Raw genomic sequence first — 72,089 nt, 5'->3', positions numbered from 1 at the left:
GTCACCTTTATTTATATAGCGCTCTAAACAAAATACATTGCGTCAATGAATGGGAGCAAATCACTCATGCATGTTCCAGCATCCAGTGTCAAACCTCCCCAGAAGCTGTTAAAGCAGCAAAGGGAGGTACAATTATCTATTAACACCAATGGTTTTTAAATAGCATTTTTAACAAGCAAATATGGGTGTGGAGTTTGGGTGTTCACATACTTTTGGACGTGTTTATATCCACTGTAAATACACATAACTATATACTAAAAATTAAACATGCATATCTCTTGGGCTAAATGTCACAATCAATCTACACAGAGACTGCGTTGATGAAGATGAACTCATTGATAATGTATGAAAGCACCAGCTCAGGACTGCTAGCTTGCAAAATTCTCACACATCGTCATTATTTTCAAGGTGCACTATGTATATGCATGTTTTATTACTAAATTTAATTGATGAAAAAGAAAGAAAACCAATAACACTCACTGATAACTTAATATGTACCCCTGTTCAGCTGCTTGTTAATGCAAATATCTAATCGGTCATTCACATGGCAGCAACTCCAGACAACACCAGAGTGTCAGCTGAGAACAGGAAACTGAGGCTATAATTCTCACGGGCTCACCAAAACTGGACAATAGAATACTGACAAAAAGGTTGATTAGTCTGATGAGTCTCGATTTCACTTGCATGATTTGGATGGTAGAGTCAGAATTTGGAACAACATGAAAAATGGATCCATTCTGCCTTTTATTGACAAGGCTGCTGCTGGAGCTTTAATGCTGTTGGGGATTATTTTCTTTGCACACTTTGGGCCCTTTAGTATCAATTGAACAACGTTTAAAAACCACAGTCTACCTAAGAATTGTTACTGACCATGTTCATCCCTTATGACCACAGTGCAACCAGCTTGTGATGGCTACTTCCAGATGGACAACCTGTGTATATATACCACATAACAATGTTTACAGAATCACTTCATGGATTTTTTTGAAAGCTGCTGTATTTACAAACTCCATAGTTTGATTTATGCTCCTTTGGTGTATTTGTGTGCTCTTAGTAGTACTTAATATTGTGTGCATAAGTGACAGTACTGAGTTCAAACATCTCAGGTATACTAAGAATAATATATCAAGATGAGATACTGTCAACTGTACACCATTCTGGCAGTGGAGATGCAGTTATTTTTAGGTTTATATAATTACATAATGTGAGCATGACAAAAATAGATCACTGTTGCACTTTCAAGGTTGAATGGAGGCTTGAGATCAGGATCTAAGGACTGAATGAATTTATAAAGCACAAAAGACAGGAACAGAATTCACATCTTGTAAATGCAATGTTCATGATGCAAGACGTTTCTGTGCTAAATACAGGGATGGTACACTCCAATTAGCTAACAGCATCACAGTTTTATTTCTATGTGATCATGCAATCAGCTATCCACATTCAAGCCGTCAGAATCAATCAAACTACCTGATTGTGCGCAGACTGCACTACGAGGCACTTAAGAGCTTCTGGCTGCTTGTAAGAAAGAGATGAAGAAAGGGAGAGAGAGAAAGAGAAGGACAGGAGTGGTAGAATGAAATGTAGTTTATTGTTAGTTCTCCTGACATATAAATTCATGTGCTCTGCAACACATAATGCTTTTAGGCTGTTGACTGTTGAATTTACATTTAGCAATACATACTTTGCAATAATAAGATGGTGTAATTTATACACAAGACACCTCACATATCATATAGCAGAAAACATTCATATTTATATTCATATTCGTGGCAAAATAAGAACCTGTATAAATGTGTGTAAAAATAGAGCAGGGAGGTATTATGACAGTAAACAATGTCACCAAACAGCAAAATGTATCATTTGTCAGCTAATGACTGAAATAATTGAAACAATGAAATCTGCACATTCATCTGCATCCATCATAGCTGTCAAACTTATTTTTAGTTACTCTAGCTTCTTATGCAACTGCTGTTCAAGTCAATAAAATATTGAAAGTTTACACAAGAGGGCATCCCTCAGAATATTCAAGTGCAAAGCCCATTTTTAGGACATTATGACACAGTGTAGTGCAGAGAAAAGTCAGAGCCTCGGATTTCTTTTCAAATTAAACTAAAAATATTACCCAAACCAAATTTGTATATATTATATGTATATATATATATATATTGTGTAATGACCTCAAAGATGTGATTTTCAATTCCACACAGCAAAAAAAAAAAAAAGAAAAAAAAAAGTTTTTGAAAGAAGCATCTTTTGTTCAACAAGGCTGCATTTATTTGATAAAAATACAGTATACTGAAATATTGTAAAATATTAATACAATTTTTTTTATTTAAATAAATTATAAAATGTTATGTATTATTTTAATGGCAAAGCTGAATTTTCAGCATTAATACTCCTGTATTCAGTATCAGATGATCCTTCAGAAATCATTCGAATATGCTGATTTGGTACTCAAGACTTTTCTTTATTATCAATGTTGAAAACAGTTGTGCTGTTTAATATTTTTGTGGAAAACTCTGATACAATATTCTTCCACTATTCTTTGTTGAATAGAGAGTATTATTAAAACTAAATGTTTTAGTAACAATGCAAGAATTTTTGTAACATTTGATCAGTTTAATGCATCCTTGCTTAATGAAATTATCAGTTTCTTTCCCAAAAAAATAAAATCTTACTGACCTCAAACTTTTGAACGGTAGAGTGGTTTAGAATCTGACTTCAGGAAGATAACAGTGAGAAGAGGGTGATGACTTGAGATGCAGATGGTTTCCACATTTAGAAGAGGAGGTGAGAAGCCGTGAGTGTGTTCACAGAAAGAGATTTCCATGTGTTTCTTCGCCACAGACAGTAGGTGTGAGTGCGTATGTGTCTGGGTTTCATTCAAATGATCATTTTAATTAAACCACTCTGCCAGACTTAGGTGCAGCATTTAATGACGTTAAACTTGATTTATCTTAAGACACTGCTCTAGGCAAAACTTAGCAACATTACCGTATACATTCTGCATTGAACCACTTTATTCCATTATGATACAGATTCATATAATGAACCCTTATAAGTTTCAACAGCAAGATATTTATTTCACATTATTAGCACATTTACACCAGATCAAAGCATCATCAACAGACTTACATCTACTCCATCTGGAATATGAAATGTTTAAACACTATGCTGTTAAATAGTTTTAACAAATATAAGGGTTAATAAGAAACTCAGTCCTAACACTTGACTGCCCCATTCCCACGACTTGAGGATACTGGAAAGAATAGTTAACTAAAATCAGACAGGTATTCCAAAAAAAAATTGTTTGCCATTTCTTCCTCAAATCTTGAAAGTTATTTTTCAAAACATGAAAACACAGTTCAAGCAAAAATGAAAAACCATGTCTTCATTTACTCATGTCTTTCCTAATCTGTGTGACTTGAGTAGTTAGTAAATGGTTTTTCTGCAAACTAACCCTTAAATCCAGTTTTCTAGAAGCACAAAACACAAAGCACAACACATTGGAGTGTGAATGTTCACAGCAGTGCATTGGCTCTGCTATGTATCCAGTGTAATCACCTCAGTCATTCCTAAATGGTAAGGCAAGCTCATTGACTCACACTTGCTAGATTGAGTCCACCACATTGACAGATTCAGGTTCCCAGTGTCCTCCCCACAAGAGTTGGTTGAGTTTTCAGTGCTCCCATGAGATTTCTCTTGATTCTGCAGGCTGAATATTTTTGGGAGTGAAGCCAGAGCCAGCGCCGAGGCCGGGGATGGGCCACAGAGGCGCAAACGCAAAGCCTTGGCTGAGCGGTGGAGGTCACCAATGAAGCAGTAGCAAAAAGGGTTGAGAGAAGAGTTAGTGAGGCCCAACCACTGTGCAAAGGGTCTGGTTTGTAGAAGCCAGTCTGGTGGATGGTGTAACTCACGGTCCAGCCAAATATCAGTCACATACATTGGCAACCATGACAGAGCAAAGAGCAGCACCAAAGCTGTGACCATACGTGCGATTTGCCTGCGCCCCTGCAGCCTTGTTTCATGAAGTGCCTGGGAACGGGGGTCCAACTCTGTGAACCGGCCCTCAGAACCAGTGCTACGCAACCGGCGACATGTGAGGAAAGCTAGAGTGAGATTAAACCCAACAGGTAGGCAGTAGAGGGCACTGAACAGCAGGACGTTGTATGCCTGTCGCAAGCGTTGCTGAGGCCACACCTCTCCACAGACAGGCAGTACGATGGCCAGCCCTTCGATCAAACCTACATCATCACGCCTGGTAACTATGGCGACTGGCATGCAGATCACAGAGGAGACAAGCCACACGATTGTAACAGAGGCAAGGATGCGTCGACGGGTAAAGTAGGCACGGGACTGTAGCGGCGAGTGAACCGCGTAGTAGCGGCTGATGCTGATGACCGTGATGCTCAGGACGCTGGCGGAAACGGACACAGCTTGCGTGAAAGGCACAGCGCGGCACAAGAAGTCGCCATACACCCATGGCGTATAGATGCGGTGGCCCAGGGTGACAGGCATGCAAACACAAACCACTGCCAGGTCACACACCGCTAAGTTTATCAGCAGGCAACGGGTGGCGCTCGCACCTGACAGTCGCATGCTTCCATGCTGGCCCAATAGGACTTTGAGGGACATGACATTCCCAAAAAAACCCACAAGGAAGGAAATAGAGTACAGGACAGTCAAGATAATGGTGCCAGGCTCTTGGATGGTGAGGAACAGCTGCCATTCTAAAGCTGCATTATCCTGGAAGAAGAAGGAGCTGTTGAAGAAGCTGGCTGGAGCCGACCTGCTCTTGTTTTGAGGTTCACGCTGAAGGTCCAGTGCCCTTGGAAGGTCGTAGAGCTGGGTTGGTGGCTGTTCTGGGGTCAGATTCATAGTGGTTTTCACGTGACTGAACTACATCATAACTGAACTGCACGTTTTAATTTACTTTTCAGGTACCAAAGTTTCCATTCATGCACAAAAACGCTTGAAGACCATGAAGGAAAACAGAAGATCTCAAATCCATTGTTCTTCCCTTTGTCGTTTCACTTATTCAAAACCAATCCACCTCTTCTTCCACACAGTATTAAATACAGAATACACTTTTATCTTCCCGGACAATAAGAATTACATTAAAAGCATAGAAGACCCTCTTCTTTATCTGTGTACCTCCTCTTCGTTCTTTTGTTTTCTTCATTCACACCTTATGGCAATCTATATAAGATATGACCTGAAAAAATACACACACATAAATATACACACACATAGGCTACACATCTAGGCACATACTCCTAAAAAGAAAGGAGAAACTGCCCTTAAGTAAAAGCTTTAAAAATCCTTTCATTTAATTGTACTTTCAGTGCGTATAAGGGCAGCTGAGATTCCCACATTAAACTGTGCTCATCATGAGCCCCTTAAATTAAGATTGAAAGGTTTTTACGTTGTAAATGTCTAAATCACTAAATAATACCTTAATGTTTACCAGTTCACCTGTCAAACTGTGATATGCAGAAAAGTACTGGTTCATTAAAACTCTTGCATTTTTTATTTTGTATGCATATACAAATATAATATTGTATAATGCTAACGAAGGTAAATCCCAGTGAGAATTTAAGATTTACATAAAAGCAGAAGTATAGTGATTCATAAACAGCTTATTAAAACACTAAACTCTTTATTAAAAAGTTAATGCTATCAGTAATACATTTATCTAAAATATACATTTGACACATTCATCAGTCGAATTTTACGCACAGATAAATCTGGGTAGTGGGTACTTACTTAGATCAAACATTGTATCTTCCAGTGGGTCAAAAGTTAACATATATCCTGCAGGTAAAGATCAACGTACATTTTCAGCAGATTGCCATTAGATCCAGCGCAGTGATGCGTCAGTTACCTGTTCACAACCCCTGGTAAAGGAGATGAGTTATCGGTTGAGGTTCACTTTGTCCTTTACTGTGTACGATCGCTGCGCATGGGCGCCCCCTCGCGGCAGCATGAAGTCACCGAGACATCCGCCGGTCACCAGCTGTGCATTCCTCCTGCGACCAGCTGACTCTCATTAATGAAATACATCCGCCTGGACACAGTGGACATAGCATATTTTAAATTCAGTAGTGCTTTAAATTCCATTTAAATAATGTTTTTTCCTCCACTATAATAAACTATTTTCATAAAAATAATGTAATGTTGCAAAATACTATAGATCGTTAAAAAATAAGGCTTAGTTTTCTCTACGCAATAATCACTGTCACTGAGAGAGAGAGAAAAGCTCACATTTACTGTAGATCTGCACCCGTGCATCGCTGTCTCTTAGTTGAACTGTTAAGTTCACTCTAATTCTGCACGACAGTGTTTCTTTCGCCTGTCAGCACATTTCATGTTTCTTCTTCTTCTGAATTCATTATACTGAAGTGTTTCCATTTTCTGGCGCACCATCTGTGCAGAATTTAGCGCTTACTGTAATTTCTCTAGGGCATTATTCGTCTAACCTCTGAGATACACATGCAATTGCAATACACAGCGCGGGAACATATTTTAATTTAAACAAACAAGACTCAAGTGAAGTCCTCGGAGACTAAGAAAAGTTTAAACTAATTTGGTCTCCCACAATATATAAAAATGATAAACATCAAGACACCGTCAAGTGTTAGCATCTGCACAACTGTCGTGATAACCGTGATATAGACCGTCTGTATAAAAAGTGCAAAGTTACAAGTGGTCATAGAATACCATCAAAAAGTTGATTTATTTCACTAATTCCATTCAAAAAGTGAAACTTGTATATTCTATTCATTCATTACACACAGACTGATATATTTCAAATGTTTATTTCTTTTAATTTTGATGATTATAACGGACAACTAAGGAAAATCTCAAATTCAGTATCTCAGAAAATTAGAATATAACTTAAGACCAATAAAAAGAAAATAATTTTTAGAAATCTTGGACAACTGAAAAGTATAAAAATTAAAAGTGCTTGAGCACCTGCCCCATTGCCCATTGGTACCCAAAGTGCCCTTTTGTCAAAGCAAATTTTCCTCAAATTTTTTGTAATAACATGCCATTTTGTGAATGCCTGCCCATACCCAATCTAAATATTAGTAAAATTTATTAATAATAATTTAGCGTAAATAAAATGACCCACATGATGACCTTTCACCTGATGACGACGACCTCCTCCGAGCAGGACGATTCCTCTCAAGCTGCACGGGCATTTTTTAATTGCTAGAGGCAGTGGCGGCTGGTGAAAAATATTTTAGGTGGGGCTGTTTGAGCGGGGGTCTGGGGGCTCCTCCCCCATAAAATTTTTTATTTCATAGTTGTGATTTCCTGAATTCTGGTGCATTTTAGGCCACCCATGTCCCTTGCTTATAACTCAAACCAGTCAATACCAATGGTCTAAAAAGACAATATTAATTGAACTGCCATGTAGAAATCAACAGTTTCACAGGTAATGATAATGAATGAAGTTGCAAGTTTATTATGCTCCGTGTCCAGATAGAAAAAATGCAAAGCATAACAATAAATTATAATAGGGAATACAACAATCTAGTTCTTTAATCAATCCCCAGCTGTAGACTACATATCTTTAAAAGTTCACTGTAAACAAATTGGATAATGGATAACAGTCTGTGTTGATACTAGAGAAAGAGAAAAGGCTCTCAAAGAAAGGGTGGGACAACATCCTTGAAGAACACCAAGTATGAGAAGAAAGATGATTTTAACATTTTAACTAGTATGGAAACACAGTAATCCAGCCTAGAACTTCAAAACAAAAAAAGCAAAGCAAACATACTGTTACTGAGATCACTATTTTAATGGCAAATGTGTGTGAAATATGATGTGTGTGACTGTGAGTGAGAGAGACTGAATGAGTAAGAGAATGACAGCATAAAAATGAATACGCTATATTTACAATGTAATCCAAATAATTTCTAAAAAGTTTCTCTTATACAAAAAAGAGAGACACAGACATCAAGAATCAGCCTGTGAATCTCAACAATGGTGACAATTATAAAGCATGTTGCAGTGCATTCTGTGCCCAGAATGCACTGCAACATGCTTTATAACATCGTAAAATGGATTACATTGTGAAAGTTACAAATATTATGCCGTACAAGGCCAGTACTGCTATAATTACTAAAGTTAAACTAACTCAGAAATTGGACGCTCTTATTTGTACAGGAACTTTGCTCGTCTATCTTTCTGAGTGGCAAATCTCTCAATGACCCTTGTGTTGAAATCTGGAATGTCCCGTGTGAGTTTTTTCTCTATAGAGAGCATAGCCAGAGCGTTGAGGCGATCTTGTGCCATCGTGTTCCTAAGGAAAGTTTTTATCCTCTTTAAAGTAGAGAAGCACCTCTCCGATTCTGCTGTTGTCATTGGTGTGGTGATGAGGATCTTGAGAAGACTTACAGTTTCAGTGAATGTGTCTTGAAGGTTATTTTCCATTACAAGCTGAAAGAGAGCCAGTGCACCACTGCAACCCTGGAAGTCCTCATTTTCATAAATCAGGGACAGTTCTGTTTTAAGTCTGGCTTTGTCCAACATGGGATAGGCATCCACCGTGGTTCCTAGTGCTGAATCCGGGAACTTTCTGCTGTGTTGTGGAAACAAGTCTCCTTGCAACAGAGTGGCGCTGATGAGATGATTGGTGAAAGAAAACCTCTCCTTGGCATGGCTCATAATGGTATCACATACCTATGCAACGATACATAATTGTAGAAAAGTAAGAACAAAACATTAAGTTTTCACATTTCTCAGTTCAACAATACAATAAAATCAGCATATTCACAGCAGTTACAATTTTGTTATGAACAAGTAAGTTTTATTAATTATAATTATAATACACACACTTGCTGTCATTCTCTTATCCACTCAGTCTCTCTCTCTCTCTCTCTCTCTCTCTCTCTCTCTCTCTTCCTCTCTCTCTCTCTCTCTCTCTCTCTCTCACACACTCTCTCTCTCTCTCTCTCTAAGCTTTATTGGCTGTCTGTGTCACTCTCACACATACACACCATATACACAATAATTAATAAAAGCACAAATGTGAAAAAAAAATCATAATTTCTGCATTCTCCAGTAGATAGAGATGTCTAATAATGACAATTCAAAATACAAAAATGTGCAAACGAACATGAATACATATAGGCTAATAGAATACAGAAATAGAATTTCTGTTACTGCTTACCTCTATTGCCAGATGCTGTTGTGTTTCTTCTCCCATTGCCCTCCGTTTCTTCAGGGGTGGTTCCTGTACAGGTCTTCTATACTCCTCATCCTCAACTAGAGAAGGAACGGAGTCCCTGATCCAAAATAAGTTTCACAAGTCACTGTCCACCCTGAAATTACTGTATTAGAAACCAACTTGCTGGAGATATAAAAATAATTTTAATAAAACTGTATTAAAATGTGCTATTGTTGTGTTGGGCCTAGTCAATGTTATCTAGATTCATCACAAATAAATTCACTAGTCTAACATGTTGGCGAAATTGTGATATTTATGATAGGTTCTATTGTACTCTATTGTACAGCCATGTGGATTTATGTTTTTATTGTTTAGGCTACATAAGCATGTTTTCAGCCAATATGCAAAATCATAGCCTACCTGATGGCCTGTATGCTGTGAGTGAACCTCTGGGTGATCCCTGCGATGAAGACAGAGTCTATGTTCCTCTTCTGCAGATGGTTAAACAGCATGTCTACATGTGGCATGATTTTGTGGAATAACACCAGGATGAAACCGAAAACCTCATCTTCCAACATTCTCATACAACCCCCGGCCTCTCTCTTCGATATGGCATCAAAGTCTCCTCTGTCTCGAATGGTTTGGAAGCACTTAACCAGTTCGTCTTTGTGCTCGTAAACTGTGTTAACAGCTCGACTGTGGAAGTTCCATCGCGTTGTTGAAGCACCTGGAAGTCTGTGTGCCACCACTTCATCCAGCACTGCCGTTCGTTTGAATGACTTGGAAAAAAGTGTCGAAAACCCCCTACGTCTGAAAAAAACTGGCCGATCTTTGCGATGTGGGATGTTGCCTGCTGCATAATGAGGTTCAACTGATGCACATAACAGTGAACGTAGTATGCACTCCCGTAGACGTCTTGCACTTTACGCTGCACTCCACCAGTAGCACCCCTCATCACTGCGGCACCATCATAGGCCTGGGCAATTAATTTTCCCTCTTGTCCCACTGGAAGGATGGTGCTCAGCCTTTCCAATAATGCAGTGGCAATCGTATCAGCGTTCGCATTTGGAAGCGCGATAAACTCAAAAAAGCGTTCTTGAATGTTGTTGTGGCCATCTATGTACCGTAGCACAAGCACAAGCTGACAATGAGTGCAGATGTCGGTTGTCTCGTCTGCCTGAATGGCAATGTAGTCCGACTGTTTCACCTCTTCCAGAATGCGGTCTCTGAGAACTGACAACGCAGTCTAACAGTTCATTTTGCACGGTCTTCGAAGTGCCTTTAAAAACAGTGGCGTTCTCCAGGTGCACCTCCAACTCACGGTCGATTGAGGCCATGAGATCAATTAGACCCAGGAAAATGCCAGGGTTTTCTGATGCGTCACTCTCATCGTGACCACGCAAAGCAAGTTCAAAGGCACCACAAAATTTCACGGCATCAATGATCTTTGACAAAATATGCCGATTCCTGTCCACCTCCTCGTTGTGCCTTATGGCAATGCGGTGTCCCTCATCTAGCTGTGTGGCTATGCTAATTCGGCCTAGCATGGCTAGCTTCACAGAGTTGTCCATATGCACTCTTGCCCGTTCATGTTTCTTAATGCGTTCTGACATATGTTTCAGGTCTGTTACCCCTGTCTGTGTCCACGAGCTATCACAAGCACTTGTTTAAACAGTAAGCAAGGGAAGCAAAAGATTGCATTGGCGTAACCACAGCTAGTAAGCCAAAGCTTTCGATTGAACCAACCTCGGGAAAAGGATCTCTTGTAGATTTTCTCCTTTTCTCGCGCCTGTTGGGTTATTTTCACTTCTGGCTTGTCTGGTCCGAGTTCTTTTACAATTAGTTTTTCCGCTAATGTTCTTCTTTCAAAGGGATACAGGTGTAGAGATTTAACTGAATTTGGGGCTAGCTCAACTCCCACGACTAAATTAATGCTACTCGACGTCATCGGCGCCTCCATACTGCACTCGCACTCCTCTGAGGTAAATATCCCGTGCTGCAGCAGGTGCACTGCTCTAATCTGTACCACGGGCGATATTTTCAGAGCCCCCAAACCATAAAATTCGACGACGATGATTGGCAAAATATAAACTTTTTTGCATAGCAACAGGGGAACCATTGGCTTAAATTCCAGCACTGTAGGGCTGAGCGAACTGGAGCCCAGGGAAGACAGCCTATTGGCTACTACTACACCAACATGAAGCGAATACAAATATCATTCTGGAGAGTTCTAAACACATTCTAAAGTAAAACCATTAATAGCATGTCATTAACACATATTATTTTTCAAAACGAGAGATTATTAAAAGCTTATTATTATTAAATAAAAAATTAAATAAAAATAAAAACTGACAGGGAGGTCGGCGCCCCAGCGCCCTCTATGGGCGAGCCGCTGCTGGCTAGAGGATATTATTAACACCGCGGCAGCTGGTAAGTGGTGTTTCATTCTCAGCGAATTGATTTTGATGTTTATTTACTTATTATTATTTTACAAGAACGATGTGATGTGAGAACATGCAGATATGTTGTTTATATTGCTGTGTGTAGTCTGTAGTGTAGAAGTAACACTAGCGTGCTGTTTGAGGGAGAAAAGTTTCACAGGCATCGAGGGGTATGGTCTTTTTTATGTTATTTGACTAAACTATTATTATATTACAGTATTTATTTATTTTTTAAAACATAGAGTGCCTTAAAATAATTATCACAACACTGGTAAGGCTTATTCAGATTTTCTCGTTCTCTGAATTATCATTATAAAACAAAAACAATTAAGAAATGAATTAAAATATAATTATATTTAAATGTGACACAAATATACAGTATATATATATATATATATATATATATTTGACATCTGACACCTGACATCAAAGTGCAGTGTGAAGGAGATGAATAACACTTGTAGCCTGTCATTTGTTTACATTGCAAAGGTGTTCAATTTTAGACAACAACAACTGCAACAGTAATAATAATATTAATCACTATATTCCAGTGTATCAGTTGTTTAATGTTTTGTATCAATATTTAAGGTGGACTTATTGATTAGGTGCAAGAGTAGACAGTAGTGATGGTTAAAATAATAGATTAATGCCAAAATAGTAAATTATGCCTTGTTTCTAAATGGACAGAGAGTTGAAAATAATAGAGCTGGGGCCCGTTTCACTAAGGAGGTTCAACCAACTCTGAGTTTAAACTTGAACTCTGAGTTGACTTACCCTGAGATGGGAAACTCTGAGTTTTCGGTTACAGAACAGCTGAAATGAGTTGGTTTAATCAACTCTAAATTGACTGACTCTGAGTTAAGCGCATGCACCACTACTATAAAAAGCCAGTATCAATGGAGCACCAATATTACGATTCACCATGGCAACAGCTCCCGCCAAAAATCCATCTGCATACTTCAGACTCGATACAAATGTAATTCTTATCAGTGTTATAATATCACAGGTGAAAACTGGCAGAACATTAGATTAATGAATTAATAGCTAATCATTTTATGGTATATCATGGGCAAAAAGTATATATAAGATAATCATTAAATAATAATATTTTAAGTGTATTTTTCTTATTTTACAAATGATCTGCCAATAGAGTAAGAAAAATACGGCAGTGGCTATTTACACTAAGTGGAATTAACATACTTTCTTAGCGATAGATCCTATTTACAGTAGGCTAAGTGCAAGTAGCTCTAGATGCTATTTACAGAAAAAAATGTACAGTGAAAATCGTGATATATTCTATTTACCATGTCAAAGTAGTTCTTTGCAACAGTCTAAGTGTAAATAATAATTAGATGCTAGTTATACTTTACACTGGCAGATACATTTGCACCTCAGTATTGTTATACATTAACAGGATGCAATAATAACATTGTAAATGATTATATTTATTACAATTATAAATAGTTTTATCATTATTAAACACTCGTTAGGCACTTTACTTCCACTTTTATAACATTTTGTTCATTTTTATTGAAAATAAATTCTAATGTGACATGTGATGGGAAAAGTGAGAAGAATGAGCTCGGCAAAAGCCGGACTCTAACCTAATCAATCGCATTACAAGCTAGTTTCCGTGCCAAAAACATTACTGCCTACACCATTGAAGCCGTTATTCACGTGTGTCGTATTTAACCTTATGTGTTGATGGAGGGCGGAGCTACAGTACATTTGCACGTAATAGACACTCAGAATAAGGTTTACCATTTGCATTAAGATTATTTTTATTACCACACTGGCATATAATTTTGCTTAAGTAAAATGCACTTAATTTAGATTAAACAAGACAAAATTTCTTATATCATTTTCCTATATAGAAAATCAATCTTTATTTTATATAATTTTTTTTAGATTTGTACTTGGGCAAAAAAAGAAAAAAACACTTAGTAAGAAGAGCATTTTTCCAGCGTGCATTAATGAAGTGTTTAAAAAGGGGGAGGAGACCGAAATAAACTCTGGGTTTACTGAAGAAAACCTGCTCCTGACCAGGTTAGGTTCATAGTGTAAGTTACCATGGAAACTGACTCGGAGTATAAGTTAGCTCTCTTTCAGAAACGGACTTGACTTACCCTGCTTTACTCAGGTTTGACAAACCTCCCATTCTGAAACAGAAAACCTAGAGTTTCCCTCATTTCAGGGTAAACATACTCAGAGTTTTCACTTAACCTCCTTTGTGAAATGGGCCCCAGATGAGGAGATGGAGACAGAGGAAGAAAAAGACATTTCAGTTTCTGATCCCAGAGCTATTATTAGGTGAATGAAAATATTTTTTTAACTTTTAAACTTAAAATTGTCTTTTCTATTTTTTCTTTTTCAAAACTGCATCATAGCATTTCCTGCTGTATCAATACATAACCATCCATATCGATACGCGAATCATCAAGGAATGCATCACAATATATTGCTGTATTGATATTTTGAACGGTGCCATGTAAAGCCTTGTTCCATGTGCCCCTTTTATACTTTGAGCACCTGCCCCTCCAAAGGTCTCTGCACAGCCCTGCTCCAGGGTACGGTTATCCATATTGCTTTGTGCACTTTTTTCTACCACATCTTTTCCTTCCCTTCGCCTCTCTATTAATGTGCTTGGACACAGAGCTCTGTGAACAGCCAGCCTCTTTTGCAATGACCTTTTGTGCCTTGCCCTCCTTGTGTAAGGTGTCAATGGACGTCTTTTGGACAACTGTCAAGACAGCAGTCTTCCCCATGATTGTGTAGACTACAGAACTAAACTGAGAGACCATTTAAAGGCCTTTGCAGGTGTTTTGAGTTAATTAGCTGATTAGAGAATGACACCAGGTGTCTTCAATATTGAACCTTTTCACAATATTCAAATTTTCTGAGATACTGAATTTGGGATTTTCCTTAGTTGTCAGTTATAAACATAAAAATTTAAATAAATAAACATTTGAAATATATCAGTCTGTGTGTAATGAATGAACATAATATACAAGTTTAACTTTTTGAATGGAATTAGTGAAATCAACTTTTTGATGATATTCTAATTATATGACCAGCACCTGTAACTATCAAATGACTTGTTATAAAAAAAAAATGTTTTAAGTCATATAATTGTCGCTTTCATCTCTTGTGCTTCACAGCACAAAAATAAAAAAAATAAAGAAAATTAAATATAATAATAGTAATTCCACGGGCACCAGTACGATTTTAAAAAGGATTTACAAAGCATCTAATTTGTTTGAAAATTAATTCGTTTCTGAAAGTTCCAGATGATGATTACATTAGACGTAATGTTAACTTCATACAGTATTGAATGGACAGTATCACATTCATGTTTTCATTAACAAATAAAACGTGTCATCACATCTTTATAGTAGCTTTAAACCCCAACTCATTTGGTACATGGAAAAGAACAGCCTGGAAATTTTGCTTTATAGATTCTTCGAACGACTTGAGGATAAGCATGATAAAATAATTGTATATTTTGTGTTAACTTTCCACTGATCTAGTGAAACTATCCCGTTTAATATCAAATCAATACTATAGCAATATCAATATTCTTTAGTGTTTAGCTTGTTTATAATAGGCTACTATCATTCTTAACTATTTTGTATATGTACAGTCGTGGCCAAAAGTTTTGAGAATTACATAAATATTGGAAATTGGAAAAATTGCTGCTTAAGTTTTAATAATAGCAATTTGCATATACTCCAGAATGTTATGAATGAAGAGTGATCAGATTAATTGCATAGTCCTTCTTTGCCATGAAAATTAACTTAATCCCAAAAAAACCTTTCCACTGCATTTCATTGCTGTCATTAAAGGACCTTCTGAGATCATTTCAGTAATCATCTTGTTAACTCAGGTGAGAATGTTGACGAGCACAAGGCTGGAGATCATTATGTCAGGCTGATTGGGTTAGAATGGCAGACTTGACATGTTAAAAGGAGGGTGATGCTTGAAATCATTGTTCTTCCATTGTTAACCATGGTGACCTGCAAAGAAACGCGTGCAGCCATCATTGCGTTGCATAAAAATGGCTTCACAGGCAAGGATATTGTGGCTACTAAGATTGCACCTAAATCAACAATTTATAGGATCATCAAGAACTTCAAGGAAAGAGGTTCAATTCTTGTAAAGAAAGCTTCAGGGCGTCCAAGAAAGTCCAGCAAGCGCCAGGATCGTCTCCTAAAGAGGATTCAGCTGCGGGATCGGAGTGCCACCAGTGCAGAGCTTGCTCAGGAATGGCAGCAGGCAGGTGTGAGCGCATCTGCAAGCACAGTGAGGCCAAGACTTTTGGAAGATGGCCTAGTGTCAAGAAGGGCAGCAAAGAAGCCACTTCTGTCCAAAAACATCAGGGACAGATTGATGTTCTGCAGAAAGTATAGTGAATGGACTGCTGAGGACTGGGGCAAAGTCATATTCTCCGATGAAGCCCCTTCCGATTGTTTGGGGCATCTGGAAAAAGGCTTGTCCGGAGAAGAAAAGGTGAGCGCTACCATCAGTCCTGTGTAATGCCAACAGTAAAGCATCCTGACACCATTCATTTGTGGGGTTGCTTCTCATCCAAGGGAGTGGGCTCACTCACAATTCTGCCCAAAAACACAGCCATGAATAAAGAATGGTACCAAAACACCCTCCAACAGCAACTTCTTCCAACAATCCAACAACAGTTTGGTGAAGAACAATGCATTTTCCAGCACGATGGAGCACCGTGCCATAAGGCAAAAGTGATAACTAAGTGGCTCGGGGACCAGAATGTTAAAATTTTGGGTCCATGGCCTGGAAACTCCCCAGATCTTAATCCCATTGAGAACTTGTGGTCAATCCTCAAAAACCCACTAATTCTGACAAACTCCAAGAAGTGATTATGAAAGAATGAGTTGCTATCAGTCAGGATTTGGCCCAGAAGTTGATTGAGACCATGCCCAGTCGAATTGCAGAGGTCCTGAAAAAGAAGGGCTAACACTGCAAATACGGACTCTTTGCATAAATGTCATGTAATTGTCGATAAAAGCCTTTGAAACGTATGAAGTGCTTGTAATTATATTTCAGTACATCACAGAAACAACTGAAATAGAAATAATTCTCAAAACTTTTGGCCACGACTGTACAGCATCCAGGAACAACACACACTTTTAGACTAGTTTTCTATATAGCATTTATATCGGTTTATTAACAGCCCAACTGCATTTTTTGTAACATGGTCTATTTTTCAAATGTACGTTTGCTCACAGATTTCATGCAGTTTTCAAACAAACAAGTGTACAAATTCTGTTCACGAACTTTGGCATACGTTCATAGCTTATTTCTTTCCCTTTTAAGCATCAAGATTCCAAGGATCCAAGGTTTTTTTTCTTTTCTTGTTTTTCTATTGTAGGGCATACCTTAATATGCATTGATACCTTGATCGAGTGATTTTCTTTTTTGTCTTCAGGCACTGATGCTCAACACCCTGCACCAGATAAGTTCATTTTAATATATTATTAAAACATTGAATCCAGGCTCAGAAAATCGTTTTTTCTGACATGTACAACATCTTAATCACAAATGAAAAAACATAAAAAACATGAAAAAATCCATAAGAATTATCAAAACATCAATTTATGATGAATCATTCTTATTCACATTTAGAAAGGAGTGAGTAGGCTCATTTGTTATAGTCTATACAATAGAAAGCTAACAAGAATACGCTAGAAAAAAAGTGTACATTTACAGAAAGAAAGGTTACTGTATGAAAACATTAAGAAAGGCAGAATATTTCTTCCTCATATTTCCTTCAGTCATGCAACTGCATTATATGGTACAGAATCATAGATCCAAACATTTGGATTGTTAGTGGTTGAATACATGTAAATACTCTAAAAAGGCTTACATATTTTAGAGCATTTTTACATTGTGTTTATTGAGTGGTAAGGTGCATTTTATCCATTTGTGTTACTATTACTTTTTCTGTAATAGTCAGTGTTTGTGTGAAACATATTGTGTTGCATTGATACTTTTTGTGCACATGTGTTATTCTAGGATTGTAACTTAGTGGTTGCCTGATATTATATTGGTCAAATCATGTCTGTGCATGATCTTAGAGGTTTAGGGATACAAGCCCTTTCCTGCTGGCATCCAAACACAGCATCCACTTTTGTTACACAAAAAGACAATTCAAACAACAACCAACCTCAATTGACTGAGGGTGTCACAAAGTCATAAAAGATACAGTATCATAGCATTTTCCAGTTTAAAATGACATTTCTACCTGCTAATGTAATCTATGATATTTATTAAAATCAAAATCAAATGAACACCTACGTTCAAGAAACAACAAGGTGTGATGTTTTGAGAGTGGCATTAGATACCACATCTTACGCATGAGAACATTAGCGGTTGACAGGCGACGTGACAATGTCTAAACACTGTTATGTCAGCCTTATGACACTGGATGCAAGTAAATGAAACCAACAATACTGCACTGGGTAAAGACAGCTAGGTTATCTTACACTACATCCACACAAGTCTTAGTGACTGCATGACAAGGAGGAACTTTCCTTAGCTTCATTGTCCCAGTCACATTTTTTTTTTTTTTCACAATATTTAGTTTGATCTTTCTCCTGTGGAAAGGTGGCGAAACCACAAAAATCCTGTTAGTGGCACAAGTCCAGTGTCCATATTGAAGATCCATCAACACCACAGAGAAGTGTTTCCCCATAATTGCTAAAAGAAATACAAATTAAAAGGCGGACCATGGTGAAAATAAAATCCAATTCATTAGGAGAAGAAAAAAAATATATATATATACACACCAATCCCCTGGTAAAAAATGGGAAGCCTGGACAACAAGACTGAACAGAAAAATATGTACATGTGGGGCAGTGGGGAGGCATTTCTCTTTTTGTCCAGGTATGCCTTCTTCACTCTGAGCCAATTTTCCTCCGTTTGAAATATTCACATTTAAAGTGTGCACATACACACGAGCACCCACAAGTGTATTCACAAATTCAAGTGACATGTCTACAAAACATACTATTATTTCATTGACGATTTTTTTTCTTACAGATATTCTCCACTGCAGCTCTAAGCCACAACAAATGTTGCACTGTACTGTTACACAGAAGATTAGTGCACTGAGTTTGTAGTGTTAATCATTTAGACATTTTTCAGAGTACAAAAACACTTACTATTTACAAAGAGCAAAGCTCGTGAGTTGGACCGTTTTAAAACACACTAACTAATGCACAAGGCAAATACGCCACGCACACAAACACCCATAGTGTGCTGTGCAGTTGTTTCCCTTCTAGAATAAGATACTGAATGTGCATAATGGCTCAAAGGCTTGATGGCTGTCAGTTCACATTGTGGTTCACCATAGATTACACTGAACTGTAAATACAAAGATCGGCCTTCCGATGAGAGGAACCACAAGTATATGATTCAGTTAACTAATGAACATTTGTAAACGAGTAAACATCTCTGTTAACACCAAATAGCAATGATAAATACCTACGATTGTGGCTGTAATAGTAGAATGCTGCCATATTGTCAGGAACTGCAGAGAAAGCACAAAAGCTGTATCTTTAAAACCTTGTTAAACTATATGTAATTTTGCAAAACACTTAAAAATAGAACTCCATCATAAAATCAAATGTCAAAGAATGACATTTCTTGCACAGCACGCCAAGAGATTTAAAAATGACAGTGGTACTGTATAAACCATTATCCTGCTGTGATAATGTGTACTGCAGTCCTTGCCAATATGGCTGCCCTGAGAGAATCTCTGTAAGTGTAGTAAGGGAGCGACTGTGCTGACGACTGAGAGGAGTCCTCCAGATGAGGGCAGTGTAGTTGCTGTGATGATTAGGGGAGTTTAAAATATGGCAGTCTGAATAAAGGTTTAGCAGAATGGAGTCTTTAAGAAGACTGAGTAAGGTAAGCATGGATGACTGATTCCAATCACCAAAAGAATTTCTTTACTGGCAAAGGGCTGAAAATTGAGGTGGAGACAAATGTCTTACTGGTAGACCTGACAGCTAGATGGCTATTGATTACGCATTTGATGATAGTTAATGGATGGCAGAGTGGGGTCGGTGGATAGCTGAATTTGGTCGGCTGTTTGGAGCTGAACGGCTTGTTAGGTCGTGTCGCATGTTGGGCTCCAGTCCGTTCTGGGATTCTGATGGCCTGGACTGGTCTGGGCGGCTGGTTGCCAGATATTTGGCCCTCATGCTTGAGGTGTACTGCAAAACAGGGTGAGAAAACAAGGAAAAGGGGAGGGAAGACACAATCACATCATTTTGAAGAGCTGTATTTACAATACAATCTAAACCTTTTTCCAAGTATGGTCGACACAATTTAATCAAAGTGAAGAACGGTTACATCATCTGAATAGGCATTAGGAGAGAGCCCCAGCTCTTACAAACATGAAGCACATATAAATATGGACCTCATTCTGTCGCTCTCACTAACTCACTCACATGCGGAACACACAAACTGACAGTCATTTGGACAGCCTGATGGTTCTGTAAAAACCAAGAGTTACTGTGATGATGCACACTATCATTATGCAATAAGAGTCCTTTTCTCATCACGATCAGCTTTTGAGTGCAAGTTCCATTCGAAAGAGTTCAATAAATGTGAATATTAAAGAAAAGGAGAACATTTAACACTATGATGAATAGGAAATGAAAAGAACAGTGAATGAGAACACATATAGATAATGGCGCTACATGTGGGTGAATACTGTTGAGACACTTTACAAAACAGACATGCATGAGGGAAGTTTTTCAGTAGGGTGAGGAAGAGACAAAATTCATGCATATTTTCAATCATATAATCCAGAGAAGGATATACTATTCCATTATATATCAGCTAGGACAGGCACCAAAAAGCAGCATCCTGGACAATGACATTACTGAGAATAAGATTACATCCTTTCAAAGAATCGTGGATTCTTGAGCGGTCTCTCCAGTCTGGAGTTTGAATATGCATGCGTCATGTCCAGGGACCAAAAACACAAAGTCAAAAGGAAAAAAGCACCTAGAAAGTGAGACGGAGTGAGAGCGGCGCTTGGACGAGTTCAAAGTGTTTTTGTTTTCTGAACTCAAACTAATGGGAGAATGAAGGATGTCCACGCATGCCAAGTCAGATTAAAAGAGCTGCCCTGCCACTTCAAAAAGAGTACCATGCTCCCTTATTCACTGCGCATGAACCAGGAGAAGCATTCTCCGGTCTTGTCACTGACTATACATGCAATCATGCCAACTTCCAGGATTCTGAAGAGCACTGCAAAACCCACTTCTACAATTATTGGGGAATTATTGAGAAATAACAGCCATCTCAGAATATTCTTCAAAGGAACAGTTTACCCAAAATGCATAATCTATCACTACTTACTCCAAACCCCTACAAATGATCTCCTATAGAACATAGAAAAAGAGATTTTTAACAAAATGTTCATGCAACTCTTTTTCATAAAATGCATATGAAAGGAAATGGACACTGTTAAGCACCAAAAATGATAAACAAAGGCCATCAAAATACCCTGGAACTAATCCATACAATCCATGCATTATATTACAAGTCTTCTGAAGCCGCACAATAGCTTTGTGAGAGAAACAGACTGAAATTTATGTTGTTATTTGCAGAAACTCTTCCTTTTACATTTAACTACTGTTAGATGTATCAATGTTTTTAAACATATTGATTCTGAATATTTTAAAGAATTTCAATGCTCATTTTCCACAGCACCGATACACTTGTATCAACTGCGCTTTCTCGCTCTCTCCTCTCTCTGACATCAAGTTGACATGCAGTGTTATAATTAAGTACAGTCAGATGTGTTGTGTTTCAGAGCGAAGTGCATCAGTATGTTTTTACATTCTAGCAGCTCATGATCCAGCATTTTACAGTAAATGGAGCTAACTCCATCTTTGCATGTTCTGTGAGTTTAACATTCAACGTGCAGCGCTTTTTCATAGTCACATAATTTACAACATTTTTGTGGACAGACAATTACAGCATCTCTTGCTCGTGTTTGTAATAACAATAATACCCCATGATATTAAAAACACATTTCATAACTGCATCTTCCTCACATAAAGCTATCATAAGGCTTCACTTCACATAAACGGTGCTTTTTTTGTCAGGTTTGGACGTCCTTCCCATTTACATTTATTATATGGAAAAGAAAACTTTTATTTCACATTGAAAGGAAGAAAATAATCAAATGATGGCAAATTTGGCTGGATCTATTTCACCTTGTTGTTTGTGAGGACTTTTTTTTGTGGCAGTTACACAAAGACGACTTGTAATAAGTGTCGCATACAGGCTGCCAAAATGACTTTCAAGACTCTTTACGTGTGTTTGAGTTGACAATGTTTACAGTGTTCTAAAACTATTCTAAAAATGAAGTTTTAAGGTTTTCAAAGCTAGTAATTACATACTTATCAGTAAGAGGCTTATCACAGTTACATACTTATCACCATAAAGAACTATAAAACAATTATGTCAAGCATGGGGCAGGGTTTCAAGGAGATCCATTTACTAAAAGAGGAACTGAATGTGTGACACTGTGCTAGATGCCGTCTGCACATCTACAGACATGTGTGTTTGTGTAAATGTGCTTGTGCACTTACTGACGGCGGGGGGGATTCTCTGCCAATGAGTGGCGTGTTCTCGCACCGAGGGGTCTGAAAGTTAGCATTCTGGCTCCTGCGTCACAAACAAGATACCAGTTACTCTGACTCCCTCTTCATGTGAGGGATTTCCACACGGCGTTGCACTAAACTTTACAAATCTGACAGAAACTTTGAACTGCAGGGTAGGAGTAATACCTAAAGCCACTGAGAGCATTATATTGAGTCATATCCACTATATATGTAGATCATGATAGATATCGCTTGGGTTGTGTCATACAGTATCTATCATATAGTAAAACTCATTGCACAATTATCTACTTCCCATGCCATAAAATGTTTGTTTCTAGACGCCGATCAGGGGCTTTATATATAATAACTTTAATTAAGAAGTACAACCCATGCAGTATAACAACTGATCTAAAACCTACAGTAAAGAGAGCAAAGCCCATGCAGTAATCTGTGCTAGCGAGCCTATACTACAGGACCTGTAGTACCGGTACGGTCCTTCAAATCCAGCCCATGCATTAGGATTAGGAAGTTAGCATGGCTACACTCACATGTACTCAGTGACTGGTGCGTTGCTGACAGTGTGTGCCGCAGCAGGGAGACTAGCCTCGCTGCCGTAGGTGCTGCTGCCACAGCTGTACAGGCTAGGCATGTGTACGCGGTACAGGTTATCATGCGGCGCTCGTGGCCCGAGTGTGGCTGAAGTCTCATCACCATCTTCCTCCTCAGACCTTCAGACAAATTAGCACAGGTCAAACACGTGCCCCTGGGTCAGAGAGGAGGGGAAAAGGTCTCTCCGCTCACTAGACTTGGTGAAGATCTCTTTTTTTCCAACCATTCCTCATATGACTCTATCTGGTGTTTGCTGCTTGCAAAATGACATGCTTCTCACATTCGTTTTCCCATTCTTTATCCCTGTCGTTTTACAAAGGGGAGTGAAAAAATATATTTTAGAAAAAAATAAAAATATTACTCCAGCTTGAGTCACTGCATGCTTTATATGAAATACATGCATTCAGATTAAATGTTATCTTAAATCCTCAAACTCCACATTTACATCGAAAGTCTACATTAAAAGTCTCTCAATACCTTTTAGCCAACGATGTGTGAAAAAATAAAAATCTTAAATCTATCTTACATTATTTTATATTATATTAAAATTATAAAATGTTTGTTAAATATCAAATTTAACATAGATTTATTTCAAAGACATTTAAACTCAATTTTTAGCGGTAATGTACATTATTATATTTTATATAATATTCATATAAAAAAAAGTTCACTAGGAGTTTCTAATGTACATGAAACTCTCAACTTTTGATTTTAAAAGCCACTTTTAATATAAATGACTTCTAATGGCTTACTGAAGGATCTAGTTAAACTAATTAGAAAATAGTTTATCTTCCTACTGATGGAAAAACTAAGCTCAGTCAGTATGGGCAATTATAGAATAAGAGTAAACTTGGCAGTCAGGACACTAAAATGACAACCACAAAAAAAAAAAGTTCATTTCAGAATGGGGCAGCATCTCATTTTCATGTGCTATGTATTTGCTTTAATACATGCGCACTGTCAATGTAAAGATAAATAAATCAAACCAATCAAATACATAAATAAAGTCAAAACAATCCTAAAGCCATGATGTTAGTCAGAAGCAATTCAACTGAACTCAAAAATAAAAAAAAGTCTTACAAAAACTACTATGGATTTCCATCGCATGTCCAATGATTGTCCTCAGTAACCACTGAACATTCTCTCAGTGATTCAAGTCATGCATTAAATTAACGAACAACCAATATGAATTGGATCTGAAACGTAAGAAAAGGGGAAAAAAACAACGCATTTTAAAGGAATAAAATAAGAAAAAGTGGATCTGTGAAAGTGTAGATTTGGATACCACTTTGATCAAGATATCTTTTCTACATGTAACTCTTAACAGACCTTTTCCAATCCAGCTTGCTCAGTGTGTAATCTACGCAAATGAAGTTTTCACAAAACCAATTGTTTCACTGATGATGATACTCTACACAAATGCACATCAGCCTCTCTTGCAGTTTCAAGAGAGCTCAAAGGAAGGCAGCATCTTCCACAGAACTGTCAGCCTGCCTTCGCACAGAATTTGGAATAGGGTCTCTTTGTTCTTCCCTTTTCATAGATACACAAGTGCTGTTACACACAAATGCAACACCGCGAGTCAAATAACAAATTCATCCATCACTGTAATTCAAAATACTCCTTTTGAAAAGTACTGCTATTTTTCTTTTATACATGGGCTATATTTACACTACAAAACAAGTGTGTCTCTCATACATTCTACAGGGCAGTGGGTTTTCCAAATCTATGACACAAAGAGGAATGAACGACAAGACAACAGAAGCTACACAGTCATGATAAGATGATTAATATGTGAAAACAGAAGGAACAGATGTCAAAATAAAAGCATTTAACAAACACATGACTGGCAGTCAGTTCTCTGTCTATCTACTGGAGCTGCGTTTACATACCTTGCCCTCCCAACCCAGCCCACATCTATTTTTTTTTTTTAAATGTATTTTGACCCTTGCCCTCTCACCTCTTGCTCTGCCAGGTGTGAGGCACACTGCAAACGATGGAGCTAAACATTAGCGCAGTGACAAATGAGAAGAGGACCAGATAAATGAGCCCCTCCACTCCATCGTAACACAGTCCGGTCAGAGCCTGCACATAGTCCTGTGAGACAGAAGAAGAAAAACAATGATGCTTTAGAAGTCTGGAAGAGGCATAAATGCATTTGCACAGGAAGCACAATCATGGAAAGTAAGTGTTCCTTCAACTTTGAACAATTTATGTCCCATTTTCTAATACTCTACCGTTCAAAAATTCTTTTTTTGTTTTTGAAAGAAATCTCACAAAGCTCACCGAGGCTGTATTTATTTGATTAAAATTTAGCAGACGTTTTTATCCAAAGCGACTTGCAATCGAGGAATACAACAAGCAATGATCATAAAGAGGCAAACAAACACATGAAGTGCTCATAATATAAAGTTTTAGACACTGTTCATTATAGTTAGCTAGAAGCTTGGGGGTGGGGGTTAAAAAAAATGAAAATGAAAGTGAAGGTTTTTTCGGCATCTCAGATAGGGGTGGGAAAATTACAGTAATAGCGTGAAATATTATTACAATTTTAAACAACTGTTTTCTATTTTATTATATTTTAAAATTGAATTTAATCCTGTTACCGCACAGCTGAATTCTCAGCAGAGAGTACTCCAGTGATCAAGAAATGTCCTCTTCCTATTATTATTGTTAATTCATTTGAATCTGTGGAAATTAAAAGGGCAGCATTTATTTGAAATATAAATCTTTTGTAACATTACAAATGACTTTACTGTCACTGCTGAACAATTTAAAGTGTCTTTGTTGAGTAAAAGTAAAAAAATGTACAAATAAAAAAACTTACTGACCCCAAACGTCTGAATGGTAGTGTATGTCTTGGATACATTTTACCGTAAATTTTACCATATTACTACTCTTCAAAAGCATTTTGGATATGGATTTTATTGTTTAACCCTTGTCCCAGATCCAGACTTTCAATTTTAAACTTACAAATGAATCTAATACTTATTGTGTGAATCTGATTGTCCCACAATTGTGTTGCGATTTCCACCACAATGAACACTTGTAAGAAGGTTTTTGTAAGACAGATATCAGGGAAAAGGTGGGTCAGAGGCAACATTTTTTAACATTTTAAATAAACAGAATAAACTTATATTATATATTTGTATATTTTTGATCTTAACAAACATACCATGTGCAGGCTCCGACAATCGACCAAGGCAGTGAGGTGATGGAGACTGACTTCAGTGGAGTTCAACACCGCTTGCATCTCCTCCAGGTTACTCTGATAACCAACCCATCGACAGACAAAGAGCATAAACTGATAAACATCCACATACTGAGTACAGCAACGCTCAGTCTCACTCTCAAAGACATCTGCAATCTCACACCTTTGTCTTAGGGAATTCTCGAATAGCGGAGCGCATCAGCTCGGAAACATCATCCTGCATCTCCACAAGAGCTTTATGGCTTCCGGAGAGTTTCTGCAAATCAGAAGACCGATTTATAATACATGAAAGAAAACAAGTGAGACAATGAGAAAGAGAACAAAGAAAGAGTAATTATATACCTGCTGAAATGGGTTGGTCTGTCCCATGCTGCACTTCAGATAATATTGCAGGATATCTAACACACATAGATAACAAACATAGATAATAACAAATACATATGAATTCCAATAACTATGTTCATTATTTTACTTCTCAAATGTGTGACATCCCATTCACTGCCCTAGTCTTCTGTTGGTCAACAAACAGATAATTCTTGATCAGATGTTGAAATATTGTTGAAATCACTCTGCAAAGAAAGCAGCTGATGCAGACTAACAAAACGTAGCAGTAAATCTGTTGAAAGTGCTGCATGCATCTGCCTCTCATGAGTCACTGAGACCCACTAGTTCATTATTTACTAAGCCAGCTGGCTGAGATAACTGGCAACTAGTTTCATTTGTTAAGATATCAACTTTTCTGTGTGTATGTGTGAGTATGAGTGTATGTGAGAGAGAGATTTAATGATTCATTAACCTCAGCCTAAATCATCACACTCATAGTGGGTGCAGATGGATGCTGATGATGTACTGGCCGATATAGCACAATTTCTCCTTTAAAATAAGTTTGAGTGAATTTGAATAAAAGTGTAAACTGTTTTCAGTCGTTTTGTTTATTTATCATTTGCTACTATTACAATGCATATCCATTCAGAAGACTGGGGTCTGTTTTGTTTATATTTTGATGTGTTTGAAAGGGTCATGAATCGTATCCCCTGTGGGAACTAATTAGCAATGACATTCATGTCTGTGCAGGAAAGCCAAGGTCTGAGGGCAGGATACAAATCTTGCTTTGTTCATAAAGGCTCTTTAAGAAAGCCTCCCCTGCATAGCAATGCTCCAGGACATTTCAAGTGAATGAATGAGAGCGTTTGTATCCATGCACATTTTCTGTGGGGAGTACTGAGTTCAAGACTCGATACACCTCAGTATGCACTGAATTATCAGTATATAATTTAAATAATAAAATGCAAATATGAAAATAAATAGACTGAATTGAATGGCAAGCATGAGTGAATTTGAGTTCAGCATTCACTACTTTCTTTGATCTGTACACTCAATATATACTATATATTTACATTACTTTTGTTAACATGATATATATATCTGTCTATACCATCTTGTATTTTTTTTGTGTGATCTGAGCCTCGTCACAAGCATTTCAATGTCCAGCGAACCCTGTGTAAACTGTGAAAGACAAATAAACTGAACTTGACTTAGGAGCACATACCTTGATTGATAACAACGTTCTCACGTGTCACTTTGGTGATGTAAGAGTCAGGGGCAACACAAAAATCACTGGTAGTCTGAAAAAGAGAACATCATATATCTGCACTTTTCCTTTGCAAAACTTCTAATTTCAAACATACAACATTCCAAAGTTTGGGGTCACTGTTTTTTTTTTTTTTAAAGGAATGTAAACTTTTATCCAGATAGAACATATTAAATTAATCGAAAGTAACAGGAAAGACAAAAAAATATATATTTCTCATAAATGCTTTTGTACTTTTACACAGAATCCTATATCACGGTTTCCACAGAAATAAAGCACCACAACCGTTTTCAGCACTGATAACAATAATAATAATAATAATAATTGTTTCTCGAGTGCCAAATCAGCATATTAATATGATTTCTGAAGGATCATGTGACAATATAGACTGGCGTAATGATGCTGAAAATTCAGCTTTATCATCATCGACTAAATTACATTTTCAAACATAGAAAACAGTTATTTTACTCTGTGATAATATTTTGTAATATTACTGCTTTACTGAATTTTGATCAAATAAATGCAGCCTTAGTGAACATAAATGACTTTTCAGAAACATAGAAAAAAATATATCGACCCAACATTTTTGAAAAGTAGTGTATATACAGTACTTAATTACAAATTAAATTAAATTAAATTAAATTAAAATGTATGCATTTAGCAGAAGCTTTTATCCAAAGCGACTTAGTACAGTGCATTCTGGCTAACAGTTTTTACCTAACATGTGTTCTCTGGGAATTGAACCCACAACCTTGTGCTGCTAACGCAATTCTCTACCACTTGAGCCACAGGAACATATAATACCAATATTTTTCTGAAGACAATAATCTTAAAATGAATCTTAATTTGGCTTCACTTAATGAGTTTATTATTATTTAAACTCTCTTTAGATGGCCATAGAACCACACTGATAAATAAATAAATATACTGATATAAAATTAAAGAGAATTAAAAATGTTACTCACTACAGCAACAGAAAACTCCAGCCCAAGTGAAGCCCAGCTGATCACCAGCGTCAGCACACCTAGCAAACAAACGCTGAAGGACAGAAAGAGATTATTAATAACCACTGGAAATAATTTGCACTCAGAAAAACTCTGGACACCTTGAAGATGTTTTAAAGCGCTTATTTTAATTCTTCTGAACTTGAAATGGCTTGAGTTGTCATTTAATTGTGGGACAAGTGAGATGAGTTTCTAGTTATTGCTGTAAGCAAAGCCGAAATGTTTCGGTGTTGTTGATGGATATTTTCTGGTTGGCTTCTCTAAAACATGTTTAGACTCATGGTGAGTAACCCAGTTAGTAAACATCTCTGGGGATTCAAACAACCTCCCACTGACCAAATGTGCTTCTAGATACACATGCACCCTCAAGAACTAATGTACACAAACAAACATGCATGTACTGTACACCACACGTGGCAGAAGAGGTGTCTAACTGCAGCAGAAGGAGTGTAAAGTGAGTCAGAGTGAATCAAGGGAAGATCTTCACCAGGGTTCAAAATGAGGGGGGTCTGGGGGGTCCCGGACCCTCCATAAGTCAATAGGGACCCCCCATAAGAATTCATTTTTGGATTCCCGACAAATATATTTTAACATTGGATCGATTGTGAAAATTATAGGTTTTAGTGACGTTTTGTATTTCTAACGGTAATTAATTGATTTCCTAGCGCGAGTCAGCAATCAGTGCAGCTATTAGCTGAGTGGTAGATGTGAAAGATGAACGCTGCAAAAAGAGACATCATAATGAGTGAAATCCTGAATGAAAATCCTGTAAGTGCTTCGATTGTGTTTATATCTCCATAATTGCTTATAGTAAAATATTAGGAGTTCGAGTTCCTATATCAAAAGTTGCATTAACTAGAGATACCCAGTGTAATGTAGAAGAGTACGTTTGTCAATGGAAAGAAAAAGAGGAAAAGGAAAGATCACCGATCAAGGGTAAATTGTGCTTGTATGGTATTGCTGTTGTTGGGGGAAATTGCAGATATCAGGGATGCAAAAACAGTGCGCTTTTCGGCGCCTCCCGCCTAGTGTTTCTTTTACTTTCTATGGTAACTGCAACTGCATCAAATTCTCATCAAATTCTGCTTTAAAAAACTTCCTGTCAATACAGAACGAAATATGGTGTAGCCTATTTTGGCGTCAATACTGCTGACATTGTCTTTGCTGTATCTGTAGGCTATATATTTATGTTAAACATCCAAATGTAGACTGGTCTGTCGGCGCACAGAGCCACACAGTCGCAGACAGAAGTTCGTGAACACCGAATTCCCTTGTGGTATCGGTGTTTGAACGGGGAAAAAAAAAATGAACGATTTGTTAGAAAAAAGAAGTCAAAGTGCCCGTCTCAACGAGTTTCCCTGTAAACGCAGTCAGAGAAAGAAAACAAATGCATGTCATTGCTGGTATTGGATACATGCATTCGTCTTAAAGGGACAGCAACCCAATATACCTGCAGCTGTTTGTGTCACCAAAGTTAATCAAACAACAAAAGAGAGAGAGACAATACACTTTTCTAGCTAAAGATGAACTGTATTAATTATATGAATCATATTTAATGTATACATTGAATGCAGTGTTATTTTACATTTGATTATTCGATTTCTGTAACTTAATACAGTTAATTTACCTGAAAAACCAAAAGCACTGCTTTATTTGACATGTATTTTTGTTCTATTGCATTTATATATGCTTGTACTTTGTTTATTATTTTCTATGCAGAGGCACTAGGCCTGCCCTACAAAATTACCCCAATCATCCTAGAACTTTACAAAAAGAGCTACAAAAAGAGTAGAATTTCGTTTTACTCTGTGTCTATATGGGTGGGCCGGGGATGTAAGTATCTAGATATTTGCAGCAGGGCGAGGGCTTCGATTACCTCTCTCTTTTTTGATCATACATTTTTTTTTGATAATTAATAAAATTTTAGGGGACCCCCCAAGAGTCCCAACTCATTTCGAACCCTGTTCTTCACCCTCCCTTGTAGACTAAATAGATTTTGTTTTGCCTGAATCCATCTCTCCTCTGCCAACTCCTCTCTGATTCGTGCTCTCTCTCTCTCTCTCTTTCTCCATTTCTAAAGACTTTCAGAGAATGGATCTCAATTTTGCATAGTTACAGGCTAAAAATAGGAGTTTTCACACAACGATTTCCAACTTGGAGATTTCCAAACTGAAACTGTAAACTCAGGTAGTGCATTTTATCCTGAGACACCTCCAGCAACGCACCAGGAAAACAAGAAAGCCACTTTTGATGTACCGTGAAATTTCATGTGATCTTGCATATCAACATTCTCACATTCATTATTTATATTTTCTTACACTTCAATATCTTACACTTCAAAGTTCATTACAATTGTATTTCAAGTTTTTTCACAGAAAGCAACTCAGCACATAAATACACACACACATGATACTAAATGAAATGTAAACAAAAATATATAAAAAACAATGCTGTCTTATATTTTGGTCAAAAGTCTAAGTAATGTTGTGTTCCCTAAAGTAGAGTAAAACATGTGTTTGTCATTTTTGCACTTACCTGATCAAGATGCTTCTAGAGTTGCGTATGAGACCGACCAAAACGAGCAGGCAGATTATAACATCAAAGAGCAGCAGACCCAGATAACCCAACCACCTACAAAACACACATACACATCATCTCTTCCAGGTGGCTGGAAATGTCTTTACAACTCCAAGTAACAAGTCTGGACTTTACTTTTGAGAAATTCTAGTGTGTATGTCCATAAACTCTCATTTGAGAGTCATTCTTATTAGTTCATACTTATTTCTGAATGTCACTGCATTAGATAACAAAACATCAAAGTCACGCCAAACTACATTTTTGTAAAAAAAAAACATCAGGATTTTAGAAACCACCACTATCTGGGCAATACCTCAGAGACAAATGTAGCCATCAGAGATCATGGACTAGACTGGACTTCATAATTACCTGTACCAGTCATACTGCTCAGTGACGGATGCCAGGTGATCCAGAGAGAGATCCGTACTGCTCCAGAAAGGCACCTCCACCATCAGATTGATCAGCTCGTCCAGCTGACCCTGCAGTTTCTGGACGATGGACAGGTAGTCTGTATGCTTGGAGTACACGGTCTCCAGCTGCACCAAACCCTCCTGCAGTGTTTCATTCAGAGAGCTGGTGCTTTCTGATACCTAAAACACAACCATTTTAGGCTCAATAAATCAGATGAATTTTTTCTGCCCTCTGAATGAAACTGGCAGATTATTATGCATGTCATCATTACTGACTGACCAAGTCACATAATTCTGGAGAATGATCATAATTTTTTTTATTTGTGATAGTAAAATATTAGGTGAAAAATACCTGCTAATGGATATTTTGATACACATAATTGCTTCCTACAAGAAGTCCCTGGAAGCCAGCCAAAAGAATTAAACCCTCAAACTTCTGAATACATTAACTTTTAATAACCCTGCATGCTGGGGGTTTTAGCTATGGAGTATTTGGCAACAGAAGTAGAGTGTTTAGCAAAGGGCAATAAACTCTAGCTACAGCAGTGGGTAATTTTTCTGTACCACAGTACTTTAGCTCTGGTATGCCATGAAACCCTATTAGTTAGGGCTGTAAAATAGAGTATAGAGATGGTAGAGTGCATGCAAAGTGTGGTAATGTGTTTAGGACTGACCACAGAAGGGCAGTTACAGTAAGTGTGTTTTGAACACCTAGATAAGGCAAAATGTCCCCAGCTCAGAACAAACAAACATGGCATTGACTCACCAGTTTGTCAATGCCTGCCACCGTTTGGTTAGCATGGCGCAAGGAATATGTCAGTCGTGTCATGCCGTCACACGTTTCGCCGTTTCCATAGAAACCCACTGCAATGCCAGCACTGCAGGAAAGTGATCAAAATAGGAATTAGCTCATGTGAATGTGGCAGACTCTTTAATATAGGCTGTAATTCAACATGCACACAAACAATGTCTTTATTCTGAGATGCAGAGAACAAAAACCACTTGATGACCCTGAAACTTGGCTGAATCAACATTGTTGTTTTTGCTTCCACAAAAGACATTAAAACACAGAACGGTGTCTTTCCCCTAAAATTACCAGCTTTCAGTTAAGGCTTTGTGTAATAAATCAAAATCATATGCGTGAATTAGCTGCTATACATTTTATTCTTAGGGAGTATTTGCTTGTGTGTATGTACACTTTCTTTGCAAGAACTTCTTGATTCTTTTTTTTTTGAATAAAGAAATTAATACTTTTATCCAGCAAGCACACATTTAGTTGCTCAAAGGTGACAGTAAAGACTTTTACATTGCTACAATAAAATGTTAATACTTTTAACAAATGCTGTTCTTTTGATCTATTTACAAAAGGATCTTAAAAAATGTATCACTTTTTAAATGTTAAATAATTTGAAATAGGTTTCAAATAATATTAAGCACCACAATCACCATTAATAATAATAATAAGAAATGTTTCTTGAGCAGCAAATCAGCATATTAGAATGATTTCTGAAGGGTCATGTGAGTAATGATGCTGAAAATTCAGCTTTGCATCACAGGAGTAAATTATAAATTATGCCCATGAGCATTTTATCCGATGCCATGTGCACATTTTCCTGTATGTGTTACTCTTTGTATCTGTCACTCAAATACAAGAGGATTCAGGCGGGAGAGCTCTTAAAAGCTTAAGAGTGTGTGAGGCTGAGAGATATCCAGAGAGAGGTCAAGCTGTCATTCTTTGTTAAGGTCAGGAGTCACGTGGCTCACTGAGGCTTTTCCACTGTCACCCAGAAACCCTCACTAGAGCTGAAGATCTTTGGCCGAACCTGACGGGACCCGAGAGGTTCGGTCGGGTTCGGGCTTAATTTATATCATTTTACACGGGCTCGGGCTTGCGCTCCAGTTTGCGAGGTAATCGAGCGGTCATGTGATGTGTTTCGATTAGCGCGAGAAAGATGCGAAAATGGATGCTGAGTAGGTGTAACGGAAGCTTGCCTCTGGCGATTACGTTTTGGTTTCACCAGCAACTAAAGCAAAGTCTGAGGTGTGGAAAATTTTGGCCATGTTTATAATGAGAATAATGAGTGAATAATGATGCACCATCAATGAGCGCAGGAACGCGCTGAAGACATCTACAGTGGATTCAATCATTTTCCTCCACAAAAACATGTAGGCTTAGCCTAATCTCTGTGAGTAAAGGTTTTTCAAATGATAACTAAATATTCATTGAGTCTTAAATGCATAATGTGGACAGAGTATTTACGCTAATGTTGGCATTATTCTTTTATTAAATATCATTGTTACAGATTATGGTGTAGTGCTAAACGTAAAACAAAGTGCAAGAGGAGGATAAGGAATAAATGAGGAGTTTACTGACGATAACGAAGAATACAGACAATATTAACAGGATAACATTTACCATACAAGTCACATATATCAACAACGATAAACCACAATAATCATAGACAAGGGAGAACTAAACAGACCAGGTATTTAAACACACAGGTGATGAGGGAACTGGGGACAGGTGAGGATCAATCAATTAACTAAAACAAGAAAAGGAAGATGACCAAATAAGGAAACGTGACAGTTCGCCCCCTCCCGGAACGGTGCGTCCTCGCACCGCAAGAGGAATACCAGCGGAGGGAGGGTTGGGGTTCTGGAGGCGGGCGAGGAGCAGGCCAGGAGCAGGTGACGAGGGAGCAAGGAGGTAGGAACCAGGGCGGAGTGGATGGAGGGAGGAGCCAGGGAGGAGCCCGGAGCAGGAGGAGCCAGATGGTCCACCAGAGACCAGCCAGGACGGAGATCCACGGTGGAGTCGAGGGCGGGAGGAGCCATGGTGGAGAAGCGACCGACGACACCAGGGGGCCGACAGGAGGAGACTGCACCGGTGGGTGAGGAGCCCAAGATGGAGCAGCACAGCCACAGAGCCAGGGTTACGTCGAGGATCCGGAGGGCCTAGGTGGAGCAGAAGGCTCTGGCGACCAAGGCGGAGGCGGGGCCCTGGAAGACCGCTGTGGAGCCGGAGTGACGGAGGATGACGGTGGAACCAGAGGGAAGGAGGAGCCTGACAGAGCCGGAGGGATGGAGTGACGAGGTGGAACCAGAGGAGTGGAGTCCCGAGGCGGCGGATGGTCGACGACTGACCAAGGTGGAGCCGGAGGGACGAGGGAGCCCGGTGGAGCAGGTGGGATGACAGGCCACGGTGGAGTTGAGGGAGCTAAGAGCCAGGGCGGAGCCGCTGGGTCGAAGGACCGAGGAGGAGTCCAGGGCTCGGAGCCTGGAGGCGGAGACAGGGCCTTAACACGCCAAGGCGGAGCTGGAGACTGGCAGTCCAGCGGCGAACCATCGCGCCCAGATGGCGCGGACTGAGGGTGAGGTGCGGGACTGACTGGCACCAGCAGGGATGACGAGGAACTGGCTGGTCTAGGAGGAGGAGAGAGAGGAAGGATGGGAGGAAACACAGGAGGATCAGGGCTGGACGGAACCAGCGGTAGTGGAGCAGAGGGACTGGCAGGTTTAGGAGGAGGTGGGAGAGGGAGGCTGGGAGGGAGTACAGGAGACACAGAAAATTCAGAGCTGGGCGGAACCAGCAGAGACATAGGAAATTCAGAGCTGGGCGGAACCAGCGGAGACATAGGAAATTCAGAGCTGGGCGGAACCAGCGGAGACATAGGAAATTCAGAGCTGGGCGGAACCAGCGGAGACATAGGAAATTCAGAGCTGGGCGGAACCAGCGGAGAGACAGAAAATTCAGAGCTGGACGGAACCAGCGGAGAGACAGAAAATTCATAGCTGGGCGGAACCAGCGGAGAGACAGAAAATTCATAGCTGGGCGGAACCAGCGGAGAAACAGAAAATTCATGGCTGGGCGGAACCAGCGGAGAAACAGAAAATTCAGGGCTGGGCGGAACCAGTGGAGAAACAGAAAATTCATAGCTGGGCGGAACCAGCGGAGAAACAGAATATTCAGGGCTGGACGGAACCAGCGGAAATGGAGCAGAGGAGCTGATTGGAGGAGGTAGGAGTGGGAGACTGAGAGGGTATACAAGGGGATCAGGGCTGGATGGAACCAGCGGAAAAACAGGGGATACAGGAATTACCTCCATAGACCAGTCCATTAGATCCATAAGTTGCTCCATATTTCCCGAGACCGAATACAGCTCACCCTCAGTCGCAGGAGTGTGGGCAGGGCTTTCCTCCACGCCCTCGATCTCCACGAGGACTCCCACGATGCACGGTGTTGCCGGCTCACACACCTGGTCAGTCACGCTCTCGAGGTCCTGGTTTGGCTCGGGCTGTGCGGCTGTGGTGGGTCTGGCTCCGTGTGGCTTGATGGTGGCTGGCTGGTCTCTGGATCAGGAGTGGGGCTGGAGATATCGTCCTCGGCGGTGCAGATGGTCCACGAAGATCCATTTTTCTCCAGCACCCACTTCACGAAAGCGGCGAAATCCTCTCGGGGACCGTTCGCTGGTAGGCGTGCCTTACTCCGCTCGCCGGAGTAGCGAAACGTGACAATCATCTGCTAGTGCGAAGCAAATCCGGCGGAGCCTTTATCTTAATTTCGTTATTGCCAAATTCCCATCTTAATTTAAAATTTATCTTAATTTAATTTGTTAAAAATGAATCGTTTTTATTGGTGCTTTGGTCTAAATGAGCCTATGTCTAGAATGCTGAGATGTTACGATGTCACAGAGGACTTATTTTATTTCTTTATTCCAACTTCCAAGTGGTCTAGTCTACGTTAGTTATTAATAAATTATGTTAAAACATATATAAATGACTCATTATTGACAAAAGGCAAAAGAGTTGTGTGCGTGCGCACATTTAAATAATGTCGGGCTGTTAACAGGTTCTGGCTTTAAAAAAGCTGTCAATCAAAATGTACTTGTTGGGCTCGGGCCGAAACCTGTCGGGCTCGGGTCCTGTCGGGCCTAACCTTTAAGGCCCGATTACAGCTCTAACCCTCACGCTAACAGCACTGACCACAATCATAACGGTATCCAAAACTGGTTGTTAAAGTATAATGAGTATGAAAATGTTTGATTCACAAGTGCTGCAATGTTGGTTTAGAATGATAATGCCATCTAACTGAACCATTAAGCACAGTTAACAAAAAAAAAAAGCATCAAAAGTTACTAAAGTACTAACATGTTAGAAAGTACCATGTTTTTACCTATTTTAAATATCACATAAATACAATATGATTTTCAGTACAGAACTTTCATGATATTTGTGTTATTGATTTTGCAGGTCCATGTGGGTTCATTCAGAGCAGTTGGCTTGAACAGATAACATATATTGGTCACTTTCAAACATACACGGGAAGAGTCGGCACAAACCACCTCAGACTTCCAACCTTAATAAGATCAACTCAGGTAAACATCATTGTTGTGGAAAATAAGATTTTTAGGAGTCCTGGCTGCTTTAAATAGAATCGATTCTGGCTTGATGGCTCAATTACTGAGCCAAGGCAGTATCCATAAACCCTGATGAAGGTCGTGTGACCGAAACGTTGTGTGATTAAAATTTATTTTGCAAGTTTAGATAGTGTGCGGGAGTTCCTTATAAGTATCCATAAACCAAAAATTATTCACAATTAAACAGTGGACACAAATACATAGAGATACAAACAGACACGTCTTTAAGATAATCTAGCAGTGTTAGATAAAAGAGATATTAAATAACGATTCTATGCGGCTATAGCACACATATACACAGTGCCCACTCACACACACACACACACACACACACACACACACACACACACACACTGTCAGAGAGACCTGCAGTGCATTATTCATCTCGCAGCTACTGTGTTCAAAATCTGATTCTGTTGCTATGGCAACATTGCCAAGGCACTCCGGGGGTTAGCGCCAGGGAGTGGGGGGGGGGGGGGCTGATATGAGGGTGACAGAGGGAAAAAGAGAGAACGCTATACAGAGAGGAAGAAATTTTTCTCTTTAGCCCAGGACAAAATCATACACACACATACACCGTAAAAAGAAATTAATTCTTATAATCAGTTGCTTATCTCATTTTTTCCAGTAAACATCAAAACAACAGCATCAAAATTTATTATTTATATAATTATTATTTATTATTATTAAAAATAATTATTATTTTGTGAAACAATATTAAATTTTTTTCAGTGTCAGATTTTTCATTTGTTTGTTGCATGAACCGAACTAATGTCTCATTTTATTTATTATTTTCTATCAAAAAAAAAAAAAAAATATATATATATATATATATATATATATATATATATATATATATATATATATATATATATATATATATATATATATATATATAATATTTTTATTACTTTGGGGGAAGCTTGATATGTTAAAAAAAAAGGAAACTAAGGGAGAGTCAAAATTATTTTTGTGGTTATCAGCATTTCTTTAACTGTTGATAAAGCTGAAAGCATAGTTCAGCAGAAAATCATTTACATACACTCATGTCATTTAAAACCTGTATGACTTCGTTCTTCTGTGGAAAACTTTTAGACGAAGGTTGGTAACCAAACTATTTTGGTTTCCATAAACCTCCATTATATGGACAAAGAAAAACACACACAATGGAAGTCAATGGGAACTGAAACTGTTTGGTTATCAACATTCTTTAAAATATATTTTGTGTTAAACAGAAGAAAAAAAAATGCATACATGTTTGAACTGGTATGAGGATGAGTAAATTGTGAAAAAAAAAAAACTTTTTTTTTACTTAAATATTTCGGATGCACTTTATTTCACAGTACGTGTACTTACATGTACTTATAGTATACTTACAGTGTATTTATCTAAGAAAGTTCTGGTAATACAAGGTAACTATGGGGTAGGGTTAGGTTTAGGGGTAGGTTCAGGGTTAGTACCTAGTTATTACATAGTTATTGTACATAGTATGTACATGAGGAACAGGACTGTAAAGGAACTGAATGTCATGAGAATGACACCGTTCCAGTGTTTTTAACACTTCTAAATGAGAACACGTTCATTGAGGTACCAAAGACACAAAACATTAGATAGATTAGGGTTCTAGGAGAGGGCTTCAGTGTTTTAGATCACCCAACTGAGTATGTGTGCATTAGTGCATGTGTGCACTATTTGATGTGCTTAATGATGCATGAGACAGTGTGTTCCATCTGAAGCATCATATCAGCATGACATCTCTCATCTCTGCCATGGACCCATCACTCAGTCTGATCCACGACTCACTCTCTTCTCCCAGTTAAGCTTTATCTGCATCTCGCTCAATCAATCAGATGTCATTGTCCTTGTTCTTCTTTCTAAGGGAAATAATCTTTTCTTTGTTTGTCAGTCACAGAATAGAATGGCAGAGCATGAAGTCAGATATAGGAAAGATGAGAGAGTGCTGATGAGAGAAAGGAGAAGGAAGGGAAGGCAGAAGGGGTGGAACAGAGGGGAGGAGACCATCTGATGAGCCTTGTGGGGCAGAAAATAATCTGAACAGAAGACAAAGAAAGCAACCTTAAAGCTATTAGAATGATAAATAATATTTGAAAAATGCCAAATATATCGATATATGCAATATATCGGTTGACCACTAAAAAAGAACCGAAGCAGAAGCGGCGTGACCCATTTTAAAGAATACGGAAGTTTGTTGCGCATGACCCCTATTCAGCCAACATAATTCTACCCCTAACTAATGCGGACACTTGATTAAACCAATTAACCTCTGTGTTCTGGCTTCAGTGTGGAATGGCTGCCAGCCTGATCTGACCTCTCTCTATATTTAAAGAGATCTGACAGGAACGATCAAAAGACATTTTCACCAGAGACCAAGTGTATACAACAGGATGCACTGCAGACAAACACTTCACTACTAGCTTAGACGAATATTTAAAAAAAGACACACAATACCATGAGAATCTATAACAACTGTTTAAAATGTTGAGGTTAATTGTCAAGGTCAGCTAAGGTAGTGTAACTGATTTATCAAAACTGACAAGATAGCAGATGTCAAATGTGACAACATTGACAAGACACATCCTGAACAATGAAAGGGTTAACAAAGAAAAGCAAAAGCATGTGCGGGATGCTGCAAGTCATCCACTGAGATACAGACAGGGATTATTACTAAAAATACAGATGAGGTAGAATCCATTTCACAATGTTCAAGGAGAAACACACACCTACTATTTCATATGAATCATGACCAGCGGCGGTCATCAGCGTGCATTAGGCGTTTAATAAACTGCCATATTATGTGTCATGCAGCAATTACTTGAGAGCACTTTAGTTCTTTTTCTTTTTTATATATATTCTGACATAATTTACTAACCCTCATGTCATTCCAAAACTGTATGACATTCTTATTTCTGTGTAATATAAAAGAACAGAAATGTAGAAGAAATGAGAAATGTAGCATTACATCACTTGCTCATCAAAGGTTTCTCTGCAGTCAAAGGGTGCCGTCAGAATGAGAGTCCAAACAGCTGATAAAAACATCTCAATAATCCATAAGTAATCCATGAGACTCCAGCACATCCTTTAACATCTTTTGAAACAAAAAGCTGCATGCTCCCAGGGTTTTTACTTTAAACCATCGCTTCTGGCCTAAATTCAAATCCATTTTGCATAACATTCTCCATCCCATCTTGTCCTCTCACATCAAAATCCAACAACACACCTTTTTATAACGGCTTTTGCTTATAAGTGGTGTTTGATCTAGGGCTGTCAAAATGGCTGAAAACCTAAATTTTGTACTTAAATTTAAATTATATTCGAATTTAAAATGCATAATTTCAGTTAGGGTGAAGAAAAACTTTTGGATTCTCTCCTGAGGCCACAAGAGGGCGCATCGAACTTAATATTACAAATGCATGTTTATTCAAAGAAAAAGATAACATGACTATATGTGAAAAAAGTCCATAATGTTTAAAATAATGTTTATAAACCAATTATAATTAATTAAGCTGCTTAAAAAACTATACGCAAAACAGCATCCTTTATGTATGCATAGTTTAATACAAAGGGCTGAAAGCCAATCAAACAGAGTACATTTTTCCATTTAAAAACACAAGCTGCAGTGGGATGGGGAAAAAACACCACCATAAAGTCTCGACTCATTTTGTCAAAGTTGAACTTAGATTAATTGTACATAGCTTTCTAAACATGCGGCTCTTTTGTGCAAAACGACAACGGTGATAGTTGTCCCTCTAGAAATTGAGCGAAATATGCGTTCTGTGTGAACGGTAAACAACAACATCTCCGCATTGATGTTCTCTTTTCCCGGAATATTTGTAATTAACAATGCAGCAACAATCTAGTGGCTCCAACTGGATAGGCAAACAAAAACATTATAATGCAATGACACTTACTCCGTAAAGTGTTTTTGCATTCGAATGTGAATTTTTATTTTAAATTCGACAAGTATTCGAAATTCGAGCCCTAGTTTGAACGGTGCATATTTCGAATTTATCACAAGAATAAAATTGGATATTATTAATGAAGGACTCATATTTTAGCTTGAAGTTCTAATCACTTTGATTATGGGATTTGTTTATTATTATATTGTTTTTATCAACTCTCATTTTGCAGAGGATCCAATGGTGAGAAAGTGATGTAATGCTAAATTTCTCATAATGAAGTGAAGTGAAGTGAAGTGAAGTGAAGTGACATTCAGCCAAGTATGGTGACCCATACTCAGAATTTGTGCTCTGCAATTTAACCCATCCGAAGTGCACACACACAGAGCAGTGAACACACACACACACTGTGAACACACACCCGGAGCAGTGGTCAGCCATTTATGCTGCGGCGCCCGGGGAGCAGTTGGGGGTTCGATGCCTTGCTCAAGGGCACCTAAGTCGTGGTATTGAAGGTGGAGAGAGAACTGTACATGCACTCCCCCCACCCACAATTCCTGCCGGCCCGGGACTCGAACTCACAACCTTTCGATTGGGAGTCCAACTCTCTAACCATTAGGCCACGACTTCCCCGCTCATAATCTCATAAACGATGAAGAAACAAACTCTTACATTTTCAGAAAAGTAAAATTTTTTGGGTGAACAAGTCCTTTGAGATTAGTCAACTATGAGCTTCTATCTTAGTTTTTTGCCTATGTTGGCAGTGGACAGCAACAGAGCTCCCTAGGTTTAGGAACGAAGCCAAAATGTCCCAACTGAATAGATTTCATTGACAGATTTATTTGTGTGGAAGTCCAAGTGTAATGCTCAATTAACTAGAATTTATGATGTGTATTGCCACATTATATGTGCATGGAGGTAGTGTGGTGATGAGTGTTTCATGTTTAAGTGTATAAGAATGCAAACCACGGACCTGCAGACGAGTGTAGCGATGATCACGCACCATGCGGTGCAGCAGCAGTCCGCGTTGGGCGAGTCCTGGTTCTTCCTGCGACGGCAGCATAGCCAAAAGGAGTAGAAGAGGAGGAACAGGAGGTCAAGCGCCAAACACACCAACACTACTGCACCTAGCAACAACACAGACTGAAAAGAAAGAGAGAGAGAAAGAATCATTTTGTCTTTATTTGTAATCTAGAGTAACCTACAGTATCATTTTAGACTCTCATGCTTGTATGCAAGGAGCTATTCTAGATAGAAAAGAAACCCCTTTTATATAAAATGGGAGTTACTCTCCGGAGTCCTGCATGTTTAATCCAGATCTACATCCACAAGCTCTTCAACTGAACCAGAAGTGTCATGATGAATGATCTAGATTGTTCTCCATATGCAGCAAATGTAGGGCATGTTGTACATGGGAGACTTCCTTTGGTCTCAGAGCCGTGGAGTATAAACTTAGAGGTTCTACTGTATGCAAATCTGCATAAATACACACACACAACATGGTGCCTAGTACTAAGATAAGAAACTAAATCAACATCCCTTGTTAGTCTCAGAACAACATTCCTATCAAAATCACAGTCAGTTTTTAACATGCAAATATAGGAATATAGGGAATATTAAGCTTCCTCTGGAATATCCTTGTTTAATGGAATAAATGGGGATGTCCTTTGTTTACCTAAGAAGCACATTGTTCTTGCAATACCCTTTTTATATATATAGCTCAGGTTTTTGAAATAGAGCAAGATCACCAATTTGTCCTCAGAAGCCCAGAGTGACACGTCTGATATATGTACATCACGGCCCGATCACCAGTGTCAATAAAACAGTGGCGGCACGATGACATTCTCACCCTTAAAGTTAATCTTGAGTGGGCTGAGATATTGTGTTACGGCTTAAAACTGGTGTCATGAGACTTTCATATCAATATCTATCTCAAGTCGTCTGTGGGATTGAGGGACCTGTGTGCAAGCTGATGTCAGCTTTTGTGTTGACGTGTCAAAGCTCATTTGAGTCAATCACCAATGACAGCAACCGTTAAGAGATTAGAGAGGATTAATTATCAACTCAAACACACACACACACACACACACACATTTATATTTCAAATCTCAGTGAGGATACACAGACTAAAGCTAACCCAAGTTTACAAAGCGGAGATTTCCTGGACGTGATGTAGTTTAGGTAACAGATTTGACTGTGATCACAAAAGGAGGCTTCCTAGCAATCAAGACCAGAGAGAAGAGACTAGACGAAATAATCCAGGAGAAATTGAGAATGGGGGAGGGAGTCTTCAAATGTAATTATCTTATTACCAGCCCTCAGAGACACACAGAGGGAGAGACTGAGCTTAAGTTTGTATTGGGCTGACTCTATAGCAATAAAGGATGGGATGGCAGGAAGTTGGCATTATCTAATTACAGGAATGCCTTAAAACCGAATAGTTTATGAATGTGCGTGCAGAGATCAAATATGTTTTTAAAGTTTAATTTGTTCTGTAATATGTCATATGGGTAAAAAAAAAATATTTATATTTATACAACATCTGAAAGCTGAATAAATAAGTTCTCAATTGATGTATGGTTTGTTAGGACAGAACATTATTTGGCCGAGATACAACTATTTGAAAATCTGTAATCTGAGGGTAAAAAAAACAAAAAACAAAATCTTAATATTGAGAAAATCGCCTTTGAAGTGGTCCAAATTAAGTTCTTAACAATGCATATTACAAATCAAAAATTAAGTAAAGCTTTGATATATTTACAGTAGGACATTTACAAAATATATTCATGGAACATGATCTTTACTTAATATAATGATTTTTGGCATAAAAGAAAAAAATAATAATTTTGACCCATACAATGTATTTTTGGCTATTGCTACAAATATAACCCAGCGAATTAAGAATGGTTTTGTGGTCCAGGATCACAAATGTGGAACCCCAACTTCATTCAAACAGCAAAGCCATATCCTTTTAGGGCTGAAACAATTCCTCGAGTAACTCGAGTAACTCGATTACAAAAAATGATTGAGGCAAATTCCTCTGTCTCGAAGCCTCTTTTAATTTATTTTAAAGCTCACGTCAGGTTCTTTCGAAATAATTTTTTTAATGTGACACAACGCGTTTACGTCACCCACAAAGCTGAAGGAGACACAAGGAGTCAGCATTGTTTTGATTTGAGGGCGCGGGCAAATGTAAAGAGAACGTCGTGGCTTGTGTCCATTGCAAGATACCACAACTAGGGCCCTATGATTTCCGCGATGCAGAAAACGCGGAGGGAATCGCGGAATCCAGTCATAAAAACAGAATGTACAGTTTAACGCAGAATGGCACGGAATTTGACAAATTTTGAATGAATTAATCCAAAATAGGTAATTGCACTTACATCAAATCACGATATGGACTAATATCTGTAAATATTAAGCCGGAACAGTCCATTTAAATATGAATCCTGCATGTTCTGCGTGTCTCTTTTAATGAATGGCGCAGAAGCGCGTCTCCGTTTATTTACACACACTGAAGCGCGCGTGACGCTCCGGTAATTTCAGTGTCTGCTGTCTCACTAAATAAGGACGTGAAGACATGAACAACATCTCCAGAACTGCTCTGACGGTCACTTCATGAGCATTTGACCATTTGATTTGAGTAAAACTAGCATCACATCACATACACAGAACTGTAAAGGTACGTCAACCCGTCAAAATAAAAGTCCGGTTTAGTTTCTTTATTGCGGGTTAGTACCAAAAAGGTAAGTTTGCTTAATTTTCACTTATTAAAAGATAAATTAAATTAATGTTTTATGTGTTTAATGTGCATCTCAGAAAATGCTTTATTTAAAACCCCAACTGAATGGCACTTAAATGCACTTTATTGTCAACTTTATTGTCATTGTTCACAGTACAAGTACAGACAGAGAAACAATGGGTAATAATTAAATGTTTATTTTTGATGTATGCATTGCATTCTATGCATTTAAAAAATAAAAATAGTTTTTTTCTAAAAAAGAAAACTTCGTTGTTAATTTTAAGAGACCCAGGAGTATTATTTTCTCTTGCATAATTAATATTGCACTTTAATTGAGCAAAAACACATTTTATCCGATTACTCGATTAATCGATGGAATTTTTGGTAGAATACTCATTTACTAAAATATTCGATAGCTACAGCCTTAGATCCTTTCATTAATGTGTATATAAATCTTGCATATCTTCATGAAGATCTTTAGGACCTGGTCAGTAACAACAGATTTTACTCAGTAATATGTTGTAGCAAACACTGCTATTGACAAAACCACACTTAAATCCCCATATTACACCCATCTGTACTGAGAGGATAATGGTTCAGTTAAAACAGTAATCAGTTGTTTATGTGCAATGACATTTTCCTCTCAGCTCAGTGTTTATGTGTCATTAGTATGTGTTTGTGTGTACAGCGCAGTGTTCTGGTGTAAATCGTTTCATCGCCACTACTCGTGACTTCCTGCCAGCTGGGCCCCTTTCCTGCCCAATATGCTTTTACGTATTCCAGCATTCCCTGCTGAGAAAAAAACCCCAGTGCTTCTTCCACACGTCAAACGAGAATGGCAACACAGCTGTAGAAACCATCTACAGCAAACAGAAATCTTCTCAAATTATTGCAGATTTAGAAAGATTTGTAAATACCTCTCATTTTGGACACCGTACAGACAAAAAAATAAAAAATTGTGTACAGTAACACAGAGAAACAAGAAGCCTGATACCAACCAAAACAGATGTACAGCATCTGCTGAGGAAGTAGAGAAACTAGGTGAACTAGCTATTACACTTTTAAATAAAACTCTAGAGAACAACATCTGCATCTATCACAGTGTTATGAATCATTTTAGTGATTCAGTTCAGTTGGACCCTTGGTGTCAATGAAACAATTAAAAAAAGATTCACAGATTGGATAAATCTCTAAAATGTTGGGCTGGGGGAAAAATTGATTTAATGGTTGCAGTGGTTAACTCTAATATGAAATGCCTGCAGATAGTATTGCCTGTAGAGCAAATAAACATCTTGTCCATGTACACATATTTCCATTCGTCCAGTCTGTATAAGTGTATCATTCAACTTTTACCCATGGTCTAGAGATAAAAAGCAAATAAATATCGCAATACACTGCAATATCCAATCGCAGTACTTTTAGAATTGCAATTCTTAAAAATCACAATACATATCATATACTGTAGGCAGGACTTTTTCTAGCCAATTTGACGCGAATAGGCAAAATCCCACATATAAATTGTAATATTCTTGCTTTCATTAGTGAAAAAACATGCCTTGCCCAATTCAAGTTAAACATTTTAAATCTACGTAGATTGGCTTGATTAAATGGTGGTTAAATTTATTTTAAATAAAACACAGATCATGCATATAAATATTGAGGTCCTTGAATATAAAATAAACCTTCACATTCACATAATATTTAAATATATAATTTATGCTTTTCTTTTCTTTTTATTTTTTTTTTTATAAAATGCAATGAATGTTAGTGAGGACCAGTGTTTTGGACCCCAATGATTTTTACTGTATGGACAAAAATTTTGGGGTTAATTTATCCCTTCAACAGTATTCCCAGAAGTCCCTGTGTGGCTACGCTATTCTGTTGTTGTGAAACAGTCCTAAATATTTAGTTAAATTCTAATGTTTATATCCATGTTCTGAATTAAGTTGCACAGACTGTAAAAAGTTGTGTTATTTGTGGTATTAACATGTCATCCACTTTAATTTAACTACAAAACAAAGCTCACAAATTCAAGTGAATTGCATAAAAGTCATTAAAAAGAACCGATTCAAAAGAACAAATCATTAGTAAATCAGACAATCACTATTATCTTCTCAAAAGAAAGACATAAGGACACCCAGAGTGGTTGTGGATGAGGTCCATGTGGCATTTAAAGAGAAAATAGGAGAAAAGAGGACGACAAAGTGCTGACATGTTTTGGCAGCTGCTGGTGGGTCAGATCCAGACAAACTATTGTGCTGAGTGCCCTGAGATCCAAGCAAACCCTCCACCACACAGATGTTTTTAATCCAATAGTGCATATGTCTGTCTTCTTCTCGGTGCCAGGATGTAAGCACAGTTTTGAAGGTGGCTGAAGCCGGGAGGTCTTGGGGGTGGAATAATGCAGAAATTGCACTGGCTATGTGGGTTCACACGGGTGCATGTGTGCCATCTTTGTCCCATTAAAGAGCAAGTAGAGCTGGACTGCTGCTTCTGTTGAAAAATCTAGTTAACAAGACACACTCTATATTCCAGCTAAAAATATAATGATTTTATATAGCATTTTAAAATGATTATATAGTTAACATTCAGTTTTTATGACATCGGCTCATTTAATAAGAGCTAGAAATATGGAAATTAAAGGGGATACTATATTTTAATCATTCACATAAATGTAGCACAATATAAAAATGTACTGGGATATTGTTGTCTATGGTTAGCTGTGCAATGTCAACTTTTGTGATTGGTCATAATACCAGCAGACTGCAAAGAATTGCTTTCTGACACAAAGTTAATATTAAGTGACTTAAATTCATGCCACCTCGAGCCTCATTAAACAGTCTGTAAATATACCTGAATGCCACCTTTGTGTTCTTCTGTTTCACCTCTGTAGTGCAAAGATAAAATTTTGTTGATACTGATTTTATTCGATTGGTATCTTATGCTTCCCGATTGTGTCTTATTATTATTTAGAAATATAATTGCACAGGTTTTCTGATCTTGATCCCTAAAATAACATATGGTTTAGAGGATACATGGAATAAGTTTAATGTTATTATAGTTTATAAAGGTTTATATAATTAAATAAATCTGAAAGGTCATCTAAAATCACCCCAACTTGGGAGTCCCCCAAGATCATTTTTGGCCATTTCCACCACTGACGGACTATGTAGAATATTTGTACTTTTAATTTATTTTTATTTTTTTTCACATTGCAGGTCTATTCATGTGAATTAAAAAAAAAAGTGAATATAAATGGTATATTACTTTGTTTACTGTTTACTATATTACTGTTTTCACTATATACACACACACACATATTTATATATTATGTATGAACTACCACAGTAGATATTTACAGGCTATTTTTCACATTTAAAACCATTGTACTGGCGTAGTAGTGTCTGTGTGAACAAGTGCAGACCCCAATGTGTCCCAGCATGCATGTATGAGAGGGTGAGAATGAGAGCAAGGGGGTACTGGCATAAAGACTATGTGTCCATTTCACAAAAGGAGCCCATAAACCCCATTTTCAGAGAAGCCCACAGAAAGGGGTGCATTCATATTTTATTAAAAAGAGAATAACAACACCCAGCCCCCTCCTCTTCCTCTTCTCACCCTCCCTCACTCTCTTCCCTTCTGCTCTGCCAGACCAGACAGACCCAAGGCTTGTCATGACCTCACCTCATACAGATTTACCCCCACATACCCCGTGGCTTTCCTGTGACCTCGGACCCAACAAGCCAACCAACTAGGCCAAGCTCATCTCCAAGTATCCCAGATAAACCCGGCCTTATTGACACACAAGCACACCAGTTTCACTCGGCTTTCAGCACTGAACTGAAATTATAATATGTCTTGACCTTGAAAAACTGTTCACAATAAAAAGGAATGCTGAGAGCTTTTGAAATCTTATTTAACTGAATCTGCTGTGATTAATGAACTGATGTCTCTAAAGGAACTTATATTAGCGATGCCTAGCAGTATTGTATTACACTCATCTGGTCTCTTCCACACAACAATGTTTGAACATGGGAGATCAATTTCTATTACCGCAGCCTTGAGTTTCTTTTCAATGTAGTTTCCTTTTTTGGAAACAAGTGACCGTTGTTGGCCATTTTACCATACAGCATTAGAGAGCTCCGGATGTGGTCAGTGACAGCTATAGCTAGTGAGCAAAGGCAACCATGGCTGCAATTTCACACAGCTGGATGCCATTTCCTACCGGTCCTCTGGAGAATTGCTCCTTTGACAAAATAGTCTTATTTTATGAAGTGGAGAGTAAACAGCCCTTCTTGACATATAAACTTGAAAAGTGTCCGGATGACCTTCATCTCTGTCTGAAAGTCCAAAACTTAAAGGGATACTCCACCCCAAAATGAAAATTTTGTCATTAATCACTTACCCCGATGTTGTTCCAAACCCGTAAAAGCTTTGTTAGTCTTCGGAACACAATTTTTTTTTTTTGTCAGCTGGGCCACAAGGATGCACTGTTTCTGTGTATTTATGCTTTGATTTGAAAGAAAACAGCGCATCCTTGTGGTGCGGCTGACACAGAAGAGCGTAGGCAGTTTGAGTGACGTGGAGAGACACAGAGGAGACTGTTGACAAAGGAATAGTTTAATAAAGTCATTATTTTTGTTTTATTCACATACAAAAAGTATTATCGTCACTTCATAATGTTAGGGTGGAACTACTGATGGCAGATGGACTATTCTGACGATGTGTTTCATACTTTTTTGGACCTTGACAGTGTTATTTACTTTGCAATCTATGGAACAGTCTCAAGCCTCCCGGTTTCCAAAATATCTTTAATTGTGTTCCTGAAGACGAACTGAGCTTTTACGGGTTTGGAATGACATGGGGGTTGAGTGATTAATGAAAAGAAATTTTCATTTGGAGGTGGGAGTAACCCTTTAAAGCAGGAAGAATAGAAAAAGCACCATGCTACAATAATGGTGTCAGATGATAATACCATGGCTGGGCAAGGTATATATCCACAAAATATTTATTATTATTATTATTTTATTAAAGTTTGCATGAAATTAAAAGTCACTCTACCTACTTACTGCAAACAACTAGCTAATTCATGCATGTTTTATTTTTTTCATTTTCTTTTGACCTTGTGTGTGTGTGTGTGTGTGTGTGTGTGTGTGTTTTTTAAATCAAAATATCATAACTCCAATCAAACCAAAATACATTTTTATTTAAGAGTAAGCAGTAAAATTACATTCGAGTTGGTAAGCTCGATTATTTTCCATGAATTAGTTCAAACTGTCCATTTTAATGTAATGATTCATGACTTCTTAAGCGATTCATTTGATCTATCACTCCAAAATGTTGCTGGAATTCTCTGCATATTTATAAAACTAAACGCTAAATTTATAACTAAACTAAATACTGTGCCTTGTTATACTGGTGGACATTATAAAAAGAAAATTATTAAATATTATTATGCTTTTATTATTTTAAACTCGATTTGCATGTACATTTTGAATCTACCTGGCAACAATGGCTGTTTGATTGAAATTATGGATAAAAATATAATAATGATAAAATAAAAAAATTATATTAATTAAATAATGATAAATAAAAAATATCAGCCTTTTAAGGTATTTCATAGGATTAACAACATAAATACGGAAAACATATGATTAAAAAAAAGAGAATTTATTAAGCTACATTGCCTCAACCACATACTGAATAATTTCCATATTATTATGCTACAGAGCTTACATAAGCTATAAATAACATTTAAAATACAATGGTGCTAAGCCTAAGAAAAATGTTATTACCATTCTGATTCTGAGTGACGTAATGCTGACACAATACACAACACAAATGCAGAGAGCAGACCTGCAGTGCTTACACAATGTTAAAACACCTAATTGGATGTTTACACCAAGAACCATACTGACAGAGATTGCTTTTCCCATTTTTGGCAGCATTCCCTTAATGATGTTGTAACTAAGATACAACAGCAATCCTGGACACCTCTACATTATACATATGACTAAATGTTGCATATGCATGGAGAAATGCATTATATATGCAAAGGCACATAATGTCTCTTAGTGTGTTGTTATCCATTTCTGTGCGTGGGTAAATACACAAACACTGATCTCTACACGACTCCTAAGCATAACATCATTTCTAGACAGTAACTGCTCACTGATTGGACAGTCTGTTCTCGTGTGCAACATGAGCATCTCGGTGAGATGGTGAAATCATTAAAACTGATTACAAATCAATGCCACTCTTTGGGCTTAAAAAAAAAACGTCCAGCTTGACCGGCATGGATTTTCAGGGTAGTTTAAGCTGGTTAGTACTAATGAAGCTACTGGAACACCATAGCCATGCTACTAACCAGAAGAAAAAAAAACTTGTTGCTGTTTATACCGTTTTAAAATGACAAGCACTGTCAGACTGCATTATCATTCACTATACAAGGACATCTCACCAATGTATTATCATGTATAATAATGGTGCATGAATTCCACATTTTGTATTTGTTATTCATAATAATAATCATTTAGCAGTCAACTTATGGGATACTTGACACTCAGAATGCTATAACTCACCAACTAGTATCTCAAAACCTTAACTAGTTGTAACACTGCAGTAAAAACCTACAGAGGGTGACGTCATGCTGGAGAACATCCTTAGATGTTGCCCACACAGATCACTCTAGATGTTGCCTCGTATTTCCAAATCACGGAGCACTTGAACTCGACCTACCTTTTGATATTCCGAGTCCTCCGGGCGGAAATCGCTGCTGGTCAGCTGAAACTGTAGGTTGAAGTGCGGGAGGCGATGGAAGAGGTTAACCCACCACGGCGGAGAATAATTGACCACTGCAGCCATAGTGTTCATGCAGATCCGTGACTGTGAAATACACAACGAAGCATTCAGCAGACTTGAGCTGCTTCTTCACGTCGCATTGCATCAAATGCCTTTAAAGTGTCTTTTTACACGCTGCTTCGAGGTGAAGCAGGGGTTAAAATCTGCACCAAAGACCCTCAAAGCCAACAAATGGGCAGTTTTTGTCCTGGAATTTGTTGCCACACACATATGTAGTTCTCAATTGGATCATGTATATATTCTTAAATATAATAATGAATCATTTGCATGCATTGTTTATAAGCTATGATTGAATCTGCAATCAGTTCATGCAGGCTTTTGTTATCAAGAACCCATCCTTACCCGTTGTCAGCCTAAACCATAGCTCCAGCAAAAACCTGCGAGGATCTCAACAGACAAATGGCTCCTGTTCTTCTGTGTTTTGGTCGAAAAGCAGCAGCAGCAGCAACAGCAGGTTTCTCTGTGCTCAGCAGTCAGCGTGCACCGAGTCGCTTGTCCAACGCAGCCCTTGCGTCACTGCTGTCTGCATGTTATCCAGCGATGCACTCACTGGAACTGGAGGAAGAGCTTTAAACGCCTTTGATGTCCAGTGTGGTCCCGCGCTGCTTTCTTTCAGAAGATGCGTGTGATTAGCGCTTTTGCGTTTCTGACGCTCTAAAATTGAGGTGTATAAAATAAGAAACGATATCTTGCATTACGAGGATTTGTGAGTAAGAAACGGGTGTGATTGTCAATAACCACGTTCATCTATTTCAATACACAAATTGATTCATATGTTTACTGACCTCTAGTGGCAAAATTACGCTACTTCAAGTCATGGCTTTCTTTTGTTATTCTAAATTTTCCTACTTTTTAAGAATTTAATTGTTTTAACTCAAATGTATACTTAAATTATAATTTGTATAACTATATTACAAACGTTTTTTTTAAAGGTTATAAAAAGAGTAAAGTTTGAAAACAACAATGATGCCATTGTAAATTAGCTCAATTGATCCGATTGGTCCTCCTTCTTGAATTTATTTGCATACTGAATTGTGATTGGCCTTCTTTTTTACTTTTTTAATTCTCAGAACATTTTAATGAGGTGAAAAGAAATATTACATAAATTTTTGTCTATTTTTTACAAAGTTCTAAGCGGCCATGCATTATAATTTTTTCCTTCTTGTTTTCTCGTTATAACAACTTAATTTTCTCGTTATCTCGAGATAACGAAAGTCGTTTTCTCGTTATAACGACTTAATTTTCTCGTTATCTCGACATAACGAAAGTTGTTTTCTCATTATAAAACTGCGCCAGCAGGTGGCACTATAGACCTGAATATAACTGATGGGCAGAGCCGGATTATCCATAAGGGCATTGGGCCAGTGCCCAGGGGCACCAACCATTCACAACAACTAGGGGGGCATCACATGACACAAGCTTTAAAAATATTTTTCGTAAATTGTTTTATTATTAACTTGAAATTTTTGAAAGACCATACATAACTCGTTTATGAACACTAACTTAACAACAACAATAATAATAATAAATTATAAATAAATAAAGATTATATGACCACTATCAGTCCCCCCCTTCCAATCTGTCAGAGTTGAGTTGGTCCACAACAAGTAACGTGCAAATGTGTCATTTTTTTTACGGCTACAGGAAATGAATCAAAATGGACAGACATCAATTGAGTGGTTTTGCAAAACGAAAGTTAAAGAAAGACAAGGACGCTAGACGTTTAGCTACAATTCAAAATGTTCCAGGGATCGAAAGTTTTTTTAAAACGAGTGAAGAATGAGCTCAGGACGACAATGGCACAGAAGCGATTGACTGCACTCTCCCTATTTTCCATTAAAGTTAAAGTTAAAATATTACAGTCTACAGCCGCGAGAGGGCGCTCTATGCTGCCCCGTGCTCCTGTAGTCTACCACTGAAAACATAGAGCGCCCTTTCTAAATAATTGCGACTTATAGTCAAGTCAAAACTTATATATGTTTTTTTCCTTGTCATGTATTTGAGGTATAGTACACTGTCTTAATACGGCCCTGCTGATGGGGTGTGTCATGGCAAAATTTAAATCAACTCTCATCAGCATAAGAGACAGACTCAGTCTCAGGTATAATTAAAAAGAAAGCTTTTATTCTTTGCAAAGAAGGTCAGACAGTCATACAGCAACACTGAGTTCCTGCAGAGTGAAACCGACCCAGGAAGAGGGCAGTCCTCCACCTTATATCCCTTTGCTCTTCCAAGGTTACACAGTCTGAACAGCTGTAACTTTCCATGGATAACATAAAACACACTCTCTATGGGCTGTTTCTCACACATTTAGGACTTAGGTGACCCCCTCAGGTCATCCTCAGGCATTGTCCCCCCACTATATGGCCCAATGACCCTCTCAGGTCATTCTCAGACATCTGTTTTCCCCCCAGGTGTCGTCCCTCTGAACCCACACAGCAATTCTAAGAAAACACAGGCATATATAGGCATACAGAAGCAGTGTTAAATGAATTTTTCCACAACAGGTTTTGTACACCATCCACTTTACTGTACGCGGACCTTCTTGATCGCTATAATTTGTGCAGTCTTGTTCATTACTGACATTTAACCCTCTGGGCTTCTTCGGGTCAAAAAAGACCGAAACCATGTACGTTTTAAATTTTTAAATTTTTTTGCTTCATCGGAGGGGGATGAAACTTGGTGACTTTTGTTGTATTACCTATGTGAACACACAAAAAAATCAAGGAGATGATTCTGATATGTTAAAGGGTCGTAAAAAAAAATTGCACACTTAGCTTCCTACGGGTCAAAAATGACCCACATAGGAAATGAATGGGAAATACAAGAAAATCCGAAAACTCAGAGAAACTTTGGTGGTACAAACTACAGATCAGCCACTGTGCAGAAAAAAAGTGTACAGCAATGAAGGGGTGACATTCTAAAACATCAAGAGTGCAAATAAGACACCCTCCCCCCCACACACACACACCCACACACACAAACACACACACACACAGAGAAATTAACTGGTAAGACTGAAACAGCAAATTTTGCTATATTTTACTATATAATCATAATAACTCCAAAACTATAGCAAGGAGAGTCAAAAGGTAGGTATCGTTTGAAAGAACTCTTTTTAAATTTTTCAAAAATATAAATTAGATTACATTTAGACATTGTCCTGCAGAGAAATTGCGGATAAAAGACAAAATATATATATAATTTGTATTATGATTTTGCATATCTTTCTTATTTGTCATGGAATAACTCAGGAAGGAAATAAGGTAGGAGGAAAATTCTTTTTTAGTGAAGTCCCCCTACATGTTAGCTGCATCTGGATAAAAAATAATAATAATTTGGATAAAGGAATCAAAAGTTACAGCATTTGGAACAGAGATAGCCTTTTTGTACAGTCTTTGACGCCCCCTCATGGGCAATTGTTTCTCCATGAAGAATATCTAGTCATAAAAGCAATAGATTATGTTAATTTTAGGCTCATTGTAATTGTAATAATATGCTGTAAAAAATGAAGTGCCATTTTCAATGATCTGTGAATGTTTCATGAGCTGTATGATGTTTTTGACACATTGCAGTACATTATTTTATAGATTATGAAAAAAAAAGAAATTGTATTTATCACCAAATAACTCAGCAATACTTAAGATTTTTTCAAAGTGGATACATTCACTGTAAAGGTCATACCCTAAGCTTTCAAATGACATCAACTTTGTGTTAATCAAGGCAATATTTTTGAAAAATATGGTAATGAATATTTTCGCAGCTAGGTGGCGCCTGCTGGCGGTACACTCGGTTTTAGAGGGATTACTCAGCACTCGTTAAGAGTTAATAAATGTGATTAGATGCATTAAAAAGCTGAGATCCTAAGCTTTAAAATGATATATAGATTGTGTTGTTCCATTCAGTGGTTGCTTAGTAATTCGATTTTTTTTCTTTCCAAATGGGAATAAAAAAAATAAATAAAAAAAAGCTATGGCAGCCTATAGGCGGTTACAGGACATTACACACATTTATTATATTTTAAAGCCACTGGATGGCGCTCTTCTCACTTGAATTTTTTTTTATTTTAGGCCTGCACTCTATTTTGATGTGCAATGGTGCATTTATTGAAAAAAAATTAAAATTAAAATAAAATAAAAATATATATATTAATTCTAATGGAAAAAATTGCTCATAAAAAATATATAATTAATGCAAAGTATCATAAAAATCTTTAAAAATTCTAAATAATATACAAAAAATATTATTGAACAAAAATATATTTGATTGGTTTTCCTGGGAAAAAAAAAGTTACATTTTTAAGGCTTCGGTCTTTTTTGACCCGGAGGAAGCTAAGTGTAACCCATTTACGAAGAAGCCTGAATTTATAAATGTTAAATGCTTGAATCAATTTGATTATTTTGTGTATTAAGTTCTTGCAAGATGCATGAGTTTCAACAACGCGTTCTGTGTCATAAAATAACTGCTTATCAAAACCAAGGTTGACATCACTGTATTCTGTTTGCACCTATATCTTTATTTGTGCTTCTTTTAGGCACATGATTGGGTAGTTAATAAGCGGAGATGTTCTGTTTATCTACAGTAGGAGGGGATTTAACGATAGGCTATTTGTTATGTGCTTCTTTTTCTTATTATTTATCTTTATTGTTAACCATATTGATGAGAAATGTGATGTATATGTAAAGTGCATAGGCTAATTTAATTCAGTTTTGTTCTATAATGTTGTACTTGTTTTTTTCTGCACACACACATACACAACATATACACATACAGATGAACGCTCTTTTCAAACAGAACGCACATGATATATCTGTCACAGCATATAATGACTACAAAAAATTACAAATTATATATAATTTTATTTCAAATAAAGGGAAAATTAAAAGTGAGTTTAATCCAAGCAGCTCTAAAAGATCTTAGAATAGTTCTACATCCTTCTGAAGGCACTCAGCCTGTGTTCGCGGTGTTGCCATTTAAACATGTTAATTACAAAAACAAAACGTTTGGTGTACTACGGTGGCCGAGAAGTGCAAAACAAATCACAATTACAAAAACAAAATAACAAATCCAAAAACACAACGACAATTCAGAAAACAAAATAACAATTCAAAAAACACAACGACAATTCAGAAAACAAAATAACAATTCAGAAAACACAACGACAATTCAGAAAACAAAATAACAATTCAGAAAACACAACGACAATTCATACAAAACGGAAAAGGTAGGTATATTTTGAGTACGACATACTTATCGCTGATTGGATGAGACCCCTGTCAATCAAAAATAAATTGTGATCAACTTTGTTGAAATCTAATGTTGAATTTTGCTAAAATGGATCACATTAAACGCTACTTTGAAGAAGGACATTCATATGCCGTGATTGTGGACATGCTGGCGACATACCACGACATTAAAATGAGCTTGTGCTCTTTAAAAACACACCTGAAGAATAATGGTATGTTCAGAAGAAAGAACTATTCACCCATAGACGAAGTAAGGAATGCTATTAGAGCAGACAGGACAGTTGTTCGGCTACCGGACAATGTGGTTAGTACTTCTGCAGAAATACAAGTTGCGTGTTAAACGTGATGACATAATGCGGCTGTTGCAAGAACTCAACCCACATGGGACAGAACAGAGGACACGTCGTAGATTTGTCAGGCGAACATATCACTCAATGGGACCGAACTACATGGCATGTTGATGGGTACGATAAACTAAAGCCATTTGGTTTCGGCATATCCGGGTGCATTGATGGTTTTTCTAGACGTGTCCTCTGGCTTACTTGTGGGCATACTAACAATGACCCTGCTGTTATTGCACATAACTATACGTCCTGTGTACAACGCCTTGGCGTTGCACCCATGAGACTAAGAACGGACTGTGGAACAGAAAATGGGACAATGGCAGCAATACAATGCAATCTCCGTCATCACCACAGAGACTACTATGCTGGCTCAAGAAGTCACATGTATGGTACGTCAATGAGCAATCAACGCATCGAATCTTGGTGGTCCAGTTTTAGGAAAGCAAGGTTTGTGTTCGTTTCAAATTCTTGAGTCGTCGTTGTGTTTTCTGAATTGTCGTTGTGTTTTCTGAATTGTTATTTTGTTTTCTGAATTGTCGTTGTGTTTTCTGAATTGTCGTTGTGTTTTCTGAATTGTTATTTTGTTTTCTGAATTGTCGTTGTGTTTTCTGAATTGTTATTTTGTTTTCTGAATTGTCGTTGTGTTTTTTGAATTGTTATTTTGTTTTCTGAATTGTCGTTGTGTTTTTGGATTTGTTATTTTGTTTTTGTAATTGTGATTTGTTTTGCACTTCTCGGCCACCGTAGTACGTGTACTGTCTGTGGAAAAATCAACAGTGATTGATCAGCCTTTATTTATGTACAGTATTGTAGACGTTATTACCTAGGCGAAGCAAAATTTGCTGAAATACAGGCTACAGTAAGAGCGCCTGCATGTTTGTCCATGAGATGCTGTCAAAGTTGAGTTCGTTAATATAGCAAACAGTAAAACTGTCATGTCGTTATAACGAGAAAACAAACTTTCGTTATGTCGAGATAACGAGAAAATTAAGTCGTTATAACGAGAAAACAAACTTTCGTTGTCAAGATAACGAGAAAATTAAATCGTTATAATGAGAAAACAAACTTTCATTATGTCGAGATAACGAGAAAATTGTCGTTATAAAGAGAAAACAAACTTTCGTTATGTCGAGATAACGAGAAAATTAAGTTGTTATAACGAGAAAATGACTTTCGTTATGTCGAGATAACGAGAAAATTTAATCGTTATAACGAGAAAACAAACTTTCGTTATGTCGAGATAACGAGAAATTTAAGTCGTTATAACGAGAAAACGACTTTCGTTATGTCGAGATAACGAGAAATTTAAGTCGTTATAACGAGAAAACGACTTTCGTTATGTCGAGATAACCAGAAAATTAAGTCGTTATAATGCATGGCCGCTTAGAACTTCCGTAATTTTTTTATGGCAGCCCTGTTAACCAACAACCGCTACTTAAGCTTCAAATGCAGTCTAATACCTTGATCTGTGTGGTTTTGATATTTAAACAAAAATATATAATAAAAAATTGACAAAATACATACAATTAAAAAAAATTCTATATATAGTTGAGAAGGCCAAATAACTTTATTACTATTATTAGTATTTTAATCTTTAAACTCTATTTGCCAAGCTTTAAAATATTGTATCAGGTAGAAATTGTGAATAATAAAAAAAAATCTCCATGCTTAAGCCTTATCCAGTAAATCACAAATGACGGGACAAGTAATGTATATTCATTGGTTATAAAAGATTAAATACATTTTACAACAAAGGACAACAGACCAGAGAAAACAAGTTTTTAATAAACAAAAAATCTAACATGAATTTAAAAATAATAATAATGTGCTCGAGAAAAATTAAAAAAAAGTTTTAACAAGACTTTAAAAACCACAATATAGCATCACATTTTTCAGTGCTATTATTGGTTCAATACAGATACACTAGCTATAATAACACGTAACACACTGACAACATTTATTAAAAAACATTTGCTATAATCCCCCCCCCCCCAATCTGAATAAAGTCTTATACAGCTATGTGTTACATACATCAACCACATTTGTAGAGATTCACAGTGCTTTTTATATCAATCAGAGGTGTACCTTAAATGCACACTATGGCTTAAATATACTATATGCGATATCCTGCTTGGTGTAATATGTATATTGATCTACAATGAAAAGTAAACCGAGAATAGTATATCCCTGATCCTCATTTAAAGATGATCACTCAACACAAGGCACTTTTGGAGTGTGAAGACAAACATTTTGATTCTGTCTCTTTGTAAAGCCTTAGCTCCTAGAAGTCAAAAGAACATAATCTTAGCAGAATAAAAGTGTGAAAATCCCAAAACCATAATGATCCATCATCCATGATCTGTCTTCTTCTCTGTCTAGTCATTATTGCAGATATACAATCAGTTACATTTTTAGGTTTCAGTTCCACTTTAAATTGTTCAGGTAAGAGAAAAAAAACAGGTCCAAATAGTACCAAAAAAATACTAAATCAATGACTAAATCTAGACTTTAGCACTGAACGCTATTTTTTTTCTTTTCTCAGAGGCTTTGAAGGAGACACAATAATATCATCCGAGTCGTCTGAGTCGATGGTCTTTGGAATTTCATTGCCTGGTTGATGTTGGTGGATCTTCAGGTCTGCTTAATAACAACAAAATCATAAATTGTATTACATTAAATAGGTTAACGATTATATTGTATGCATAATGCTAGTTATTATTGTTCTGAGATTATTTAAAGATATACTGTCTTAGACATACTATACAATTCTTTTGTTTTCCTGCAACTGCTTGATCAAAAATATAGCAAAAACAGCAATATTGTGAAATATTCTTACTAATCAAAACAACATTTTTGAATTTTGATATATTCTAAAATGTCATTTATTCCCGAGTATCATTACTCCAGTCTTCAATGTCACATGATCCTTCAGAAATCATTTGAATATGCTGATTTGGTGCTCAAGTAATAGTTCTTATTATTAACAATGTTGAAAACAGTTGTGCTGCTTAATATTATATTTGAAAACCATGATATTCTTTCAGGATTCTGTGATGAACAAAGTTCAAAAGAACAGCATTTATTTAAAACACAAATATTTTCTAACATTACAAATGTCTTACTTTTGGTCAAATGAATGCATTCTTCCAGAACAGAAAAAAAAAAATAATTCTTACTGAAACTAAATTGTAGGTAGTGTAATAGGAATGAGTTACAGATATCCTGTATTCTAACTTGCTATTGATCTCTTGTCATTTAGCTCATCATTATAAACAGGATTTAATTAATCTGCCATCACCTCGCTATTATTCTGAGTTACACCTAGAAGAATATAAGGAAAAGTATCGACTACAAGTCACAGTGGTTTTAAAGAGAAGTCAGTACAAGACATCACAAGGAATGCCAGGTCTGAGTCTTTGGCTTTAAACCTGAAAACCAACAAAGACTTAACGATCCTAGATTAACAAACAGGAAAATTAGCAGTATGAAGTCATATTGATTTCAACAAGAAATGATTAAAAATGAATGATCACCTGAGGTTTGCATTCTGTTAGTAAACATGGCTTGTGAGGAGCCTCTGTGCAGCAGAGGAGGGGTGGAGAGATACGGCTTTTTCTGATGTATGGAAGATGAAGACTGTGTCATTGCAGACACCCTGCAATGTCAAGTCAACATGAGGCTGTAAGGAGACCACCTGGCCATGCATGCAACCGTATTTATATATAACGTATTTGAGTTGAACGTAATTCAACTCAAATAAAATTAAATAAATGAACTTTTCCACGACATTCTAATTTATTAAGGTGCACCTGTATGTAGTATTTGAGTGTAGTAATTTAGTGTATACACTATCTACCTGTCCATCGTCAGAGTGCTGCGTTTGAGATGAGCCCTAAAGACAGATTGCAGCAGAGTCACTTCCTCTTCCTGTACAGCCTGAGTGTTCATACCTGATTGGCTCTGAGACACATAGTCAAAAGAGTTGTGATTTTTTTTGTCCATTTCATAAAGTACTGTAATTCTTGCAATGGAATTGAGAAACTTTTCTGTCAGGAGGGTTATGCACAAGGAATTATTATTTTTGGTCGATAATAAGTACCAATAATTCTATGTGACGTCATATTAACATCATATTATCATATTAACATATTAACATTTTCATGAGATGTTGATTTATGACAAACAATTAATCTGATTTAAATTATAATTACAAAACATATTATCATATTTCCATTAGGATGTACAATTTTATCACCAAATTAATGTCAGCCATTTTCAAAGACCAAGCAGAGGGAGTGGTCACGGAGAAACATTTGGTATCTCTGAAAAGCCCTGAATGTGCTCTGTACAGGACATCCAGATTTAAAACGGTGGCATTTGAGGTCTCAGAGAAATTCACTAAAATATAATGTCCCCTACAGAGACATAAACTCCATAGCTGGGTCTCATATATACAGTACTGTGCAAAAGTCTCAGGCCACTAGTATTTTCACCAACAAGTCAGTTATTTCTATGTTTTACTGTAGTGTGTCAGTAGAAAATATCAGTTTAGATTTCCAAACATTATTTTTGCCATTAATTGTAATAATCCAGTGAGATTTTTGTTTGCACAAGGAGTCTGACAGCAGAGATCTGATCTCACCATCATCAGTCTGTCTGGAATATCATGAAGAAACAGAACAAACTGAGACAGACTCAATCCAGAAGAACTGTGGCAATGTCTCCAAGACACTTCAAGAAACCTACCTGCAAAGCTACCTGAAAAACAATGCACAAGTGCACCTAGGACAAAAGTTTTTTTTAACACAGTGTGGTCACACCAAATGTTGATTTAATTTAGTTAATAGAAATTAATTAATAAAATCTATTTATGGCATTATTTCTGAAGGCATCCTCACTTTACAGCATTTTTACACATGTGCCTAGAACTGCACAGTAAGTACTGTAGCTTTGCAGGTTTCTAGAGGTGTTTTGGAGACATTGCCACAGTTCTTCTGGATTGATTCTGTCTCAGTTTGTTCTGTTTCTTCATGTTATTCCAGACAGACTGATGATGGTGAGATCACAGATTTCTGTGTGGAGCACTAGCTGCTGTCAGACTCCTTGTGCAAACAAAAATCTCACTGGATTATTACAATTAATGGCAAAAAATAATGTCTGGAAATGTAAACTGATATTTCCTACTGGAACACTACAGTAAAAGATAGAAATAACTGACTTAAAACCATTTTTTGTTGGTGAAAATACTAGTGGCCTAAAACTTTTGCACAGTACTGTGAAAAATAGTACAGTATATAAATTGTAAACGTATGCAGGATTTGACTAACTTAAGCACAGCAACAACATATTATGGTAATTAAAAAAAAAAATATGTATAATAAAACATCCCATCAAAAGGTCTTAAGTAGTTACCATGGCAACAGGGACGGTTCTTTGGTCTGCTTGCCTCGGTCCATCTAACTGCCTCTGTCTGATTAGATGCCCTCTGAGACAGGACTGTAAAAGAACTAGATCCTAAAAGACAGAGTAGAAGAATAAGGAGGACATGAATAATCTACATTCACTGTGGCTGTACAGTAAGTGTCGATGTGTTGTACCAACCTGTGTTCGGTGGGAGCGCCAGTGTGTCTGGATGATCTTAGCTGCTCTGTTCTTCTCTATCGGCACGACTGCTGACGATGACAATGGTTCTGTATGTGTTAATGACAAAGAACCGTCCTGAACCTGTGAGATTAGAAATGAGTTGCCATGCGCACTTGAATGAACTGTGCGTGTACATCGTTAAAGAAAGATTTTGAAAGTATTACCTGACTTGGATCTTGTAATAATCTCCGTTTTCTCTCCTCTTCTAGTTTCTCTTTCAAACAGCTGATTTCTATGGTCAGTGTGCCCATCTCCTGCCTGTAATTAAAACATGACATCTAAACTGACTTTAAGTACTTTCTTAATACATTTCTTTGTTCGTATTTATCAAGATTCACAAATGCATTGGGATTCTAGGAAAACAGAAAAAAAAAATCATAATATTTTATCAAAATGTAATACTTTTTATGCCTTTGCAATGACACATAACCAAGGTTGTTCACTCAGAAAAATGTTACAGATATAAATGAAACTCTTCCAACAATGACAACGGTAAATAATTTCCCTTAAGGAGCACAAATGATTTAAAACTATTTGGAAAAAAGTTTTAGAAAATCAAATTAGGGTTTAATATGTTTTGTCTCACATAACAGTAGCATCACATTTAAGATTTAATCATGTGAGAACTCAGCATTTTCCAAAAAAGGCAAAAAAGCATCACCACTATATAGTTTTAATTAATGGATGCATTCATTATTTTTATTACAAACCTATGTGTTTGCATCAGTTTCTCATGCCCTCTGATTTGTTCCTTCAGCATGTTTTTGACCTCTTTCAGACTCTTATCCTTCTCAGCAGACAACTGCTTTATCTCCTCACTGATAAGACAAGACATACATATTTTCAGTCATATTTGCTTTAAAAATGTTTGAGCATTTCAGAAAATGTAATGAATCATAAATCAGATATTTCTAAGAAAATATCAGAAATATTTCTGAATCTATTTCAAATGAATTATTCATCAAATACGTTTCTATAAAAATATTACGCAGCACAACTTTTTTTATTTTTTTACTTTAGTTATAATATAAAAATGTTTCTTAATCACCAAATCATCATATTAGAGTGGTTCCTGAAGGATCACATGATACTCACTCTTTCTGGGTTAGTTTTCCCTCTAGTTCCTTTTTCTCTTCTTCAAGTTTCTTAACTGTTTCTCTCAAATGTGCATCGTTCTCTGTAATCGCAGATGGCTCCATCTCTGGGTTGACAGAATCACTCTGATTGGCCGATTCTGATTGAGTGCCTTTATGGTCTGGGCTCTTCAGTGAGTTTGATGTTTTGGTGATCTCCTCGACTCTCTGAAAAAATGAGACAAATAATCTACATTCACATGTACATTCTACAAGTAATGTTTAATGTAACATATGCATACATGCATGTACATGTATACATGTATATTTGTATATACATAAATACATAGGTTATATATATATATATAACCCTTTCAAGCTCCAGGATTCGTCGCACAAGTCTCTGTTTACTCCAATCCATATAACCTGCAAACATAAAAATACGATTCATCATATGACTGAATTCAGTCTTTGGTGCAGGAAATACTAAATATTTTGTTTAACCTTTATTTTTTTAGCACATATAAGCTAGGAAACCACCTGGGCGGTTGGATAAAACAGTTAAACACTAAATTAGCCAGGTCAGGAGACCAGCTAAGACCAGTTAACCATCTTAGGCTGGTTTAAGCAAGTTTTTTCAGCAGCTGTCCAAAATAAATTACATTTGCTGAAATAGTGTTTACCAGTTCTACTGTATATGTAAGTTAAGATGTGCTTTTGTAAATTAAAGTACCCTTGGCCCGGCATACAGGGCTCTCCATCATGTTCATCTCTTCTTGTGTCAATTCTTTTTTGAGTTCCTGGTTCTCATTCTCCAGGTGTTGAACAGTGTTTGTAAGTTTCAGAACCGTTGCACTAAGATTCTTGTTTTGCCGCCTGATGTTTTTGCTCTCTGCCTTATTACTGAACAGAGAAAAAGAGAGTGAGAGAAACCCTAAAAAAAACACAAGAGGGACCATCAAATTACAAGTAAGATGAACAATTTTTGTACCTTCTTTCAGTTGACTCTAAAAGTGCTGTCAATCTTTGAACCTAAGAATGAAAAACATTAACCGAAATAATACAAAAAAAGTCATAATGAAATACATTTAGTTTTATATAAAATCACCTCTTTATATAAAATACCTCTTCAAAGTAGGTTTCTACTGTGATCTTCATTTCCTGCATGTTGGTGGTTTTGAGGTCACTCTGAAGCCGACTGTAATGGCAAACACACATTTATCAGTTTAGATACAACATACAATGTGGTCCAAGCCTCTAGTTTTTATCGACATTAAAACTGAAAAAAAAAATTGTTTTAAATGTAAATGGAAAATTCCTGACTTTTACAAGAATGTTAATTATCCAGCCTTCAAAGGAAGAAAAAATATTTTAAAGCCTGTGCAAAGAAGTTTACAAATTTGCTAATTTCATTGGTGAATTAGTGCTATTTATTTAATTGACAATTCCAAAAGCCTAAAATTTCCTATAAAGGTTATTTCCAATTCAAGTTTATTTGTATAGTGCTTGTCACGATACAAATCATTGCAAAGCAACTTAATAGAAAATTAAGTTTTCTACAATATATTTAGTAGTAGCTTATCAGTGGTGACAGTGGTGATCAGTTAATTTACAAGGTTAAATTTTCAGGTTAAATTAAATCATTTGAATGTCTTTTAAGATTTCTGGACTAACTCTTAGCCTGCATCTCTTATGCTGAAGTGCTGTGACATTTATTCATGTGGCATTGATTCACCATAACCTGATTAACTGCATGACAGTAAAATATAAATGAAGTTGGCATCAGACCTTAAGGCATTCTCTTTTTCTTTGCACTGCTGCTCCAATCGTAGAATCCTCTGTTTCAGTCCGTTAATGATCTGCCGTGTTCAAAAGAGAAATACATTTTTCATTTTATATGATCATTCATCAAATGAAAAATCATTGATCTGATGAAATGTGATTGTGAGGTTTTTTGAGATGTTTATAATGGCATACTCACAGATCTTGGATCATTCTTTCCGTCCACTAAACCTCTAGCATACTCTGGGTCCTATATGATCAACACAAAAATAATTTTAGCAATGAACATTTTTTATAAATAAGCTCTGAGAGAACCATGTCAGTTTTCACTACGTTATTATTATTTTTTTTGGCCTCTTATGCTCACAAAGGCTGCAGTAAAAATGCAGTAAAAACAGTAATAATGTGATATACTCATTTATTTAAATACTCATTTAGCTATTCATTTACACAAGTATCTTGTTCATCACCTTTGTTGGATTCAACAGCTGCTCGATTTGTCTGTCTTTCTTAGCGTTTTCTTCTTCAAGACGCCGTAGCTTGGCTTTCATCTTGTCCGATTCAGTCTTTTGGGTTTGGATGGTCTGAGAAAATACAGAGCAAACACATGGTTACATGAAATTTCAGTGTGCATACCTCCACTTCAAATTGGAAAGCTACATTCTAGGATGGGGAAAGCACATCTTAATAGATAAAATGCTGCAGTACTAAAATACATCTTCAGAACCATTTCCTCCACTCGCATTGTGGGTTATATATTAGCCCAAAAACCTTGCACATATATATTACCAAAAATCCATCAAAAATAATAGGCCATTCAGGAAGATTTGGCATACTATTTTTAGCAAATTATAATTTGGGACATAGTAATCCTAACCACTAATCTCTCATACATATATAGGACGGATAGTATGACAGTTGGGATAAAGCCTGATTTGTTGGAAACATGCCGTCTGATGTAATCAAAATTCTTAAAACACATCCTCAAAAACACTTATACGTCATCGAGTAAGTGTGCGAGAGGTGAAATTCACCTTTTTTAGATCAATTATTTCATCATACATATCCTCCTTCTCTTTGTAGTCTGGGGTTCCTGGAACATAACCTGATAAAGCAATGTGCAAAAATAAGAATATGTTGCCAAAAAAATAAAATGATATTAACTGTTATGTGAACAACTCAGGTTTATAAATTGAGTTTTATCTCACCGTTGAATGCAGAGCGGGAATATTTTGGCTTTTTCATTCCTAAGGCCTCCTTCAAGTATTCGGGTGTGCTGGTCATGGAGATGCTGGTCTGTGTGACACTGTAATCGACTCCTTTTGGAGACTTTGACAATGTTCCTGAAACAAAGAAAATTGAACCTTGTGAAGCCTCATATAGGAATTTTTTTTTAAAAATGGAATGGTTTATTGCAACTTTAGATAAAGTTTAAATTTCTGTTTTAGGTTTTGTCTCACATTTGATATATCAGGCTTTTATTACCCATAAATTACTATATAAGAGAATAAGGAGATCGCACTTGAGGTGAAAAAAAAAAATTTGATTTTATTCAGAGGCCCAAATAGAGCCAAATATCCAATTTTGTGTGGTTACTGTTGTTTATAAATTTAAGATGAAATTCTTATATATTAGATTTTTATAATAATATAACATACTACTAACAGATATTTAAAAAATAAAGCCATACAATGATAGTTGAGAGATGCACATATAAAAGTTCCTCAAAAACCTGATTTACCACATTTTAACATGATTTATGCATGATCAAGTACTAATTATTAATCAAAGCAGAGAAGGAATGTAGTAGATTGCATACAACAGGCTTTACAGTAAAGCTTTGATCATGATGATAATTTTGAATATTTTTCAAATATGATACAGTAGGCTTTATGGGGATAGATTACATTTGCTTGCCTTTTAAAAGCATGTAAGCTATGCATTTTGATCCTGAGTGTTTCTCAGTTACTGATCCAGAGCACAAATTTTACCTATCTGCCTCAATGTGAATTCTGGAATAATCAGCTATTTTGTCTAGTATTCCAATAAGTCATGTTTAAATCTATTTAAAATGAGATCCAGTTATCTGAGCAGCTGTGCAGTACCCTTGTGCTTTATAACAGAAACATATTTAGAAGATCTTGTTTAGTAGAAAATATATAATCTAAAATGATAAAATGCAGAATATGGTGTAAAGTGTTATCCACATGTTATTATTATGATTATTATTATTTTATTCTTTTTTTTTTAAAAGGGGCAGACCTTGTCCATCGTTCTGTAAGTGCAGCCAGACGTCCTTCGGTGTACCAGCCGGAGGGGTTTTACAGTTTTGGAGCTGTGTCCCTTTCACCGTCCTCCACAATGCTACTGGAGTTCTCTTTAGAGGCAAGCTTGCACTGTTCAGGTATGGTGACCCTTTATTTAAATAAAATGATTTATTATTTTAAAGGCATTTTTGCTGTGTATGTAGTTGCATTAAAGGGTTAGTTCACCCAAAAATGAAAATTATGTCATTAATAACTCACCCTCATGTAGTTCCAAACCCATGAGACCTCTGTTTATCTTTGGAACACTGTTTAAGATATTTTAGATTTAGTCCGAGAGCTCTCAGTCCCTCCATTGAAACTGTGTGTACGGTATACTGTCCATGTCCAGAAAGGTAAGAAAAACATCATCAAAGTAGTCCATGTGACATCAGAGGGTCAGTTAGAATTCTTTGAAGCATTGAAAATACATTTTGGTCCAAAAATAGCAAAAAGTACGACTTTATTCAGCATTGTCTTCTCTTCCGGGTCTGTTGTGAGAGAGTTCAGAACATTGCAGTTTAGTGATATCCGGTTCGCGAACGAATCACTCGGTGTAACCGGATCTTCTTGAACTAGTTCACCACATCGAACTAGGGCTGTCAACGAATATTCTAAATTCGAATATATATTCGAATAGTTTTTAAAAAACGAATTTCGAAGGTGAAAAATTATTATTCTAATAAAAAAAATGTGGAAAAAACGCCCGCGGTAGTAGAGGCGTGGCTGTCTGCTTTGCGAGTGGGCGCGCTAGACACAGAAAACACGAGACAGCCGCCACGCTCCTGACACGCAGCAGAGACGCCACGCAGCCAGTGTGTCACTGGCCTCAGGGACAGGTCACAGGAGTCGCACTGTCTGGCACAGCATCACTGCTGAAAGTTGACGCGTCTTCATGGAAGATGGCAGCAAGTGCAGAGCCCAACTCGACCGCAGCAGAGAAAGTGAGGTAAAATTGTTGACCATAAAGTCATAAAGACCATAAAGAGATAAAGTTGTATGCAAGCTATTCAAGATACAGTTAGCATACCATTCAACCATGAGGTCACATCTCAAAAATGTGCACCCAAATGAGCATGGCATAATGTGTGGAACTCCAGCTAAACAGTCACGTCTTGACACTTAACGTTACTTTGCATCGCCCGCCACAAGCTCTTTGTCTGCAACACGACAAGAGGCCATAACGGATTAAATTAATTTCGTTCATTTGTAAGGACATGACATTTAAACCGTTATGCGCAGAGAGCGTGAGGTCTGCAGTCTTGGCCATTGGTTGATTTCCTAGTTTTTGTTCAGGTAATACGTTGTCAAATATGTTTAAACTTAAATAGACTACCTATACAAGTAGTTATGTCTCTTTGTATTATTTTGTCCTGTTATTGACGTAATGCGCATCATTGACAACATGCGCCACCAGATGTTCGAATAGTTCGAATATTCGTGTTTTTTTTAGAGGGAATATTCGAATTTCATTTTTGAGCAATTTTGACAGCCCTACATCGAACTGAATCGTTTGAAACGATTCACGTCTCCAATAAGCATTAATCCACAAATGACTTAAGCTGTTAACTTTTTTAATGTGGCTGACACTTCCTCTGATTTCAAACAAACCAATCCCGGAGTTATTCATGTACTCAAACAGTACACTAACTGAACTGCTGTGAAGAGAGAACTGAAGATGAACACCGAGCCGAGCCAGATAACAAACGAAAGATTGATTTGTTCTCGAGTCAAGAAACGGTTGCATCGGTTTTCGGATCACCAGTAGTGATGGGAAGTTCGGTTCTTTTCCACGTACTGGTTCTTTCGGACAGTTCGATTCCATAAACCGGTTGAAGAAAACGGTTCACCGGTTCTTTTGCGCTCGACGTAATGACGTCATTGGCGATGATTGCCCTTGATTCAAGCTTTCGGTTTACCCGTGCTCATAACATTAGCACAGAATCAGTTCAGAATCAATCACCAAAAGAATCAGTTCGGTTCAGACGCTCTGTGTGTCAGTCTGCTTCACGCTGAATCACACATGCGCAGTATCATCAGCTCCTCGGTTCTCGAATCGGACGCGTCTGACAGAAACGGATCTTGACTCGAGAACGAGTCAATCTTTCGTTCGTTATCTGGCTCGGCTCGGTGTTCATCTTCAGTTCTCTCTTCACAGCAGTTCAGTCAGTGTACTGTTGGAGTACATGAATTACTCCGGGATATTGGTTTGTTTTAACTCAGAGGGAGTGTCAGCCACATAAAAAAAGTTAACAGCTTAAGTCATTTTTGGATTAATGCTTATTGGAGAAGCGAACAGTTTAAAACGAATCAGTTCGATTTGGTGAACTGGTTCAAGAAGATCAGGCTACATTGAGTGATTCGTTCGCGAACCGGACATCACTACACTGCAGTGAACGCGCTCACAACAGACACGGAAGATAAGACAATGCTGAATAAAGTTGTATTTTTTGCTATTTTTGGACCAAAATGTATTTTCGATGCTTCAAAAAATTCTAACTGACCCTCGGATGTCAGATGGACTACTTTGATGATGTTTTGCTTACCTTTCTGGACATGGACAGTATACCATACATACGTTTTCAATGGAGAGACAGAAAGCTCTCGGACTAAATCGAAAATATCTTAAACTGTGTTTCGAAGATGAACGGAGGTCTCACGGGTTTGGTAAGACATGAGTGTGAGTTATTAATGACATGATTTTCATTTTTCGGTGAACTAACCCATTAAGTACTCTTCAATGAAATAAGCAAATACAGCAATTTCCACATTTTTACAATGCTGTGTGGATAGACAGTAATGCCCAGAAAACTCAGAAGTCTTAAACTTACTAGGAGAAGGAGGTGGTCTGGCTGAAACTTTCTTTTTTCTTAATTTCTGAAAAGAAAACCAATAATCTGACACTTGAATATAATACCCTAATAAGGAGACAGACTTAGTTTAATTAATTAAAAAAAGATCTATCTCACCTTTTCAGTGTCGGACACATAGCTGCTACACAGACTGTCCTCTGCCTTGAAAACAAACAAATTCTATATACATTAACATAAATAAAAATACTACCAAGTGATATCAAATGGCAATACTGTTAAACTTTAATATAACCTATGTTACTAAATTATGATTACCATATTCATGACATTGCATTTACATAACTATTTGTATGAAGTGGTAACGTTAGCCCAAATCATTATCATAGTCCATCTTCAAAAAACATGGTATTGCATGGTAATTTTTGTTAGTTACAGTCCAGAAACATCTATGAAAACTGTACTTACCAGATCCTCTACCTCTTCTTCAGTGACAATTTCTCCGGCTACTACAGACATCATAGCCTATCTGATGGCCTGTTTTTATTTTATCATCCCCTTTTACAAACAATAGAACCATAATACTTGCTCATTCGGTATGATATATTGGAAGCACGAGCTGTAATGTCCGAGTATTATGATGCAGCAGCAAATCTTATTTTTCTTATTTCGAAGCTTCGCACCAATCCTAATATAAAACGGTATTAAGGAGCACTGAAAAGGGTAAGAGGTGTTAAGAAGTTCCCAAGATGCAGCTGTTTCCTGATGTCGCCGTTAAAAAAAGCAGCAGATCCTGCGTCGATGTTGTGTGTGAACTGTACAGAGTCAGCGCAGTAATATCGCTGAGCGTCGTTCCGCGTCTCTCGTCGCTGAACGGGTGTAATGTGCATTATTGTCGTCTAGCAACCGCGAATGTTTAACACGACAACAGTCAGCAAATGAAACGTGCTCATGTGCGTCAGCTCTGCGCAACACTTGCGCACACTGTGATTGCCTGCTTTGAATCTATGCCATGCGTCCCAATGTGCATACTATCCATCCTGAATTCTATATTCGAATTCTATATTATTCCATATTAGAAATATCAATACTATTTAGGGCAGGTAGGCTGAATAGTATGCACATTGGGACGCAGGGTATCTTTTTAAAAAGTTGGCTTTACTAAATTAGACATGTAATTGCTTAGACTATTTGATTAGACTAAGAAGCAATAGATGCTTAGTCTGTAATTTATGTCAAAATGTAGTCTACTTGAAAAAAAAACTAGCTATT

The 72,089-nt window shown here is 37.3% G+C and overlaps 3 protein-coding genes and 1 long non-coding RNA gene across 5 annotated transcripts; 1 reads left to right on the top strand and 3 right to left on the bottom strand.

The window, feature by feature from the left end:
* Positions 1 to 3,165: 3,165 nt before the first annotated feature.
* LOC132141839 (galanin receptor 2a-like) lies at positions 3,166 to 5,928 on the bottom strand. The gene is made up of 2 exons (XM_059551503.1): positions 5,770 to 5,928; positions 3,166 to 5,218 (listed from the first exon to the last, which is right to left on the bottom strand). Exon 2 carries the CDS (start codon positions 4,879 to 4,881, stop codon positions 3,547 to 3,549), a length of 1,335 nt encoding a protein of 444 aa, XP_059407486.1. The 5' UTR covers positions 4,882 to 5,218; positions 5,770 to 5,928; the 3' UTR covers positions 3,166 to 3,546.
* Positions 5,929 to 17,098: 11,170 nt separating this feature from the next.
* LOC132142303 (protein tweety homolog 3-like) lies at positions 17,099 to 52,251 on the bottom strand. The gene is made up of 15 exons (XM_059552080.1): positions 51,959 to 52,251; positions 51,494 to 51,640; positions 41,987 to 42,156; positions 32,446 to 32,557; positions 31,639 to 31,859; positions 31,228 to 31,323; positions 28,654 to 28,726; positions 27,647 to 27,722; positions 26,440 to 26,495; positions 26,261 to 26,353; positions 26,062 to 26,154; positions 24,847 to 24,983; positions 22,826 to 23,005; positions 22,266 to 22,341; positions 17,099 to 19,868 (listed from the first exon to the last, which is right to left on the bottom strand). Exons 2-15 carry the CDS (start codon positions 51,626 to 51,628, stop codon positions 19,695 to 19,697), a joined length of 1,692 nt encoding a protein of 563 aa, XP_059408063.1. The 5' UTR covers positions 51,629 to 51,640; positions 51,959 to 52,251; the 3' UTR covers positions 17,099 to 19,694.
* Positions 52,252 to 53,654: 1,403 nt separating this feature from the next.
* On the top strand, positions 53,655 to 54,114 carry LOC132141838 (uncharacterized). Its single transcript, XR_009433935.1, has 2 exons — positions 53,655 to 53,950; positions 54,001 to 54,114. It is a non-coding gene; the product is annotated as an uncharacterized LOC132141838 (long non-coding RNA).
* A 4,857-nt stretch (positions 54,115 to 58,971) lies between these two features.
* On the bottom strand, positions 58,972 to 71,749 carry LOC132142302 (IQ domain-containing protein E-like). 2 transcript variants are annotated; one of them, XM_059552078.1, is made up of 21 exons: positions 71,286 to 71,749; positions 70,977 to 71,021; positions 70,839 to 70,884; positions 67,967 to 68,119; positions 66,913 to 67,047; positions 66,739 to 66,809; positions 66,175 to 66,288; positions 65,904 to 65,954; positions 65,711 to 65,781; positions 65,048 to 65,120; positions 64,914 to 64,954; positions 64,656 to 64,825; positions 64,293 to 64,348; positions 63,945 to 64,150; positions 63,560 to 63,667; positions 63,014 to 63,107; positions 62,808 to 62,930; positions 62,619 to 62,720; positions 61,063 to 61,166; positions 60,740 to 60,861; positions 58,972 to 59,843 (listed from the first exon to the last, which is right to left on the bottom strand). In XM_059552078.1, exons 1-21 carry the CDS (start codon positions 71,337 to 71,339, stop codon positions 59,728 to 59,730), a joined length of 2,055 nt encoding a protein of 684 aa, XP_059408061.1. In that variant the 5' UTR covers positions 71,340 to 71,749; the 3' UTR covers positions 58,972 to 59,727. The 2 variants fall into 2 exon arrangements, with proteins under 2 accessions (XP_059408061.1, XP_059408062.1); XM_059552079.1 differs by having other exon boundaries at positions 60,740 to 60,821.
* Positions 71,750 to 72,089: the final 340 nt, after the last annotated feature.

This window comes from Carassius carassius, chromosome 6, assembly GCF_963082965.1.
Source record: "Carassius carassius chromosome 6, fCarCar2.1, whole genome shotgun sequence".
NCBI lineage: Eukaryota > Metazoa > Chordata > Actinopteri > Cypriniformes > Cyprinidae > Carassius > Carassius carassius.
The sequence above is the reverse complement of the archived record's forward strand: the minus strand, read 5'-3'. Positions and strand labels throughout refer to the sequence as shown.

What these genes read in the sequence shown, in the direction of transcription:
- LOC132142303 (XM_059552080.1), bottom strand. Translation starts at nt 51,628, where the DNA reads ATGAACACTATGGCTGCAGTGGTCAATTATTCTCCGCCGTGGTGGGTT. An exon ending in ATCGCTACACTCGTCTGCAG is followed by an intron (nt 32,558 to 41,986) that starts GTCCGTGGTTTG and finishes ACTTTCCTGCAG; the next exon opens with TGCTGGCATTGCAGTGGGTT. An exon ending in ATTGTCGGAGCCTGCACATG is followed by an intron (nt 24,984 to 26,061) that starts GTATGTTTGTTA and finishes TCTGTCTCACAG; the next exon opens with GACTATGTGCAGGCTCTGAC.
- LOC132142302 (XM_059552078.1), bottom strand. Translation starts at nt 71,339, where the DNA reads ATGATGTCTGTAGTAGCCGGAGAAATTGTCACTGAAGAAGAGGTAGAG. An exon ending in TTAGAGTCAACTGAAAGAAG is followed by an intron (nt 64,826 to 64,913) that starts GTACAAAAATTG and finishes TTCTCTGTTCAG; the next exon opens with TAATAAGGCAGAGAGCAAAA. An exon ending in AGCACTCTGACGATGGACAG is followed by an intron (nt 60,862 to 61,062) that starts GTAGATAGTGTA and finishes TTGACATTGCAG; the next exon opens with GGTGTCTGCAATGACACAGT.
- LOC132141839 (XM_059551503.1), bottom strand. Translation starts at nt 4,881, where the DNA reads ATGAATCTGACCCCAGAACAGCCACCAACCCAGCTCTACGACCTTCCA.